Source organism: Nesoenas mayeri (assembly GCF_963082525.1).
Source record: "Nesoenas mayeri genome assembly, chromosome: 3".
Lineage (NCBI taxonomy): Eukaryota > Metazoa > Chordata > Aves > Columbiformes > Columbidae > Nesoenas > Nesoenas mayeri.
In genome coordinates, this window is record NC_137544.1 from 58,591,662 (window position 1) to 58,663,025 (window position 71,364).

Sequence of the window (71,364 nt, forward strand, 5' to 3'; positions counted from 1 at the left end):
TTCTGTTACTATCCCACAGAGAACCTAGCATGACACATCTCCAGGATGTCCCAATACCTCAAACTCTCCGGGAGCCAGCTGCACCTCGCTGTACAAGACTTCTGGAAAGACATAGTTGGTGCCAAACGTGCCGCTGAGGGAGATCATCTCAAACTCAGTCTGCGCGGTCTCCACCGGCTGCCCGCATGTGTTCAGGTCTGTGCTCTTGCACTTGAGCAGCGTGCAGATCTGTAGGGAAGAGAAGACAACAACATATGTAGGAAGACGGAAACATGCCTGTAGGAAAGCCTTGTGTCATCAAAGTTAGTGTATGTCGGAGTAAGTGACAGCCACTAGATCTCTTCCACAATCTTTAAGTAACTCCTTGTTAGTTGTAGCTTATTTTTTCACCCCTTGATCTGACTGGGGCTTTTCCAGACCTGCATTGCCCTAGTAGTTAGAAATCAACTGTTTCTGGCGTAAGTGCTGCCAGAGTACCTTATTTCATCCCCGAAGCCCAGTCCTGTCACTTTCACTAATTCTTCCAATTGCCAGTTCTTTTGTTTGAAGGGTTGCTTTCCCACGGGTCTCTGTAAGATGAGTTTGTGAATGGAAATTTTAGGAAAATGAAGCAAAGTCCTCCTCATGAGTATGTTGTGCAACTGCACACATAGGTCCTCTTACTGGTATTTGTACATGTTGCTAATGAACATTCATTAGATGGGTTGGTAGCCCATGGGAAATCTGAACTTGATTTTCTCCATCCAACTCCTGGTGAATATACGTCAAGGTGATGAAGTTAGCGTCCCCTGTTACAGTGTTGTGTTAGTAGTTGCAGCACATAGAGGAAAAGAGGAATGACAATGTTTTCCTTTTGTCCTTAGAATTAAGTGTCCAGCTGCTAAATGTTTATGGACATAATGAAAAAATACAAAATAGGACTAGCACTCCTCTGCAGATTCAAAGGATGTTGGCTGTTTTTGCTGACAGGTGATGGAGGAGTATTTTTATTTTTATCAGATATTGGAGAAAAATTACATTTGCAAACATCAGAAGTATTATTAATCAGCAAATATGCTATTGTGTTGAAATGCAAATAAGCAGAGATATAAAGAATAAATTTATGTCAGTATGTTCTGAGGCAATGAAAAAAACACTGAGGAAAAAAGGAAGAGTAGAAATTCTTGTCTTCTCTAGAAAATTCGGTACTTGTAGAGACCATCTGGCAGCTGACATAATAACTCAAATTTTCTGAGTCAGTTCACCAATAAGTGAATTTGTTCAGTCTACCTTCTTAAATGTATTAGATGAGCTGTTTGCTGGTTAAGACCTCCCCCCATGTCCTGGAGTCTGTACCACTTGATATGCAAAGACTCTGTTGACAGACAGAAATAAGTAACTAAAAAAAGAATAGTCTGCTGGCACAGTAACTTAATTATGAAGGCAAAGAAGGTTTTCTAATATGGCTTTAAGAAAATTCAACCAAGATGTAACACACTGTCTTCCCAAATATTTGATTAAAAGAGAGGAAGAGTGGACTTTTCCTGTCAAAGTCACATGCCATTTCAGTACACTTCATTGCTATGATTTGAGTAACGACAAAAAAATAACATTTCTGTGACTCTCAATTATCAGAGCGTCTCATAAAGATGGACATGATCAACTGATTTTTTAACAGCACATGTTTGATGAAGATTACAGAGGAGATTCAGAACACTTACTAGAGATGGTCACAAAAGAGGACCTAAATTTAGCGAATGTTGCACACCTTAAAAAAATAGTGGGCACACAAGACCTCTCCACTGCATTTGTTGGATTTACAGGTAAGCAAGCTGGGATGTTTTAGCAAGTAATTTGCATTGCTGACAAATAGGACACCAGGACTCCAGAATATAAGAAAGTCATTGCCTTTTTTCCCCACAGAACTGAAGGTTCCTCTGTGAAAAGAAGCTTCCCAAAATAAGCACCCACCTCCAAAGAATCATTACCTGAAGATAGTATTGTCCTTCAACAACATGAAGCCCATCAAAAGCACCCAGCACATAAACTTCATCTTCTTGTTTCCTTGCCATCTCATAGCTCAAGTGACAGCAGAGGTCTTTCTGGCAAACAGTGAGACTCCCTTCATGCTTAGTGAGCTCAGTGAAAGTGAACCGATCGTGGAAGATGAGTCCTTCGAAATCATGGTCATCTGGTGAGAATCTTTTGACACTTGAAGCATATAAGCTCCAGTTGACAGCAGGTGGGGAGGCAGGAGAAAGGCGAGGGTGTGAATCAAGTTCAGCAATGAGGAGGTGACCATCCTCAGTTTTCATGTTGTAGTAGTATTTTCTGGCTCTGTCTGGTGCATAAATACCGCTCCCTGAAGAAACCACAATGGTCAGTCCAAAATTAATAAATCCAATCCATTCATATCGTCCTTTTAGTGGTCTCTACTGCTAGATTATCCACAATTTTATAAATATTACAGAAATTTTAGTCTCATTAAATGTAACCATTAGCAGCTCAGTACATATAGCTCATGCTTTAGCAAAAAACCAGCATTTATTTTCCCAGGTGAGGTCTGTTCAGTGTAGCCAAAAGCAGAGTATATTATGTTATGGTTGTGTTTATGGCCTCCCCAGTTCTCTTTTCTCCTGTATCAAATGGAGTTCCTTGAGAATTCCTTTATTCTCAGCTAATTGTTGTAACAGGACCATCCACCAATTAAGACCATCCAAACCACAACACAAGCAAGTATCACAGGCCCGTCTTGGTGAACACAGAAGGAGATGGCAACTGTCCAGCCCTGTTTACACTGATTCCTTCCCATATAGGGAATTCACACCTGACCAGTGGCAAGCGACAGAGGGGAATCAAAGATCTGTCATACCCATCACTGCCAATGAGCCATATAAAACAGACATAAAACAGTAGCCTGTCAGGCATTTCAAATGAGAAACCCCAAGCCAATGCTGTGCTTTCATCTAGAAAATTAGTCCTACACTCTTAAAAGAAAATGTAGACTTCTTAGCAATGTTACTGCAACATGCTTTTACCATGTTTCCACAACTGTGTTAAATAAAGCTGCAAACAAGCCTTTCATTTGGCCAGAAAAATTGGAGCCATGTACATGGTTTACAAGTACAGGTACAGTTTGGCATTCGATCACAGGCTTAGAGGTGGAGAGGAAAAGAGCCTAAGTTTCAGATGTTTCCACACAGGTAGAAGCAACAGTAACTTACTACTCATTTTGAGGCATTAAAAGAAAGAAAGGAAAATTCTAAGAAGTTAGGGGAAGAGAAGAAAACACCACAAGTTTTGCTGTGCCTTCTGTGGCACCACTAAGTTTGTCAGGTTTAAAATTTGGTGACTAGACTCTTCACCTTCCAGATAAACACATTATATTCCTCTGCAAAATCACCCTGCAGAACAAGGAGTGAAGATTCATGGTTATACAGACTTTTCAGACAGAGCAGGAATTAATTACCTGTCATAGACATGCTGGTGCGGTGTGTATTGGCAGCTAGGAAGTTGACACCCATGCCCATAGCCCAGGCAGAGTGAAACTCAACCGCAGTCAGAAAGGGCAGGACGTTCATCCAAGCCGTCGGGAAAAGAACGGTGTCCACCTGCAACTCACTCACCAGGACCACGGCAGGCTCGTGGAAAAGGACATCGAAGCAAGTGAAAATGCCAAACCTCCCAAAAGGGGTTTCAAAGGTGATGGCTTCTGGCTCTTTTGGGTAATTAAACTGAGATTCTGACATGAATAGATTATACTGTAGCAGGAGGAAGAAAAGAGAAACCAGTTAAAGGCACGTACCACAATATCCTGGAGTAATTCCCTAAAATTTTTCAGAATGACAAGAGATATTTTTAAGCTGTGTTCAAAGCCTTCACATTTAGGAAGTCACGCTAAAATTATATCTTCACCATAGTGCTCAAAAGGTGGATATGGGGAGACACATATTGCCCTAGGTTCTTAGGGACATGGTTTAGTGCTAGAGTTAGGTTAGGTTATGGTTGGACTCAATGAACCTGAGGGTCTCTTCCAACTGAAATGATTCCATGATTCTAGCAAGTTGGCTGCTTTCCTGCCTACAATCCACAGGTCTGTTGGTGTCATCCACCTGCAACTCCCATAACAATAATTTCCAGTCTCTCCACCCGGTTATAGTTCTGGTGACCCGAAAGACACACAGAAGAGAATAATGAAGAGGAACATGGAGGGTCTGGTGCCAAGAGAAAACACTGGTGACCTTGGTTTGGAGATGCACAGGAGTGTAAGCCCACAGCACCAGCAGGAAGCATGAGACAGTAGAGGGTGACCACAGAGCAGAGAAGAAAACAAAGGCAGTGCTGATGGGAAAAGGCAGATGATCTCAGCCAACAGAAAAATCCGAGTTTGCAACATTCTCAGCTTTACAACATTTTCATTCTCCCTTCAAATTCACCATTACTAAGAGTCCTTTAATCTCCAGGTGGCCTGGACAATAAACACATGTCACTGAGCCAAAAAGTAGGTTCAAGTTTGCTGAACTTGTAACTCGGTGCCTGGGCCATGCCAAGTTGATGCACAGGGGACCAGTCTGCCCGGTATCAGTGTCCACCTCACCCAGTTTGCTCACAAATAAAAGTCTCAGCATAATCTCTGAAGAACTAGGTGAAATACTGGGGACAATGTGCATTAAATAAACAACTGACTTAATTCTAGCCACATCGACATACTATCCAGCACATGACCTGCAAACAACTTTGATGAACCTTGCTGGTAGGTACATAAAATTGAAAGAATATACTTTAATTGGGTACAAATGTTTCAATGCCCTCATTTTATACCCAGTATGGGTTTGTCCAGGTAATTCCCATTATGCAAAAACTGTGCTGAAATATGATCAGAAAAAAAAAGGGGGGGGGGGGGGGGGGGGGGTGGCTTCTTTTCCTTAAACCAGACTATTCATGAAAAACAAGATACAGATGAATATTTTTAAATCCTGGAATATGAAGGTTTAGTCTAGTGAAAAGCTGGAGTTGAAAACTAAAGCTGCTAAAGCAGCAGAGTTTCCAGTAATACGGAGCTATTGAACAATGACATGAGGAAGTCAACCAAAACCATAAGCTGCTAAATTGGACCTGTGGAATCATTTTTTTATTCCAGTCTATTTTGAGAACTAAAACGCAGATTTGGGGTCAACACTTCACAGCAACAGAGATATTCTTTAAAATTTTAAATAGAAGCAAAAATCTGCCGTGGGACTACGACTGGCATTTAATTCTCTTGCCAAATTGAGACATTTTGGAACTAGTGGAAAAAAAAGCTCCTGACTTTCCAAGGTCACTTTACCTTGTGGTAACGAGCCACCAGTTTCCCCTCTGGGTCAAAGACGACATCGGTGTTGTACTGATAGCGACCGTCTCTGGGGCAATGGGGATCACTGGAGTTACATGGCTTCTTGTCCCCGATGTTTGCAACGACATAGATGGAGTTATTCCTGGCCATGCAGCTGAGCCGTTCCTGCACTGGTGCTGGGGCAAATCTAATGTATTTTAAGGAAAAGAAAAAAGAAAAATACTAACAAAGCTGTGCTGTCAGTGGTGTTGATCACTGGAGTGCCATTCTGCAGTCATGGCAGGGCAAGCAGGTACACAAGGTGGCTGCAGGACACAATGTGGCCACTTCCCACACACTGGGACAGGTCCTGAAGCCCTCCCATCAGCCTTTTGAGGGACACACTGCCCCTGGCCTGCCTGCCAGCAACCCTTGCCTCCCAGAACGTGCTCTGCATCCAACAGATAATCCTGGGAAATGGCAGGAGAGAAATTGTACCCATATCAGGCCAAAAAGAGAGCAGATATCCCCTGCGTGAGGTGGTGGTGCATATGGCTTTGCAAGGTGTGCAGGGGCCGCACAGGAGGACCATCATGCAGGATACATATGCAGTGCCAAGAAACAGAGCATGCCAGCTTGTGATGGCAGGCGTTATATTCCCGCTAGCTACTAATGAGAACCCTGATTTAGAGCAATGGAGAGACACACACAGAACACCTTCACAGAAACTGTGTGAAGAACTGGAATAAAGACCTGCTTAGACATGCTGCCATCCCACATACACTGAAAGTCTCTGTATTGTAGCTACTCAGGACTCAGTAAAATGTCACACATTCTGCACTTCTCCGCATTCTGAATCTTCCTCTCAAGACCATTGAGGAATTACATCCTCACTGATACAATAACACGCTTTAAGAACCTCATGATTGAGGAGATGGAGCCATGGTGAAAAAGGCAGACCACAGCTGTAGTTCTGTGGCTGAGCACTTACTGCATGGATCTAAAGTCCAGCACTTTAGGTTATCTTGTCCCTGCTGGAACATGATGCTTGAATGACAGATCATGTTCTACAGCAGAGAGACTACAGCAATTCAGACTTTATCTTAGTTGTGAAAAATTAAGATTAAAAGTTTGGACTTTGACTACTGACCTCATCAATTCTGTTACTAGCTGCTCAGAAACCAGTTCTTGACTGTCCACAAAAATGGTATGTGTGCTTTTGTTTGAACACAGCACTTGTAAAAACAAAACAAAACAAACAAAAACTAGTGTTAAGATTTTGCAATCAGTTCTATTCAAAATAGTGTGAAAAAACTGAAAGCATGAGAAGCAGCATATTCTGGCACCAAAGCTTTTCCAAGTGCAAAAAAAGATGTCTCCTCTACATTCAGTAACACAAATTCTGTATATTGGTTGAATTTCTCCTTAATTAAAAAAAAATAATTAACAGGGTGGACTCCCTTGTCAGTTAGTCATGGACATGCTATATATTTTATTACACAACTTGCCTTGATCTGCAACTTTAATTGAAACTTACCCTCATGTCAAAAGCATTAGTAGTTCTTATACATTTATTAGGAGCAACTCATGACTCCTTAAGACATGAGACTGAAACCATCTAAATAACTGCAGAAGGAATCACCTTGTGGGGTCGGTGCAGGGAATCCAGTTCACTGATGGATCAGGGATATCCTCCAGGTAGGGGTAGATGGATTCTCTTGTGAAACGCCAGCCATAAATGCCATCTTCAGGAGTCACAATGATGTGGGCACCCTGACAAAACAGGCTCCATTAAGAATTCATGCATCAACAGATACCCAGGAGGGTCATCAGGAGCAGAAAACACTCAGTAACAATGCTCACAATACACCTAGTACCTGCTGGGCAGCTTCCTTGATGGCCCCTTCCAAGACATCCATGTTTTTGTTCATGAGGGCCAAAGCATTGTCAGGAGAAACAGGCTTGTAAGTGGCATCTGGTAGGATGACGGCGTGCTCATAGACCGCTGCGATGAAGGTGTCGGAGGCCAGGGCCTGAAGGACAGCAAGTGCCAGCACCACACCGTGCAGGAGAGGCTGGGAGGGGAGCATGGCTGGTGCCTCGCAGCTCCTGCAGTGCTCTGAGTCAGGGACAAATGGTGCAAAAGGATCATGCATAGAAAAGTGGGTCAAAGTTTAACTTTGAGGAAGGAGGAAGTGTTGATCTGTTAAAACATTACCTTAGAATCAGGAGTTGCTGGTGACATAAAGGAAAGTTTAACAGTACACAGTAGGGATGTTGCAACTCAGTGAGACTAAAAAGCTGAGAGATGCCAAGAGTAATTGTGCCAGTGAAAAAATAAACAAATGGCTAGAAAGAATGGCCCAATTTTTTGTTATTTTACTTTTCTATTGACTGATTGCAATAGATTTTTGCTATTAATATTTTGGCTCAGCTCTGATACTTAAAGTGACAGGTGGATGTGTAACCCCTTGAGCTAATCTCTGAAGTATGAGTGGCGAAACTGAGGGTCTTGAAAACCGTTTGCTTTATTCTGGTGTCTTCATATTCATCAGTTCCTATGCTATCTGCCATTATGTGCATCTTCCTTGTCAGAGTTTTTTAAGACCAAAATCATTACATTAGCATCTCACTGCACTTAGATTTAATACACTTAACACACCAGCAACAGAACTGTTCCTTGCATTTATCCCAGGGGTTCTCCCTGTCACTTCTGTTTAGCTGTACATCACATTCCAATAGCCTTCCACCAGAAAATATATATTTGGAGGAAATAACTTCCTCTGAAACCAGGCAGGTAAGCCACCAGCCGAGCCATTAGCTGAGTACCTCATTGCCCAGCTGCCACTTGCCTGAAGCAAAGGGCAGGCAAGGTCACCAAGTGCAGCAACATCCCTGCTCCTCTGCTCACCCTTCCTGTTCCCGGGAACATGCTGTGTTTTGAGAAGCCTTCATTTTTAATATTTTAGTTCAGTTCAAATGCATCTTTCTGCTTTTGACATCCTGATATTTGCAGTATTCTCATTTGGAAAAGATTTTCTGAATAGTGGGAAGCAGAATAGGCTGCCTACCCTCAGCCTACAACAGACTGTCACTGCAGAGCTTTCTCTACAATATCTCAACATAAATGTTGTGGGTGGATACAAGCACCAGAGAGCTCCCTGCAAGAGTAGTGCTGACCAAGCATTTCAACCACTACGAAGATTGATTTACATCTGGTAATATTCACCTCTATACGTACTTCTCTACATACATATATCTCTACTTCTCTAGGTACACCATGCTCATTGAGGCGCCTTAAATACAAGCCTTTAGGAGGCTGCAATAGAGATTTCAGTGATAACTGAGGTAAAGTAGCTTAGAAGCCTTTCCCCCCACCCTGTTTTTCTTATCAAATGAAATATGGCTTGAGTCACCTTAACCGACGTTAGGGGAGGGAGGAAGCAGTAAATGCTTCCATTTAGCAACAACTAGGAAAATAGCCCAGAAATGGGACTACAATGGCAGGGCTGACCAAAAATATTACAAGTGCCGGGGCTGGGCACTGTCCCACAAAGTTCAAGTCATGCTGTCAGGACAGGGGGTCTCCTGTACTATGGTGGGATAGAGGCATCCCTGTCTGCTTCTTTTCCAGTTGGCACAACTGCGTGCAGAGCTGGGCATTCACCCAGGAACAAGAAACTAACTCCAGTTAAACAAACCAGCCTGCTGGATAAAACTTAGTGAAACTACAGCGGTCTGGGATATTCATGGCTATGGGAAATGGAGGAGGAAGCTTATCCTAGAGCTCTCTCTGCTTTTCACAGCTCCATCCTCCCAGTCCACTGTCCCCACTCCCCTCCTGCACTCTCCCTGGCAGAGGACAGGGGTTATCTGAGGACTTACTTTTGTGAAACAGGATGCAATTTGATGCTAAATCAGCTTCGCTGTAGAGGTAAGTCCGTCTTCAGATTGTGGTCCTGCTCCTTTCCTTGTGCTACAAGGGGCCGCATGGAAAACTACTTATTCAAAGGGCTAATCTTGCATGGAGAAGCCCGTGTGAAGAGTCACACCTGCAATCATGCAAAACAGTGAGGACAGGCAGTCAGGGGTGAGGAAATTAGAAGCCAGTCATTTTTAGCAACAGCACATAGTTATGTTGTTTAGCTGTAACACGACACCATGTCCTAGGGCAGAGGTGTAATTGTAGAGATACAGTACTTTTTCTCCACAAACAAGTGAAGTATTTCCCATTTCTTCTATCGTACGAATAGTAGAGCACTACAATTTAATACATTTACAGACTAAAATTTTGTGTTTACGACGTTGATTTTGTTTAAAACCAACATATTTTGCATTCCACAAGTCTATTCTTTTATCGTATCGGTCAGATTAGATGTGAACAGTGCTTTTATTTCTAAACAAACATGCAGAACAAGCAACAGAATTAACGGTACGTAAAAATCTTAGCAGCGCCACCCCAAGTAATGCAGTCCACTTGCTTAGAAAGTACAGTCTGCAGTGCCTGCACCTGCACACATGTAAGTGGATTCAATCTCAAGCTGTTCGCCAGCCTCTCCCAACACTTACCTGTACAGTCCAGACTCTCCTTTGCATCAGCATGAGTAAACATTTCACGGGGAGACAGGTATGCTCCTGAAAAACTGCTCATTTTGAGAATTTTTTTATGGATCCACCTGACTGCTTGAAAAAAGTGGCACAATTTCCTCAACAGTTTTGAGAAAAGGAAATTTTCCGCACCCTGAAACTGTGGACAGAAAGATTCAAATAGTCTCCCTCAACTATAAGTTAGGGGATGGCATGACAACACATCACACTGCATGCTGAGTTGAATAACTGTTCTTGAAGTAACAGTGTTTTGAGGCATGCTTTCTTTTTCAAAACAAAGAACTTAAAATTCAACCATCAGCCTTCAAAGGTTCTGTTAATGTCTGGTTTAGAAAAGGGTGTATTCTAAGATGGGGTGGAAGAGTGTTCTAATACTGTACCAGAAATTTAAAATATTAAAAATTGGCTAGCCGTATCCCACTGCAACATGCCTGAATCCTACAGCACAAAAGTCAGAGGAATTTATTTTCAGTTGTCCCGAGGGAAATCAAGGTCAAGCCTATGAAAACCAAAAGCTATGCTATAAAAACACATAAAGAATTGCCCAGCAGAATAATTTATTTTTGTTGCAAAATCAAGTCAACAAATCGATACAATGACTATATTGTTAGATAAAGCACCTTGAGAAAAAGAATGTCATTATAATTCTGGGTTTAACATTAATTAACGTGAATTAACATTATGACTAATTATGATTAGTGCTGTAGAAACAAGCACATAAGATCTTAAAGGATCTGCAGTGAAATCACGGTGAAGCTTGCTGTGTGTGTGGAGGGTCCTTTTCATATCATCTCCCAAAGAGCGTTACACTTAAAACTGGCTTTGATGCATTACTCCGACTTATCAGACGTCCATCAGTTAGCACCTAGTTATAGAAAAATAAAATAAATAGAAACATCAGCAAAGCAGTACTGTTGTATGAAAAACACAAAGTTATACAATCATTAATGCTGACTTCATTGGTAGATGTAGTAGCTCACTCGGAGCTACCACAAAGTCTGAGAAAAACTACATTTCTGTCTTGAGCAAGATATTGTTCTAGGGGATTTGAAGGAACAGGGAAGAAGGGAATCTGCAAACTGTACCTGCTGCATGAATGCAACCAGGAAAATCAGGTAGAAATAAAGCTTCCCTGAACTCATACCAGCTACTGAAATAGAGGACACTGAGAACTCCCAACTTGCTCCTGTGTCTTGCAGTGGTTTCTTGACACTTGTCTTACGAGTCTGACAACTCACAAGTGTGTCCCATTACCTCAAACTCCCGCAGGGCCAGCTGCACTCCGCTGTACAAGACTTCCAGAAAGACATAGTTGGTGCCAAACATGCCACTGAAGGAAATCATCTCAAACTTGGTCTGCGTGGTCTCCACTGGCTGCCCTTGTGCTTGAGCAGTGTGCAGATCTGTGGAGAGGAAGACACTGAAAGGCAAAATACTGCTAAGCTTTCAACAATCAAGAGCTGGATTTGATGGTAAGAAAAGCTGTCATCATGAAGAAATTATCCAATATATCTACTCATTTATTTGTGCCAAGAGAATTTATAGGTGGCACTCGAAACTTTGTAAAAATAGAGTTCTTTGACAGCATCACAGCAAAGCACTGTATCTGTTTGTACACATTAATGCATAATACACATACATTTGGTCATAGATGTGGAATAGTTTGAGACCTGTGTAAGTTACTTCAGCTCTGGTTGAGTTTCCTAAAAAACTGAAGCCATATTTATTTGCCTACTCTAGTGGGAATACTCTAAACATACAGAGAAAAGATATAAAGATATGGCACACCAAAAAAAAGCCTAACAGTGAAATTTAAAAGAACTAATACACTGTCAAGCCATGCAAATACAAGGGTTGTATCTGTATTTAGTTTCTTCATTTTGTTAGATAAGCACATGTAGGAGAATCACATCAGCACAATGACACAATCCACTGAGTAGGAAACAGTTCTCTGTTGTGACAAGAGCATCTCTATGAAGACAGGGAGAACTCTCTGATCCTCTCTCCCTTTTGTAGACACATATGGAAACCTCCTTGAAGTGTCATAGCACAGAATCAACTAAGGATCTTGACTTTCAGCATTTATAACATAGACAGAGAAGCACAACCAACACTCGTAATGAAGTTAAAATACATAATGAAGAAAACAAATCTTTTCAGAGGGACCTAAAAAAATGCCTCCTTTTAAACCCCTTCAGTCAAAAATGAGACAAATGCAAATGGGCTGTAAAGAGAGTCTTGCAGCCTTCCCACTGTCCAGATAAGAAGAGAAAAACTTTACCTGCAAATAATACTCTCCTTCAACAACATGTAGCCCATCAAAGGCACCCAAAACATAAATGTCGTCCTTCTGCACCTCTGCCATCTTGTAACTCAGATGGCAACAGAGGTCCTGCTGGCAAATGGTACAATTTCCCTCAGGTTCAGCGAGCTCCATGAAGGAGAAGAGATCATGGTAAATGACCCCACTGAAATTGTGGCCATTTGATGGAAGCTGTTGGATCCTGCTGGCATACAATTTCCAGTTAACAGCAGCAGGATAGTCATGGGTGTGAACTCAGTTCTGTCACCAAAAGGTGACCATTTTCTGTTTCTGTATTATAATAATATGCTCTTGGACCACCTGGGGCATAAACACCGCTCCCTGCAAACACATAACACCAGAAAGCTTTTAATCTGAAAGCAAGTGCATCGTATAAGTAAGCAGTCTTAACTAATTAAACACGTGCCAAATTTTATTCTAATGTTTACTGGCTTGTTTTGAACCTAAATTAAAACTTCATGGACTATAATCCTAATCTAATGCTTTTTGCGTTCAATGTAAAGTAGATCAAACTCTGATGTTTCATGTATTCTAAGTGACGAGATTAGCAAGCTAATTATATGCATTTATATATGATATAAGTGCCTGAAGCTATAGATTCCTCATTGAGTTTAGTTGCATCAGAAATCAGTATTTCTGATTAAAATGAATGGTAATACTGTCAAGTAAAAAAAATCTGTAAGGAAAATATATTACCAAAAGTCACATCTTTATACAAGCCCTTTAAATAAATACATAAGCCTTTAAATCCCAGAGTAAAACCTAACCTTAAAGAATATGAATTGTATAACACAGGGTCACCAATGACTAAGAACTAAAGGAACAGCCCATATTTGCTTTTATTTGGAAGGCGAAGTTTAGGACCACATTTTAGCAACACCAGTAAGTTCCTCACTTCTGCAAGCAAATATGCACAAAACCTGTGCTTGACTGCTCAGGAAAACTATACAGTAAAAATATAGCCTGCAAAGAAAAGTTGCCACAAGGTCTCCAAGCCAGAAGCAATGCTTGCAGGACTCACAAGACCATTTCTCGGAGTTAGGTTTCCACCTAGTGGGGAAAAAAAAGTTTGCGCCTTCACATGACCAAAACATTGATGAACACTAGGGTCAGAAGATGAAGAATCACATCCGTAAACTCTCAGGATTGATCATTTAACAAGTAGAGGTGGTATAGTCAACTTAAGCATTTCTGAGTTCTTGTATATCACATTTTGATTTCCTTTTTATCTGTAAAAGTTCTCTTGTCCTAACCCTGTTGACTTCTGTACGCATGCCTAAAGCTGACTGGAATTTCTGCTCAGGTCAACTGCACTACATAGCTATACGTGCTGCCCACATGAAGAAGACCAATTAGAGCAATATCACATTACCTGTCATATCTAAAGTGGAGTTGCATGTATTTGCTGAAAGAAAGTTGATGCCCATTCCCATGGCCCATGCTGAGTGAAACTGGACTGCCGACAACAGTGGAAGAGTATTAACCCAAGCGGTTGGGAACAGAATGATGTCAACCTGGAATGTGCTTGCCAAGATCACAGCTGGGTCATGATAGAGTACATCTGCACAAGTGAAAATGCGAAAGTAGCCAAAGGATGTACTGAAAGTCACAAATTCTGGATCCTTGGGGTAATTAAACCCCAAGAGAAGTCAAGCACAAATATCCACGGTTCTGATTTATACCAGTAAGGGGGTCTGGATTTAGTTAGCAAGAGTTTAGGACATGAATGTTACTTCGTATTGAGAAGCAGTAAAAACAGAGGGTTTATTGAGTTTTAATTAATTTCCTTTAATTACTGGCTATTAAATTCAGAATAGCAGGAATTGAGATATCTTAAGGCAGTGGCTTTCACCTGCCCTCTGACACCTACTGTATAATGACTCTATGGCCAAATACATGTAAGCCTAGGAAGCAGCTTCTGTTTCACATCTTTAATCATCTGAGCATCATGCACTTCCTGAACATTGTAAAATCCTCTTACCTTGTGACAACAAGCCACCAGTTTCCCTTCTGAGTCAAAGACCACATTGGTATTGTACTGATAGTGGCCATCACTTAGGCACCTTGGATCACTGGAATTACAGGGCTTCTTGTCTCCCATATTTGCAACCACATAGATGGAGTTATTCCTTGCCAGACTGCTCAGTCTTTCCAGCAGAGGTGAGGGACCAAACCTAAACAACAGGGAAGGACGGAAGAAAGGAAAGGAAACCTCAAAATGGAAACCAGTCAATCCATAGAAATGCCAGCACTAAGAATACAGATTGCAAAAATCATAGGTTTAAATTAGTCATATCTGATACGAGGCTATCCTTTTCTGTTATTCAATAGAAGGCAGTAGTTTTGTGCTCCAAAGATTAATGTGCTGAAACTCTGGCTACACCTCACACTAACTGAGGAACACAGGGGTTTCCTTGCAGTCAAAGTGAACCTTTGCACCTTCAGGTATTCCTGCTGCTGCCAGCATGTGGCACAGCACTGATGTAACACTGACATATGGGCTAATCTCAGCTTTCTGTTCCAACTCTTGACAGAATAAAAAGAGCTACCAGTCATGATTTAAAAAGTCGTATTGGATATTGTGCAGTATTGCCTTTCAGTAATAGCTGTTATTTTTTCCACAAATATTCCTAATTCTCCTGGATCTTAAACATTTTTTACAACCTGCATGGAATGCTTTACTGAAATGTAGATTTTTTTAAGTTTTTGTTTTACTTTTAAACAAATCTCAACCTTTATAAGTACACTAACTAAAATCAAAGCAGTAACAGTGAGAAAAAAATGACAGAGGAAAATGATGAAGGAAGTTGTCTGAAGCTATTTATGGCAACTACATGATTTCTAACCTGCCTTCACAGCAATTGTTCCAAGACATTTAAAACTATCAACAACCACTCCTAAAGGTTCTCATCTTTCCCATCAGACACTCACCCCCCGCACAGCAGGAATGCTACCTTCCAGGACCTACACATGGAATCCAGTCCACCTGTGAGTCTGGGATATCCTCAAGAAAAGGGTATATTGTTTCCCTTGTGAAGACCCAGCCATAAATGCCATCTCTAGGAGTTACAATGATATGGGCACCCTGGTATCAACATACAAAACCAAAACACATCATCAAGAAAATGAATAACTGGTCAGTGTTTTGCAAAATTAACATCTCTAATTCTGTCATTAATACCTGTCTGGCTGCCTCTTTGACAACCGCTTCCAAAATGGCCATATTTTTTCCATCAACACCAAGGCATCCTCAGGAGAAACTGGCACTTCAGTGTCCTCAGACAAGACCACGTTGTGCTCATAGATGGCTGCAATGTAGCTGTCCAAGGCACAGGCCTCCAGAGCAGACAGCACCTAAAGCACAGAAGAGGCACAAGCTTTCAGAAGCCCCATGTCTGGTGTTTGGATGTCACCCAAGAAGAAGATGGGGGCAAGCAAAGACGGGGGCCTTTAAAAGGGAAAGTCTTGCACAAACCTGGGAGTTCCCCAAAGTATCCAAAAGCTGACACCAGGAGATGTAATCACCCTGCCCAGAAAGTCCCGAAACATCAAACTCAAGAGAGCTGCCAGCATTGAGCAATTCTGCCTAACACCACTGACTGAGAAGTCACCACTGTGCTGCAGCTGCCGAAGAAACACTTCACCTGGCAGATCTGCAAACGATTCAGGCATGGCATTGCTGCAGTAACACAAAGCTGGCTTGTTTTTCTGCTGTGTCCTGGGCACTGCCTGTGCCACCCCAGCTCAGGGCTGCTTCAATCTAACCAAGTGTAGGTTGGCTGTGCCTGGTACAGCCCCTGCGCACCACAGCTTCACTGTACAACTGTGTTGGTAACAGCAGATTGGTATTTAGACCTGGCACCACACGAGACAAGTACAGCACTAGACAGGAGGTTGTTAAGTTTCCCATAGGAGATCTCACTGCTCTGTTTTAATCATGGTTCCAGAAAACATGGATAATCAAGGCTGGAGAACATGCAAATTGATTTGAACAACAAACCTGGAAGCAGTGATTCCTCTTCAGGATTCTTTCACCTCCATTGGGTATGAAAATGAATGAAGAGGGAAGAAGATGTGTTGCCAGAAAGCTAGAGTGGTTAGTTAAGCCTATCTACTTTCTGCTGGAGGTCTGGTGAAGTTCATGCATGGGAGGACAGCTCATTAATTTCAATGACATTTGTGGTGGTAATCCCAGCCCCTTAAGTCCCAACAGCAAAAGTCAAGTAAGTGAACAAGTCATTCCACAAAGAGCTAATTAAGTCTCACATCCACAGATTTGCATCTTGTGCACCTTCTATCTATCTCCAGACCTTTTAGCTCCTTCTCACCTGCCTCAACATTGGCACTGGCATTTTGTAATAGGTTGAGCTGTACATTCCCGGTTTCAGGAAAGTCTAACACCAGATACAAAAGGAAAGAGCTATTGCCAGGACATTCCCGGGGAAGCCTGCCCTTTGGTACCCTGATGCTTCACAGTTCCGCTGGCTACAAGAGCAGCTCTTGCTAGTTCCCCAAAAAGAGCTCTGGCAGAGAAAGAAGTATTTCTCATGTAAATTCCAGTAGCTACTCACAAAAGAAATAGTTTGGAAATTGTTAGGGCTAGACCATATTTCTTAGGGAAAAATGGGTTGCACAGAGAATCCCTTCTAGGACCTTGCTCTGGGCTGAAGGATAAATTGAAAGACTTTCAACAAAACCGAGGTCAAGAAGTGAGCATGAGTTTGCCAGGCATGCCTTTGTCTCAGTTCTCCTTGAGGGATTTTTTTGCTGAGCATCTGGAGAAGGTGAGGAGATTATTTTTTATTTCCCATTGTTGGAAAATAGTAGCCCTAGACTTTTGATAAATCTACTGTTGCAAAGGCAATTAGTACAAACATTCCAGCTGGCATTTATTAGTAAAACAGATCTCACACACACACAAAGCTGAGTCCTAATATACAATACAAACATATATATGTCTGTGCATGTATGTATACACACATACACACACAATGCCAAGTCTCCTCCAGGGCTGACGAAGTCTTCTCTTCATTACCTTGGCCTCTTGTTTTCAGGCACTTTCAAGATAATACAAGTGCTGGTAAACACAAAGATCTTTAGACTCTTGTTGTCTAAGAAAATTCACAGAACTTAGGAAAAAAAAGTTTCTTTACTGAAAACAATTTTGCGCTTAATGCTTTGTCATTTCAAATTCTGTTTTGAACATTTTATGTTATTGAAGTATTACAAGATAAGGTACTTTCTTTTAAAAACATGGAAAATTATGGTAGCGAAATAGTAGCTCTACCCAAGAATAATGCACAGCAGGCTCACATATAGAAACCAGACGTTTGAAAACACACCTCTTCACATACAGTGGTGCACTGTACATGGAACACAATTAAACAGGCTGACATCTGAGAGTTACTCATCACTTCAGCCAATCCACATGATGTCTCCCCAAAAGAAAGGCAGTCGGTGTTTAGTGTTTCAAAACACACAGCTACAATTAAACCACAGCTGGTTATTCACTACAGTTATTCATTCCACCTCCATTAATAATCATAGAACAGAACCATAGAATTGTTCTGGTTGGAAAAGACCTTTAAGATCATCAAGTCCAACTGTTAACCTAATACTGCCAAGTCCACCTCTAAACCATGCTCCTAAGAACCCCATCTACATGTCTTTTAAACACCTCCAGGGGTGGTGACTGAAGTCCACTCATCTCAGCACTAGGTTAAACCACAATAGTAAACAGAGAACTGAAAGTATTCCTGGCTATGTTTCACTGCCCATCAGATGACTTCTTTCTTCATTATTACCAGGAGGATTTCGCAGGCTGGAACTGGAACTGTTTGCACAAAGAAAGGAAGGAAGAAAGCAATTTAATATTCTCTAGATACTTCTATGCAATACCGACATTATAGCACGTAAAGCCACACATTATGTGGAAAGAGCTGTGTGGACCACTGGATTTGGTTCCCCACTGTTGCACAGAACCACGTAGTATTGCTTTCATACCTATCATTTCACAGAAAATTTTGGTTTGGAAGTGACCTTTAAAGGTCATCTAGTCCAATCCCTTGCAGTAAGCATAGACATCTTAGAATCACAGTATCATAGAATCATTTTGGTTGCAAAACCAAAAGATCAGCATGTCCAACTGTTAACCTACCACTGTAACTCAATCATGTCCCTAAGCAGCTTATCTATGAGTCTTTTAAACACCTCCAGGGATGGTCATTCAACCAGACCTTCAACTAGATCAAGTTGCTCAAAGTCCTGTCAAACCTGACCTTCATGTTTCCAGGGATCCTGTTCCAGTGTTTCACCACCCTCATTGTAAAAATTTTCATCCTTATGTCTAGTCTGAATCTCCCTTATTTTAGTTTAAAACCATTATCCCTTGTCCCATCGCAACAGGCCCTGCTAGAAGTCTGTCCTTATCTTTCTTATAAGCCCCCTTTAAGTACTGAAAGGCCACAATAAGATCTCCCTGAAGACTTCTCCAGGCTGAACAACCCCAACTCTCTCAGCCTGCCCTCACAGGAGAGGTTTTCCAGGCTTCTGATCATTTTTGTGGCTTTCCTCTGGAGCCTCTCCAACAGGTCCATGTCTTTCCTCTACTGACAGCTCCAGAGATGGATGCAGGTGGGGTCTCATCAGAGCAGAGCAGAGGGACAGAATCATCTTCCTTGACCCGCTGGCTACACTCCTTTAGATGCAGCCCAAGATAAAATTTGCCTTCTGGGCTGCAAGTGCCCATTGCCAGCTCATGTCCAATCTCTTATCCACAAGTACCCCAAAGTCCTTCTCCACAGGGTTACTCTCAATCCCTTCATGCCCCAGCCTGTATTGATACCGGGGGTTGCCCTGACTCAGGCGCAGGACCTTGCACTTGGCCTTTTTGAACCCCATGAGGTTTGCATGGGCCCACTTCTCAAGCTTGTCCAGGTCCCTCTGGATGGCATCCCGTCCCTCAGGCATGTCAACCACACCACTCAGCTTGGTGTCATCTGCAAACTTGCTGAGGGTGCACTCATCCCACTGTCTATGTCACTGGTGAAGATATCAAACAACACTGGTCCCAATACAGAACCCTGAAGGATACTGCTTGTTACTGATCTCCATCTGGACATCGAGACATTGACCACTACACTCTGGATGCAACCACCCAGCCAATTCCAGCTCACAGACACCCTCCTGGAAGAATCATCAGTAAAGCTTGCTCATTAATGCCACAGTCCTCTTGCTTGTATAAAACAGGCACTGCCCGGTTTAGGTCTCTGTTTAGGCCAGTAGGGATTTAGGAAAGCATACAGACAAAGTATTTAAGCTATAGTTTTACTGCTTATCTTGTCATTCTTATCAGGTTGATAGTGAGGAAAAAACGGAAGCACAGCTTTCAATGGTTTGGCTTTATATGGCTGCAAGTAAAATAAAGAAAAAATATCTCAGCATACCTTCTCCTTGTTGCCTCAGTGATATAGAATACTGCAGTAACAAGACCCTTTGAAGAAACAGTCAGTTACAATTGTTAAAATAAGGTTATGCAATAGCTCATAATTGCAATAGATATAAAAAGCAAAAAAATGTGTAATTACTTACAGTTAACAGTGCCCATCCTCCTTGGATGGCTGAGGCCCATTCAAAACCCAGCTTTTCAGTTAGAAATCCTCCCAGAGTTGGACCTGTAAATGCCCTGCAAAATATCAAAATGAGGTATTGGCATCCCAAACAAAAAAGATAACATATCATATTCTCAGACAACTTTTTTTATTGTGTTTTGTTGCCTCCTTCCTCTGATTCTCTCTCATCTGTCAAAGAGATTGTCTTCTACAGACCTAACTTTCCTATAATCCACAATAAGTACTAATTCTTTGTTTGCCATGGCCCCAGTAAACCTGTCTAGTTACCTCTTCAGCCACAAATAGGATCCATATCAGAAAGCTGAATACACTTTTTTCTGTATCTGGAATGGCTTAGAGGCCCCATTTAGGACCATATTCTAACAGGACATCTACACCAATCAATTCTACCATAAAAGAAACTTAAACTCTCATCCCTCAAAATGTAAACCTTTCAAATGTCAAGGCAAAATACTGATGGATATAGACAGATGGGAAGGCACACTGTGACAGATGTGGTCACTGCAAGGTTGAGCTGTATGTAACTGCCCTGCACCTTCATGCCTGTCTAAGAAGGCCATGAAAGGTTATGTAACTGTTGTCACTTTATGAAACATTTTACATTATAAGCTACCTCACTACAGAAAGGGACAAAACTGCATAAAACTAGAGAGATTTCCTGGAAGCAAGTCACATAATAAAACCATGTTTGATAACAGCATAAAACTGTGGTTTGGTAACTTCATAAAACCTATATCTGTACTGAACTCTACACCAAATAAACAGGACAGCTAGAACATCAATTAGCTTGGAAAAATGGTGCAAATTCATACCACTGAAATCCACCTGCAGGCACAGAGGACTCCAGGGGCAGATAAAAATATCCTGGAAGTGAATGTCAATAGGGGAACTCTGTAACTTCACATTGAGTGACAACTCTGAAGCTTCACTCAGCCAGCAGTACCTTTCACTTATTTCTGTGATGACCACTGGATAATAAACACAAATACACTCACAACCATAAATAATGGCTGTGGCTGAAAGAGAAGATTCTACCTTAAGCTGTCCCAGACAAAAGGAGGAAATGTGGAAAATGAAAAAGGGAAAAGAGAAATAGTCAGGAGCAGATACCATGTGGGTAGACTTAGCTTTATAAATATATTAGGGTCCACCTCTCTCTATATTAAGCTTTTATTTCAGTCTCAACAAAAATAATCACACAGAAGTGCATGCTAACATCCACTTAATCACTGCAGCTTTTGATATGCAGGGCTATATATTTCAAGGAAGACAAGTTCAGAGTCTATTCCTTTGTTGGGTAAAAAGCTTTGCTAAAACATGTCCATGAGGCACCTGTTTAGCAAGAACCTCTTGAATCAAGGTCAACACAAGGGCTGCAATGCAAGACTTCTGGTCGTAATGCAGCAAGATTTCATGTGGCAATAGCGCAAAACAACCAAACACTCCTAGTTTACAAATACGTGATCGTGTACCTACCCAAGGGACCAGGTGGCATTGAAGAGCCCAGACACCAGTCCCAGCAGACTCAGACCTTCTTCAAATCCATTCTCACTGCAAAAAGACAGACCAGGTAGAGTAGTATAATAAAATATTGTGTTTCAGTCTATAGCCTTCCCTATAGAGAGCTTTTTACCCTCCTTTCAATTTACTACCAACATAAACAGTTAACAAGCAAAAGAGTACAGTGGAATCATGTCTGTTTAGTCAGTACTTTGTTCTTCACTGCCTCTCTGAAGGACTGCGGTTCTGCTCCTCACCTATGATGTGACAGGTGGCTTTTAAGAAGACCTTGTTCCAAGGGGAACATACTAATAAGAGTAAATCAAGACCCTTCCAGGTCATTGCTGCCAAGCCACATTACAGACCTTGTACTTTGAGCAAGTACGACTCCTGTAGATGCAGCTGTTAAAGCAAATGCAGCCTGAAAATCCAGTGAAAGATGCTTGCTATGAATTGCCTTCAGAAGCTGAAATAAATCCCATGTATATGAAATCACACACATGTCACCCCATGCTATGGGTCCCACAGTCTGATAGACTTCAACGTGTCCATAGTACTGAGATAAACAACATTTACAAAATTATATTTGGAGTATAATGACTGGGCTGCTCAGTCAGAAAAAAACTAAGACAACAAAAGTCACAGGAACATTTTAGTGTTACTTGTTGCCTTTGTCTCAAAGAGGAGGGCAAAAAGCCACACCAAAACCCCATTTCATATTCACTGCTGAAAATCAGTTGCAGTTTCCTACTGTCAGTAACATGAACTATGTGTTGGACTGAGTCACTTACTATGCACAGTGCAGTATCTCTGGAAACACTGGGATAGCACTCATGCCAATGGAAAACCCAAGCAAAACCAGCATTAGCACAAACATCCACAGCTGACTGAAAAAGAGGCATTTAAAAGAAGTTAGCTGCTGAAGACTCTTTTCAAATAAAGACCCCATTTGAGTGAAGGCTGTTATATGAGCTCTCTGTGACTGACCAGAAAATTAGATTACTTGAAGCCAAAAAGAACTCTGATTGAACTCTAAGACTTTCTTTAAGCATAGAACTGTATTTTCAAAACAAACAAACAAAAAAAAGCAACCCACCCACAACAATCTTTGTGCAAGAATCTGAAAATCCTGTGCTCAAATTAAATATTTCCTCATCAAATATAGCTCATTTTAAGAGGAGCACATAGAGAAGAGGTAGACAGGTGAGCATAACTCAGCAATACCTATGTCCAAGCTCCAGACATGGTTTGTTGCACAAGTGAAGGATTTGTAGCTAAAATTTTGTAGCCTAATAACCAAACAGACTTAGCTAAAGAATGTTGAATATTTTACTGATTTATTTTTCTCACCAACTCAAACGTACTATCTCACCAGTTTCAAATCTTTAAAAATCTTCTTTAAAAATTAGAAGTCAAGAAGAGTTTACTAATTCTGCACATCAGCAAGCCTATAATCATCTCTAACAGAGTATATAACCCAGGACAAAAGGACTGTACAGCTGTTCTGTAAATGTAGCAGAGTGTTTTGCTGTGAATTAACTTGAGAGATAGGCCAACACAGGGTTCACATGCAACATGCATTGTCTTATTTAGCTAGCTGAAAATAAAGCTATAACCTGGCATTCTCCTCAGTAATCTATATATGGAGAGAAGAAAAATCAATACTCCTGTACAGCCATGCAAATGAAGCCCATAACTAAGAAACACTGATGAAACAGAGAACACTGGAAAATAAAACAGAGAGTGCTTTGTTTTGCTGCACTCAAAATGACACAGAATTTGGAGGAAAGAAAAATAAAAAGCAGCATTCTTCCCACCACACACATTAACATGAGCAAACATACTAACAGTAAAAAGTAAATGGATCTATTTTACAAAGTTGTAAAATCTCAATTTTCAGATGCTTCCACTGATTTATATTCAAAGCCTCATGTTAAAAAAAAAAAAAAGAAAACAAACAAACAACAAAAACAAACAAACAAAACCAAACAAACAAAACCCCAAAAAACCAAACCAACAGACCCCTGTTTCATGCTCAGAGGTGCTAATCATAGACATACATAGCTATGGTCATGATACATATCACAAGAACATCACATAAAGGGACAGGTTCAAGAAGAGGCAGTTCTGTACCTTTCAATGTGCAGCACGGGAGCAGGTCCTAACATGAAAAAGGACACTGCTGTCATTAAGCTTCCAATTATCAGCAACCATTTCCTGAGGTGCTGTGAAAGAAAATGAAGAAGTGCATAATTTAAAGATGTGAATTTGCAATGTAACTATTTTGTCTTTCTTAATACCTCTCTTCTAAATCTTCGCCTTCTGAAAAGTATGTGTCCTGTAAAGAACATCACTACACACAAACTGGGAATTCACAATTCCTCTGTCAGTTCTGAACATCATGAAGAAATGCTGAATTCATGTTTCCTTGCCACCAATGCAATCCCTGGCAGCCGCTGCTTAATACAGAAATTCTTCAGGACACTGAGTAAGGGTGCTTTTCTGTTAGCAAAGTATTTTATATCTTACTCTTCTTTGGTATAAGAAATATAATGTAGCATTGCATGTAATTCTCATGTACAAAGGCCACTATTAGTTTGTGTTGGGGAAAAAAAAACAAACGTGTCAGAAAACCGGCATTGTCCTTCATTCCAAGTATTCAAAGTGTAAGTTTCTTTGATCAATTAGCAGTGATTGTAAACCAGCCAGTTTTGGGTATATCACTGTCGAAGTCTTTCTATGGTGCAGTTAAGAGCTAGAGAACGATAGTCAGTCGGTGTGATGACTTAATTTGGATATTACACTTTTTAAGAGACAAACTCAATACAGCTAACCTGAACAATTTCACTCCTCTTCTCAAAAGCTGATAGAATTAGTTGTGAATAAAACCATGAATAATTGGGACATGTTTTCCTACACTCCATTCCATATTGGCTGGAACTAGATTGTGCTGAGTCCACTGGAAAAGCTCAATACATTCCAGCTGCAGGATACTTGTCTGACATCCTTTACTGTTTTGGACATTACCTGGACCTTGCAAAAGAGACCTTCAAGCGGGCAGTATTCAGTGCACATGCAAGGTCATGAACGGCAAATCCCCTTGCAGGACCAGGCCTACCTCCATTGCTTCAATATGAGAAGTCTCCCAGTTTTAACTAAATGCACAGAGTGCTTGACAACCCTGCAGAAACAGCAGAGTAGTACTCACTGGCAGTTTGTCACTTAGGAATCCAAGGAGGGGAGAAGCCAGGGAGTACGAGAGCGCCAAACCAAGGAATACCAAGCCCACATAACCAGCTGGGAGTTTGAACTATTGGAAGATAAAGCACAAAACCAAACCATATATGCCACATTAATTACAGGACAATGCAAGAATTACATTTTAGGTCAAAATACTGAAATGCATGATTTTAAGTATCTTACTGATACCATACAGAGGCTTTTCAAGTATTTGATGTCAACAGCGGAGCTTCGGTTTCCTTCACTTATATTTCTAGGCATGGAATTAAAACACCTGACATAAATGTACTCAGAAAAGACTGAATTATCTCAGGAGGAAAGATTATTCTATGCCCCTATGCCAGCACACTGGATTCTAACATGAATACTGGCACATTTGAAACAGACACTACAGACACTGGAATTTAGATGCATTTAATCTTTACTTATCCCATCCAATTATATTTCCACTTAGAAAAGCATAAATACAGTAGTCAGCCACTGCTAATCAGTGCATCTTAATCTAAGCAGTGCTATAAAACACAGCTCTGGCTTTTCAACCAAAGGAGGATTTTTATGAGTAAGAGGCCTTTTGAAAAACTCTGAGGTCTATATTCTCCTAATGCAATCACATTTCTGTATTGAAACAAAATGTGTAATGAACCAAAAGCATACTACTTTCCAAATGAGTGCTTTAACTATCAGTTAGAAGGAATTCCAAGATATTTCATGTGCCATGGGCTATGTAAATATTCACTATTTCCTTGCCATATTGCAGGCACATGATAGTAACTCTAATTTAGTGACTAGAACACCTAGCCAATTAGGCTAAAACCCTTTCATGGCAAGTAGCTCTTAGCACAGAGCAAAGGGAAAGCAGAAGAGCCACACCAGTGTAGAATATTCTACAGTGGGATAATCACAAAACGCTCCTGGATGGTGGAACACATACATTCACATCTCCTTTGATGGCAGAGGTTAGCACTAAGTTACCTCCACCCTGAATGAGTGCTCTACATGCTGGACTAGACAGAGGGAAAGTAGGAGCACTACAACATTTGAAATGCTATTCCCTGGAAAAACAATTAATAAATAAACCACTCAAAAAGCATTGCTTAATTTCACACAGGAACAGCATCATAAACTGTTTACTTCAAATTCATTACCATAAACACCATGGGGAAAATAAATAAAAGCAATTAAGTAGGAAACAAATTAATAAATACTAAATTAAATTAAAAATAAATAAATAAAACAGCATTTGTTTTTTTAATGAGTGAGTGAAGGAGTCACCTGGCAGGCTACATAGTTGAAATCAGTTTATGCACTAAATATCCACATCAAGAGATACAAGCTGTAAATGACTGGTGCAATTTTTGCTTTCAGAAAGGAGGAAAAAGTCCCTAGTCTACAAAACCAGCAATTATGCCCTGTTCAGAGAAGGCACTTTGCAGGTGAAAGCCAATTAAGTGGAAAAAACGTGTGTTTTAAAGGCCCTATATTTCCTCATTCTCAAAGTTACAGAGACCCAGCCACAGCAGATGGTGTAAACAGAAGCTGTGATTTGTCAATACCGTGGAAAACAAGTTATTAACAGCTAATTAGAGCAGTGTATTTTGATAAGGCTTCATTTTGTTTGGGATATTTAAACCACATCTATAACCAGTTAATTACTACTTAGCAAGTCAGGTTTCCCCTGCATGTTAACAGGACTTACCTGCTTTAGAATAAATAGAGACATTGTGGGATCCAAAAAGCCCAAGCATGCACTTAGAGAAAATATAGTAAGACAGAGAAGTAAGACTTTCGGCAGAAGAACTAGCTTCCAAAAGGAGTCTTTGCTAGGGATTGAATCTGTTTCAAGAAAAAAGGGAGGCAAATTGCATTACTTTCAGCAGCATAAGCTCATGGTTGATCTTCTTGCTTCAGAAAATAAATCAGTATTTCCCTTTTTCTAGTCCTTTTACTCTTGTTATCTAACAAATGAAAGTCAATAGTAGACCATTATGTACTACACTATTTTTTATATCAAAACCTCAAATTTGAGAGGTGAATAAAAGAAGAGTAGACAGTTTAGATTCCAATACTGCAAATCCTCAACTTAAAAAAGAACAAAAGTATGTACTACTCCCAATTACATGAAAGTACAGCTACTTCTCCACTAGCGCTTACGCAATGAAAATCTCAACTTAAAACAAACACAAGCAACAATTCATATTGAAAGAAACATGCTTTGAGAGTAAAATAAAAAGATTGCTATTTATCAGTTCAGATTTGTCCAAATTTTTAAGCAGCCAGTCATGCGGATCTCCTATGTGTTTAATTTGTTTGTTTGTTCAGTTCTTTCAGATGTCATGGTTACGTGTCATTTCTAAGTCATGCTTTCCTCCAATGCTGATGGTACTCTACTAGTCAAATATGGTCTCAAAGTATACATGGAACTAACTTTCATTCATTAGCATCCACCAGCTCAGAGCTAACATTTATTTATTGTAGCTTCAAATTGGCTAGTAATGTCATGAGTCCATACAATTTCCAAGCTTATGGAGGTGGTGGGGAGGCCAGTAGTAGCAGCACGTGGTTAACGACTAAGTTTCTTCTACAAGCCAGCATACATGAGGTTATTCTCCAAGGTTTTTGAATTTAATAGGAAAAGAGAAAACAAACACCCACTGTGTTTAAAAGTCGCTTTTTAAATAGAAAAGACTATCAGAACTGCAACCTTGCAATTATGATCTTGTGTGAAGATTTATCTTCAAGTTAACTTTATGTCCAAACAGGTCTATCTAAAATGTAATAAAATTTATGACCTCCAGCACTTTAGTTAAACATCCCATTTATTAATTTTAACATTACTTCACATTAATCAGATCTTGAACCATTCAGTACAAATAAACCTGTTTTGTTCACCCTATAATTCTGCTTTCCCCCCCCACTATTAACCTCACAAACCTGTTAAGTTACTTTGTTCAAGGTGAAAAAAAAAAATAGATCTCTATCTCCAGCTTTTCTTCAACTAGCTGCAATAACAAACTGACACTAAGAAGATACAACGGATACTTCACAAGCCCTGAAACTAAAGAGGCAAAAGAAAACAAAAATTTATCTTGGTTCAGTTTCACACAGAGTTCTTAGTGTTTGCAGAGATGGGCATGAGATGTTGGATTCATTCCAGGCCATCTGCACGCATTAATTTCACATTAAAACAAGAGCCTGATCAAGATCACAAGTTGATTCAGCTGAAGCTTTCCCTTCTGAGTTGGATAAGACTCCAGAAACTGATATTTTCCTAAAACACAGTTATATATATGAGAAATAAAGGTGAGTGAAGGAAGCAGGAAGAAGGGTGCTTACCGTATTTTGGTAATATGCACATATTCACAGGCACCAAGGTCAACACTATGCATCCCAGTGTAATGAAAGGGATCTCATAACCAAATGATTGATACAAAAAGCCACCTAAAGGTGGGCCCAGCACCAGTCCAAGTCCTGTAAAAATTTCAAGGCTGCCCTAAAGGAGGAAAAATAAAGCAAGAAAAACAAATAATAAAAAAAAAAAAAAAAAAATCAACCAACTCGGATGGGTCATTATGCCATGGGATGAGATACATGTTAAAGCTTTCTGTCCATAACTGACCACTTGAATTTACTGACTAGGGGTAGGAGACAACAGTGAAACCACAGTGGGGATAACTCAGATTATATTAGCTATAATTTCATAATCTGCCACCTTTTATAAGATAATAATTTTCAAAAGTACAATAATACAGTTACACTTAAATATTGTGTTTAATCATAGTTACCACTGTCAACATCGGCCTCAATACTTGACTAATCAGTGTTTAGACCACCCTCTTTTAACAAGTAGTAGCTGGTGGTAATCACTGCTTACAGTTACAGTTTTGCTAACTTTTGGGACCCAGGAAGATGGTACAGGGATTCATCCTCATCTGTAACTTTACTGATACAAGTCAGAGTGGCCCAAGAGTGGGCACAGTCAGCAACATGCAAGTTCTTTACCGTAGGTCAGTCTAGGGTCCCAGCCTTTTCCTTTCCTAGGAAAAGGAATAATTAGCAACAGCATATGACTAGCAAGTCCTTAAAAACCGTTCTAGATAGATTTGAGACATTTTGGTGAACTTCAACACATAGAAGGCTCATGAGTTAACATAACTGCATCCAAATAATGCTTTTACTTGTGTTTCTTACCAACTATAACAAATATTTATGAATGGTGGGACTTCAAGTTAGGCTGTACATCATTTAGCCCTTCTAAGTTAATGAATTATTAATTATTGGGGAGGGAGAGAAGCTGAGGCTTTGCATTACTGCAGATCAGGGGAGAATAGGGTAAGTCTGATATTGTAAAAAAACTGATATTGCTTTTGTTCTGAAGCTCATACCTCCTCCAACAGAGCGATCATGTTGACAGATGCTGAACTTTTCACTTCAGCAAGGCTGACATGTCTACATTTAATAACTTCCCCAATCATGCTCTAGGGTACCCAAGGGGTAAAAGGTGGGCTGAAAACTGGTACCAAAAGGGTAAGGAAAGAAAAAGTATTTCTCAGTATCTAGCACTATCAAGAAGGGCAATGGAAAACAATGTTAAAAATCCCTCATCCATTCCTTCAGGCTTTATGATTTTAACACAGGAGGCACCTTGCTTTAACTAATCGACTCTTCCTTCTGCCTCCTGCCTCTGTCATGAGCAGAGCTCACAGTAACAAGAACTCTCCATCCTGTCTGTTTAAGGACAGTAACTCTACATGAATGAATCTGAAAAGCATTTAGTCTCATGCAGAACAAGATATCAGAGTATATAATACAGCAGACCAATTTTTAAAAGTGATCTGTCTTCTGACAGCACCCTTTCTAGATTTTAAACAAAGGTAGCTACCACACCACAGCTGTGTAGTGGTTTTGATCCTGGTCTTGAGGTGACCTTCATCCCCACATAACATTTTCAGCTCTGCTCAGGTTTATTGTGCTGCCACCACAAAATTTAATTTATTTTAAAGTCGTCTTATACAACAGATAACTAAGTCCCTTTAAGTCAAGGTTACTTTACTTACCTATTAAGTTACATTTTAAATCATGCAAACAGCAAACTTTAGCCTTACTGACTGAATATATCCAAAACAACTACAATGTATAACCTGTCTTCCAAAAAAACTGCCAGCTGCTCACTGTACATGCAATTTAGTCACTTTTTGCTACTTCGGAGGTCATCTTTTTAGAGACATTTATTTATAGAGGTAATTATGCAGCTTAGCAACAATATTAATAAAAGCACTGTTTCCATTTTATTAAATGTTCTGAAGGATTTTCTTAACATTTGTTCACTCATTAAAGTTTAACCCAGTTATTTCTGTCAGGCTATATTTGACTTAAAAACAGAATTTCTTGGGGCGGAAAAAAAAAAAAAAAAGCAGTATGTTATTATATACAAAACTTCTTTTTTTTCCTAACACCATAAAACACAAACAAATAAGGGTAATATCTCTAATTGAAATGAGTTGTTGATGGCCAGATTTCAAGACGTTCTAGCTCTCCTCATGCATCACTTGCATCAATAGATTAGAAAAATAAAAGTTTCCAGTTTTGCATCTTTCATTCATTTAAATCAATAGTATTTGAATGAATTAATCAAATTTACTGAATCAACCCACAAGGATTCTTAGTATCCATGTAGCAGTAGTCACTAAAAGTTGTACTAGTATTTTAATAGTCTGATTTCACCTGAAGAGAAAACTATTGCCATCAATCCTCAGCTGTTTTCACAACATAAGCAACTGATACATACTGCTTAATTTATATCTAATCGGAGTTGTGCTAGGGTCTAAACTTGTTCCAGGACTGTGATTCCAGATTACAAACATTGTGTTTATTTCAAATACGCCCTGCATATGACACAGCAGATTTTTTCCACCTAGTTTTAGGCTGCCTACTGGCAATTTATCATGTTGCAGGTACCTAGCTGTAACGTTGTTTTTTGCACTTACCAGGACAGTAGCTATATTACTGGGAAATGCCTTTGCAAGGATTGAAGATGATGCTGTCATTGCTGCTGCAAAACCTACTGCATCCATTGCTCTTACTAAAAAGCACAAACCGATGAACATTGGCCCACTTGGCACCTTGTCCAACATTCTGAAAACAAAACAAACAAACCACCACATAAATGAAGAACTCTGAGGATGCATCAAGTCATCTACAAAAGGCCCTGAAGCATAATTTCTTACTTATTAAAAGACATAGCTATGAGACACTCAATGCTTTCAATTGCCACATCTTTTTGGAAAGCATCAGTGAAGTCACACAAACTCTACCAAACTATTTCTGGCAGCTTTCCCCTTTTTCCCTTTCATTGGTGGTAGAAAGAGCACAAAAAAATCTAACCTGTGAAAAATTCCAAAGCCATCTTCTGTTGTATTTCACAGCTTTTCCAAGCAACTGTGCAAGGACTTCAATGCAATGAGTTACAACTACCTAGTAAGAGCTTCCTTCATTTTTAATAAAACTTTTATCTTGCTAAAATGAGTGGCTTAGCTTCTCTGCCTGCCAGGTAAAGCTTCTCGTTTGCACTCCATATTTTTAAGAAAAGACTAATTAAAACATTACGCATAAATAATTCTGTTATTGCTGCACTTTGACAGACTTATTGCTGTTCATCAACTATGGTAGTTATTTCAATACGTAGAATCTTCCTCCTTTGCTTTCAAAGTACTAAATAGGCTTTGAAACCTACTGATAGGGACAAGCGTTCATTCTGCTTTACATGGGACAGTTGAAAAATAAAGACGCAAAAAGTTAGGTGACCTAACCAACACCCAAAACATGCCCAAGAGTTTCTACTTTTGTTTTGTGTCCATCTTTTCATACGGATGACAATGTTTACATGACAAATACAACAAAACAAACAAACAAAAAAATTACTCACCCAAACAGAATGGTCACACATCCTGAAACAAACATCCCTGCCACAAACATGAATTTTGCTCCAATATGTGTAAGCTGTAAATTAAATACCATTTTACATATTATTAGTTCAAGCCTAAATCAAAAATCTTTCAAAGTAATTTATTGTTAAGAAATCAAAACATTATGGGCATATGTGACTAAAAGATCTGGAGATACTGCTCCTGTTGGTTTTCCTTCATGCAGTACTGAACCTAAAAATATTCTAAACGGTTAAGTGACTTAACCCAGTTTTCAGAACGGTAAGACAATGCTGCAGTTAACCATTTCACAGTGCCATGCTGCAGCTTCTGCAGAGCAGCAGTTTACAGCAGCGTTCCTTGCTATAAACAAACAGAAAGTAATGCATACCCCCTCCAGCAGTGCCACTGATGCCAAGTCAGCAATATCTGGCTCAGGAGCGTCCGTAGAACCTGATTTTTAAGCAAACTTATCACAACCCTTAATAGCACAAAGCTTTGGCATAGGAAGCATGGTAGCTTCAGGCTTCTCCATTCATTATGAGGCAAAGGACCCCCACCTTCCTTCATTTAAGGCTCCATCACCAGGGTGAAGGACAACAAGAACCACTCCATAAAGCTAACTCAATCCTGTAACAAATTAACTCTGAGCTTCTAATTCTGTTCTGTAACTTCCCCTAAGAGAAGCAGGTATTTCAGACTCCTTTCTTATTCAGGTCTGGACAAAGTTCCTGTGTTTCAACCATCATTACCGAAGTCCATATTTTGCAGAGTTTCACTGAAACCATCAGGATTTTTGATTGCTGGACTGTTCACTGCTATTGGTGCTCACTTCACCCAGCTGCAGTGAGGATGGTGTGCTCATCCTCTCTCCCCCGGCACAATACTTTGGTGAGGGTCATACCATAATCACAGGCATCGTGACTGGACTTACCAAAGGCACTTGTGTGACACCTTGATGAGCCACCTCACCACCAGAGAAAATCATCCACCATGGGGTCAGTAAAGACACTGCAGCAACCCCAACTTAGGGTATGATCTTCAGTAGCCCTAGCCAAAAATGCATGTACAGCAGTGCTCCAGCATATAAACAAATTGCTATATAATTTATTAGTAATTTCTCCAGCATGAGAAAAGTCCTGAATCAGTGGGAAAACTGAAGCTGCAAGAACTAGAGACACTTATCTAATATTGCTATGTAATGAAGTGGAAACCAAATTAAGCAGCCAAGAGTCATTACAGGAGGAAATGTTAAGCAAAAGACAACATACCAGAAAAGAAGGGGTGCAACTAACTAAAGAAAAAAAAAAAAAAAAACAACCCACAAACAAACAAAAAACAAAAACAGAAAAAAAAACCCAAAACACAACAAACCCATACACCTTAAGAAGGCAAACAAAATATATAAATAAGTGCAGTAACTAAAATGGGGGGTAGGGAGAAAGGAGATAAAAGAAAGGAGAATTGTTCAGCAGATTACTCTGAAGACAACAGAACAGTTAATGAGATAAAACAAAACAGCTGGAGGTCCACCACCCTCAAGTGCTGTAGAAGAGTAACTTTTAAGTTGTACTGACAAGACATAGAGCAGATTCCAACCGAATGGCCAGGTTCCAGTTACTGCAGACACAAGCCTGCAGCAGTGCCACTGAAGAGAGACATTGCTTTTCTCAGCCTCAGAGAACTGTCTTCATATACCAACCCATAACATCACAGAAATAAGTTACAGCTTCAATCATACTTACATAATTTCCCAAGACTAAAGATGACAAGAAATTGACCAAAGCAAAACATCCAAAAATCAGGCCAACAACACTGCTACTGGCATCCTTTTTTTCTGCCTGCAAAGAAGATCACAACTGTGTAAAGATGGAGGCAAATTCTTGAGGTAACATGCATGCCTTGTACATTTCAATTTTTTTAAATGCTCCATCAGTGCAGTTACAAAACATTTTCCTTTCTCAAAGGCAGTAAGGGCTCATAAGGTAACAACATAGCAATTTTAAGACATGTTGCACTTCTGTTTAAGCTATACAATATCAAAGGAAAAGCAATAGTCATTCCTCAAGGAACAGAAACACGGTGCTGTTTGCTGAACTATTGAACAGGTCACCAGACTTTATACAGGTGGCTTCAGCTGGCATGCAAAAGAGCTAGCTACAGAGCTTTGATCCCTTGCATGCTGAGAGGGCAGTGAGCCGAGATACCTCTTATCTTCAATGTATCATGCTTTCCCATAAAAAGCACCAAGCAAATTTTTGACTTATCCAACTGGCAAAACACACTTAGGTACAAGTAGTACATAGGAATATTTAGAGCAAAAATAATTTTAACATTTCTTTGTTAATACTTTGGAACTACATAGTCATTAGAGAAACGGATTTCTGCTGCAAAAGCACCATGACCTTTTTTTTTTTTTTTCTCCCCATTCTGTATTAAAACACTGTATTTACCCAACATAAGCAGAGATATTTCGTTCTCCCCCTAGCTGATGGGTCAGGGAGTTCAATGCAGTGAATGATGGCCCAGCATGAGTTAACAGAGAGATAGCTATAAATAAAAAGTCATTTAGTGGCTAAGGCACTGAAATACAAGCCAGGACACAGGCAGCTTTAATCTCGGCTCTACTACCAAACTGCTATGCAACACTATTCTCCAAAACTATTTCACTTCTCCAAGCATTTGTTTCAACTTCTATCTCATACCACTGGCTTGCTGTCTTCTCTGCAGCCACAGGGAAGATTAATTAGTACATGGACAGGATCCAGGTCACCGTTACATACACTCTAGCCTATTTTAGCCAACATCAGGCTATCACTATGAATTCCCACAACTGAGAAGACTCCCGCAGAGCTTACAGATAGCCACACATGTGCCACAGTGTTCAAGATCCTTTTAAAAGTTTCATCATGCAAAAAACAATCTAAAGGGCAGCTGGCTAAATTGTTGGTTTACCTCTGAAGGGAAAAAGGGTCCCAGGATTGAATAGCATATCATTGAACTGAAGTTTATAGAAGCTGTTGCAGCCATTGTAAATAGCTGTTCTCTTGTAAGCCTTCTTGATTCTGTACCAGGTGCTTCTGGCATACTATCATCTTAAAATGCAAAAGAAAAAAACTAAAAGTTACAAACTGATAGAATTAGAATTTTCAAATCAGGTTTGAAAATTAACACCCCGTAAAACTTCTACCCTCCCAGCTCTGAGGAACTCAATCAAGCCACACAACTTTTCCTCTTCGTACAGGAGTGCAGACTTTGCCATAAAGGCGGCACCTTACCTGCCCGCGGCCATCCCGATAGCGCACGGGCTTTTTCAGGAGCGGCCCCGCCGCGCTTCCAGCCGGCACCAGGCGCGTCCCCCGGGGCGCACAGCGGCCGTGCGACCGCACGCCTGCCGGGGACAGCCCCGGTACGGCACCGCAGGAGCCAGCCTCGGGGAGAAACACGCCCGCACGCCCGCTCCTTTGCCCAGCGCAGGCTCCGGCGCTGCGGAGCCGCCCTTCAGCGCCGGCCCAGACGCAGCAGGCAGAGCCCGCGACGCGGCAGCTGCCCCCCGACCACCGCCAGAGAAACACAGAGCGTTCCCCGCCTCCCACCTGAGGGCTGCCGGCTACTCGCGCCCTCCGCCGCCCGGCTGCCCATGGGGGAAGGAACGTCGCGCCCGCAACGGACGGCGCGGTTCCACACGTTCCGCCGTCCGGGCTGGCAGCGCACCGGGACCGCACCACCCCCGGCCGCCGCCACTGAGCATGCTCGGCTTGCGGGGGCGGTCGCAGCTCTCGGCGCCCCGCCGGCCGCGTCCGCCCCGGTCCCTGCCGGGAGGCAGCGGGTGAGCGGCTGGGGGTGCTGTGCCCAGCGGGGATTGCCAGCCCGGGGCGGGGAGAGCACCCAGGGTGACAGCAGGCGCTGGGCTTTGGGCAGTCTGATGATAACGTGGTGGCTCTCAGGGTACGCTGCACACCTGGCACATCTTGGTACAGCGGCTGCAACGAGTTACAGGTGAAGAAAACCAAGCAGGTAAGAGGACAAAGCTGTCACAAGAACAAGTGGTATTTGCTGAATACAACTGTACCTCACCTCTACATAAGAAAGACGTTTCCGACAAATGGAACTGTACATGTTCTAGAAAAGCCTCATGATAGAAGTGTAAATCCCAAGTGTATTAAAACATTAGCTCAGTTTATGAATAATATGTTACTGTGACTGCTAGGGACTGTTGAGAGCTGGCATCAGGGACCCAAGGGGTACATCCCACAAAGTTTATGTGGTAAAGGAGTCATCAGCTCCAGGGACTCTGTGTTGCTACAGCTGACTAACCCAATTACATTTCCTGAAACCTTAACCACTTTGGACCAACTTGACTAAGATTCTTCAGGCATTACTGGGAGTTACTGTAGGACTGCTGATTTGCCTTGTAAGCATAAGCATCCATTTATTTTTAAAAAGAACTTTAACACATCTTTCTTCCATACCAAACGGAGATTCAGGATAGCTTCTTAGGACTGGTAGAACAAACAAGATCACTGATGATCCTCACAGCCTCCAGCAAGTTACAGGAACCATAAAACAGTAACAGAAGAGCTGAATGACAAAGTTGTCACAAGAATTAATAGCTACAAACTGCCCAGGAGTAAATACAAGCTGGCTATGAGGAAGAGGTGATATCACTTGTGCCTTTGGCACAAGTTCCTGTCATGAAGGGAAGAAAGTGATGAAGGAGCTGGGGACTTCACCAAAATGTGATAAAAGACAGAATACAAAGAGAAAAATTCGTAATTACTTCTTGGGAGCACTATTTTAACTAGGCCATCAGTATTCCATCAATTCACTAGCTATAGTATTAAGACACATAATAAGGACATTTCAGAGCAAGTGTTGCCATGTACCTAATTTTAGAATCCCACACTCCATGTGACAGAAAAAAGCAGAGTTACTTTCTTATCATAAAATTAGGAAAACTTTAAAGTATTTAGCAGCCACGAAGAGCAACAGCCACACATTCCTTTGCCGAAACCTATTTTGACAATATCTTGTGTGTGGCACCTACTGTGGCTGTGAAGTTAAAAAATCTCTAAAAACTACCTTGATCTTTTCCTGCCTGCCTCCAGAAAAAAAAGAGAGAAATGTACATCCTTTTTGTTGATACTGCACCTTGAACAGCCTTACCGCCCCCCCCCCCCCCCCAAAAAAAAAAAAAGGGGGGGGGGAGAGCACTTGCAAATCATCCTGAGTTTGGCAAAAGAAAAAGGTGGTATAAGCAAAGCATGACATGTGAATGGAGCAAACAAGATAAACTTGTAGAGAGAGATTAAAAATGGTGGAGAGAAAAAAAAGCTTTCATTTTTGTGTCTAGAGATAGACAATTATGTTCAGGAGCTGAAATGGTTTTCACTCTACTTGCTCTTTTCAATCTAGACTCTCCCTCAACAGTTTCCAACTACTTTCAAACACCAGTCTTCCTCTCATGAATAACTACATGCCAGCAATGACTAATCCAACAAAGCCTATCAAGTCAGATTTCCACAAAGCCAATGTGTGCAGTGGAAGGCACAGAGTGTGAAGTAGCAGAGTGGGAGGTAGCAGCAACGCACTGTGGTTAGCATGAGCTGTGGCTGCAATAATAAACAGGGCTATGAACTCCCTATGTGTGCAGTTTACTTATGCACTGCTCACTGTAAGAAGAAACTGGTTGATGGAATACGTTTGTTAATTCTTCGTATCTTTTCAAGAAGGAAGCTGTAAAAATAGCTATAAATATTTGCTAACATTTGTACTGGCACTTGTTACCAGACTGTCATGATAGTTTTTCAATCTAACAAAAATATTTTTTTAAAAGCATACAAGCCTTTCTTACTTATGTCATGTCTGCAGCAACTTTTTAAAAAATACCTTTCTTTTCAGATCCCAAATAATATGTAGAATTCAAGCCTTGGAACACTAGGCATTTATAAATACTGCAAACAGAATCTACATCCATTGCTTATGTCCACAAGAAAAAAATATATTAAGAACAATTTCTTTATGAACGGCTTCCTTCAGGACATACTGAAATGCTCAGCATATGTGGGAATATGTAGTCCTTATTATTGTTCTGTATATTTGTAGAGATCTTAGAAGTGCTTTTGCATTACAATCCAGAAATTACTTAGCCAGTGCTTATTTGCATCATATTACTATTTCTTTTGCCAGAAGTCACAGTGGCTGCACACAGGTATATGAAAAGAGTTTAAAATGACTCTAATGTAACCACATGATAACCACATCCTTTGAGAGTCTAGTGCAGAATCTGTAGAAGGCAATGAAGCCAGCAAACTTTTGTTCAGTTATCATGACATCAAGGTCTTTCTTCTTTCCAAATTTGTACCAAAATGCTATAGCTTGGCCTTTCTCTGAGACCCCAGAATGGTCTCACCATACTTCCTCCAGGCACTTGAAACTCAATGCAGACACCCCTTGCATTCCTGAGTAGCAGCACATGATTGGCTGTTCTGAACCGTTACCATGCTTGGAAATACACATCTCGCCCCTCTGGGCTGATGAGCAGGACTTCTGTGGATATAGGGTGAGAAAATGGATAAAAATAGCATGCCCTCCACAAAAAAATATTTATGATACAGAACATATTGTCCAGACTGTGTGACCAGGAAATTAATAAGATAATTGTTTAGGGAGAGTAGGGTGAAATGTGTGTTGGTGTTATTTGCAAGAAGGCTTCCAACTCCATGTTCCACAGGGCTGAGAAATCATGTCTGTTTGGGAATGAAAATGAGATAATTCTATCTTGTGACATTAGCAATCTAATCATAGCACATGCCTGAGCTTTGTATTTCTAGAAACAGATGGCAGAGGGAAATAAGTTTTGCAAGGATTGTTCAGAACTGAAATTCAGAACAGATTGTTTGGAGTTTGTTAGTGTCATGGACCTTTCTTGGCAGTTTGTAATACTGACACTGACACTTTCACCTGCCTACCTGGCTGCCTCACCATACTGTGTCACTCTCTGAACTACTCGTTATTCAGTTCCTGAGTCTCCAAAGTTTACAACACGGTGCTTAAGCTGTCATTGAGTCTGGCATTTTGAAGAAAAGATAGATCATGGTTGCCAGGGTGAGTACAGGGTGAAGGTAAAGTTTACCACAGCAAGAGATGAGGACAGAAATAGAGAAAGCAAAAAGGAGCAGGAAGAGGATGGCTGTGACAGAGTGAACCATCGTATCTTCACTGCAGTACTACTGCTCTTCTGAAAAAGCCCCCAAGTTCAGTTGCCACTTCGATCATAGAGGAGAAAAAAGAGGAAGGCTGCCGTGCTAGAAATGGGAGTCAAGGAACTGAATGGAGAGCACAGAGGGTGGTAGCTATAACCAAAGGATTTTTAAATATATGCAGTGAGGTTTTCAGGCACTGAACAACTGGGCACTGAACAGGCCGCCCAGGGAAGTTGTTGAGTCACCATCCCTGAAGGTGTTTAAAAGATGTGTAGGTGAGGTTCTTAGGGACACGGTTTAGAGGTGGACTTGCCAGTGTTAGATGAACAGTTGGACTTGATGATCTTAAAGGCCTTTTCCAAGCAAAACAATTCTATGATTCTATGTTTCTAAGATGGTGAGTCTGAATGGATTGCCCAGAACAGCTGGCTGGTGAGAATCCAAATTCTTGATCATCATGTGACAGCAGCTTATGGTTACTCTTTCTCTCCTCAAATCCAAGTTTATAGACAGCATGTGATGTTGTTTATAATATCAGCAAATCTTGAGAGGACAGAGTTCCTTTGGTGGGGCTGGCTGCTCAGTGAAACACCAGGCCGCCATTTACACTGACACCATGTCAGCCCTCTGGAGCCCAGGCAGGCTCTGGCACTGCATCTGCCAGCTTGTTTTCTAGCACTCTGCTTGTTACCCCGATCACCCACTCTCAAGTGGACCAGAAGTGCTGTCTTAGCACAGGGCTGCAGTCCTTGGCTTAAACATATCATACCCCATGACTGTATACCAGCATTTAAATTGCAGGATGCTAAATGGTCATCATAACTCCAACAGAAAATACAGAGATTAAGAAACTCACTACCCTTTGTAGAAACCTAGACAGAAAGGTGTCATAGGTGGAGTAGTACCAACAGTGTGCAGAGCACCCACATGGACGCTGAGCTCACATTAACACATTGTGCAGTGGAGTAAATTTTCAAACAGGATCACACACTTCCATTAATTATTACACACAAATACATATGCCTACTCTACTATATCAACATTTCAACACAGAGTTCAGTGCTAATGCAAACCTGTCCTCTACATATAAATAACTTTTATCTTAGCACAGGGTTGTTTTCTTGCAACTGTGCTAGGAAAACTATTCTTGCATATTCTACTTCTATAATGTTAGATTATAATTTGACTGTGATTATCACTTTTGCTGTAATACAAATCTTTCAGATGTGCATATTTCCACCTCCTGGACACAATATATATTGCACTTATTCAGTGATATTGGCATGTATTATGTCTGGCTAAGTACTTCTTGTTATCCTTTGATGGCCCTGATAGAGATAATGGTTTATTGTTCCATCCAGTACAAGAACTCCTCTATAGACTGGGCATCTTTGGGGCTTTTTAAGGGGTATGAAAAGTTTAAGTGATAAATGGATATAAGCATATGGGAATATAGCAGAAGAATGGGGAGGAGGATCACTGTAAATACACTCAAGTGACCACACCTGAGGTGTAGAAAAAACACATACATCACACAAATTGTTTTACTGACCTTGTGTGCTTGGCAAGTAGAACCTCTATGCTAGATAACATAGGCCTATGAGAAACTCTAAGGCACCTTATCATTATGTTTGAGATTCCTGCTTCTTTGTGAGGAAGAGTGCAAGGCTGCACCTGTTTGAAGTCTTGAAATACAGGCGAATACAGCAGGCCCAGTGATCTTCTACCAGAGCTGAATTCTGCAGCACCTGCATCCCTGCTTGTGTCACCTCTGCCTGGGAGCTTAGGTGCTTCTTTGGAGACTCGCTTGCTAGTGAGGTAACTAAAATAAATTTGCTCTTTGCAATTGCATTTGTGGCCTCTGGCTATTTTTGTGACATGTCTGTGTTGGCTTGCACAATAAGGAAGAACATTCTCCCTGGGGGGAGGGAAAGAAAGTGGGCATTATAATTTATTTGTGTTTGCAAGCTTTATGGAATCTGAGCAACATGAAGGAAATTATATTTTCACACTTTTGAATCCAATTCTGGCAGAAGGATGGGAGAAGTCAGGAGCAAATGTCCCACAGGTGCTGCTAATCGAGAGTCTCTGTCTCAGGGCTGCAGTGGACAAGTTCATGGTTTCAGGCAATAGCTGGAGGTGACCGTATTCACCTTGGAGCTGTCGGCATGAGTAACAGGCAGTGCTGTCCCTACTGGCTTTGCCGTTGGTAGATCAGAGTGCAGGCAGAGGAGTGCCCCCACACAACACTTCCGTCTCTGTGACTTTTTCAGAGGGCTGTGGTTAGCTTCTGCTCCCTCTAGATATCTGTAATGTAAAGACTATATACCTGACTGCCTCAGAATTGCATCAGCAAGGAGAGGGACAGCTGGAGCCTGGGAGTGCTGCAGCCGCAGCCCCCCAGCCATTTCCCCGACCAGGCTCAGCCTTTCCCTGGCTCAGAAAGATTGTGCTGGCTGTGGGGCAGTTCTGAGCTAAAGGAGTGGTTTCCACTTTCCCTCTCTGCCTTCTCCTGCCCTCCTCAGCCATGGTGGGTCACTGTGTGGTCAGTGCCTCCTCACCACCTGAATTAAGCCTGCAGCCTGCCCCTTGACCATACCAGGTAGATCAAAGGAGGACACATTGTAGAAAAGGTGTCTGACAACGTTGGTGACAAATGTGTTCCGTTGCATTAGCCACAAACCATGGCTATCAATATCTGCTACTTATTTTTGTTATGTTTTGTCACTATGTGCTTTTTTGCAAAGATATCAATATGTGGACCACCCAACAGTCAAACTGTCAAGTCTGAAACAGATGGGATGGACAAAAGCCCATGTCAGACTGCCAGCACGTGAGCAGGTAACACATTTGAAATGTGGCTGTGCTGCAGCCCTCATTAATGTTTGTAAATATGTAAAGGGTGAGTGTCATGATGATGGAGCCAGGCTCTTCTCAGCGACAACCAATGATAAAACAAGGGGCGATGGGTGGAAACTGGAACACAGGAGGTTCCACTTAAATATGAGAAGAAACTTCTTCATGGTAAGGGCGGCAGACACTGGAACAGGCTGCCCAGGGGGGTTGTGGAGTCTCCTGCTCTGCAGACATTCAAAACCCACCTGGATACCTTCCTGTGTAACCTCATCTGGGTGTCCCTGCTCCGGCAGGGGGATTGGACTGGATGATCTCTTGGCGTCCTTTCCAATCCCTGACATTCAGTGTGGCGGCCGTGCCGCACGTGCTCACAACAGCTGAGCCACCTGTCAGTGCCCACACACACGTAGCCTACGGGAGCACCTGACGGGGATGGGAATGCGAGGTTGCACTTTTTAGATTTCTCAGTTACAGTCAAGTGCTGTAACGCCCCCTGACTGACGGCAAGGGATTTCAGCAATGTTTGCCCCCTCTAGGTTGCCAGACATTGAGCAACGGTGCCATCTAAAGCCGCTTTAGCAGCAACAGGTGCACTTGTTGCCCTGGGGAAGACGATGAGACCCACCCCAGGTGGCCCCTGGGCCCCCTGGCCGGCTAGTGAAGTCGGATTTCCTCCCACGGAGGCCGCGCTCGCTGCGGCCGGGCCGGGCAGGCTCCGGCACCCGGGGTTCAGGAGACCCCGCGGCCCCGCCGCCGTCTCCATAGCTACGCGGGGCCTGGCGCTCGGCGGTCGAGGAGAAGGATCAGGCAGCGCGGCGGACAGCCCCGCGCTCACGCGGGCTGGGGTCCTCGTATCCTATAAAAGCGTGAGGCGGAAGGCCCGCCCTCTCTTTCGCGTGCGGCCGGCGGTGTAGCCGGGGTGAGTATCGGTGTAGCGCTGGGGCCTATCGTACTGAATCCCCGCCGTCGGCGGGGCATCGCGGCGGGAGGGGGCCGGGACGGGGTCCCGGGGCGGCCGGCGCCACTCACCGGGGCGGCCTGTGTCTGTATTTGCAGCAGGAACCCGGGCGGGGACATCACCCACCGAGAGCGCCATGGCCGAGGAAGGGTGAGCGGGGCCGGGGCCGTTGGGGGTGGCGGGCGGAGGGGCCGCGTCTCGGCGGGCCGCGCTGCTCCGTGTCGGGCCTTGCAGCTACTGCCGCGCGGGCCCCGCCATGGGGGTGCCGCCTGCTTCCTGCTGGGGAGAGGCTCCGTGCTCGGCGTGGGGCATGGCTGTGGGGTGGCTGTGTGCAGGGCTTCCCCTCTCGGCGGGGCAGCGCGGAGAGAGCACAGCTGGCCGGCTTGCCTGGAGGACCTAATCTCTTAATTTCTTTCAAGTTCGTCTTTTTACGCTTTTTCCTTTCACTTTGTTCTTTAGCTTCCTTTTCTAATGGGTTTTTTAATGACTGCATGCTTGTAGGTGAATGGGAAGCTCTTGCTAATAGTTGTAAGAGCAATTTCTGTCTTCTCTTTAGCATTACTGCTGGAGGTGTAATGGATGTTAACACTGCCCTGCAAGAAGTGCTGAAGACTGCACTTATCCATGATGGCTTAGCTCGTGGTATTCGTGAAGCAGCCAAAGCCCTGGACAAGTAAGTGTTGTTTTACCTTTTTGTCTATGGTGAATTGCAAAACTGGGTGAGCTATGTTGAGCACACACAGTGCTAACTTTGTCCAGAGGTTTATTAGAAAGATTTTGCAAGAACATTTTTTTCTGCTAGTGAGTTTTGTATTTTGCTGTCTGTTTTGGAGTCTTTAACTATGATCTTAAAATACAGATGCTAAATTCAGCGACTCAAGAATAACATCATCTACTGTATTAGGTTCTGTCTTTTAGTGGCCCCAGTGCTATTGAATTTTCATGTAGGGTGGTTTTGCGAAGAAAATTGAATGGTGCTTTTGGTATGTGGAAGTATAGGGCTCAAAATCCTTGTGCTTTAGGAAGTGATAAACTCAAAACTGAGTTTTTAATTGGGGGGGGTTAGTTTGTGTGTCAGACTTAACCTGGAAGAGTTGGTTTGAGTTTTGTGAAGAAAAACTGAAATTCATAGCTTGCTTTCAGTTTTTTGCTAGCTTCTGGGGTTTGTGTTGCAGCTGTAAATAGTTGCTTTGGTACAATATCTAAACCATTTTAAGCGTGTCATATATGTGCCAACCATAGTAATTAGTTATGGGCTTCTTTCAAGGCTGAAGTACTATATATATCTGTACATATACACATGAATACACACCTGTGTATGTCTGTTTTTATGCACATGCTTCTAAGACTGTGCTCAAGTGTAATACTGCAGTGTTTGAGTGATGACTCAGCAATTTGTCGGATACCCCTTCACTCTTCTTATGAGTGAAAATAGCAGTCTGACAAACCTGCACACAAAAAAACTCGTAAGACAAGGTACCAAATAATGGAAAAGGAATACAACTGAGGTGACTGTCAAGTAGTTTGTAAGAGTTATTTTGAATTGAGCTACACCTTCATATGCTATGTGTTAAGAGGATGATATATGTGCAAGGTTTATATACCTTTGTGTGTGATGGCTTTTGCTTGGAAATGTTTCTGAAACATTCTGGTGAAACTCATGATGAAGAAGGCCACAGATAAAACTGACTTTGTTTGCAGTGGTTAAATTACATTAGGCTAAGCATAGAAGACCTATACAGCTCTCTTTGTTGTCAGGTATCCCTTTGGTATTCTTAACATTGTACCACAGTATACAAAGAGCCTAATTAGAATTGGGGCCCTGTCATAACAGCTTCTTTGAACGTAAGTAGAAAAGATTGTTCTGAAGAGCTTACAACAACTTGACTTGGAAATTGAAACTTTTAATAATTACAATTCTAATGTTAAATTACTGTATGCTGAGGTAAGCAAGAAAAAGCAACTTGTAACTTGTTAGCTTTCTAATAATGACACTAGTTCTTTATGGGACCTGTTGTTGATCTAGTCATTACACCTTTTTCCAAAGACTGGGAATTTTTTAGTGGGATTTTTAAAAGCTTTGAAAACTGGAATGGAATCTGTTAATAAAGCTAGCAATGTATGAGTAGTCTGTTACATACAGGAAAACATAAAAGTAGTAGATAACCTAAAAAGTATATTTAGTATTTCAAAACCATGTGTTGTCTCAAACCCAAAAGTTAAACTTGGGAAGTGGCTGTCTAGAAATGCATGTACTTAGTTTTGTTCTTTGTGGTTTTGGTTATTAAAGTTTGAACAGCATCTGAAGTTACATTTGTCAGTTGTCATTTTTTTTAGACGCCAAGCCCATCTTTGTGTTCTGGCTTCAAATTGTGATGAACCCACATATGTAAAGTTAGTTGAAGCACTTTGTGCAGAACATCAGATCAACTTAATAAAGGTGAGTGTCAGAACTTCAGACACAGGTTTGAAACAGTTGTCCCACTTACAATATAAGCTGCTTCTTTCAGCATATATAGAGCTGAAGCTTTGAAAATCTGTGCTGTCATTCTGCATATGGCTCTTCTAAGCAAAATTTTGCTTAGCAGCAGAAATTGTTTTAGCTCTATGTGGTTGTCATAAAAGCAGTACAAAAACTGTGGATGTAAATGGATGTGTATCAGGTCTTTAAGAGAGTTCAAATGAATTTTTGTGTCGTGTATAACAAGAAATAGAATTAATGCTGCAAGTGGTTGTGTAGCATAGAAGGGGTCTTAATGTTGCTTTTCCTTCAAGATAAAGTACTTACAAGCTGTACAATGATGATACTTTGGCTCCCTCTACTGATACCTGTGAGGAAAGCAGCCATCCGTTACCCAATGCTTCTGAGAGTACAGCAGCTTTTTTGCTGAACCCAGTTATGTCAGAAATGGCTAGTTCTAATGTGATGCAATGTTTTACACAGGTTGATGACAACAAGAAACTGGGCGAATGGGTAGGTCTCTGCAAGATCGACAGAGAAGGAAAGCCTCGCAAAGTGGTGGGCTGCAGCTGTGTGGTTGTCAAAGTAAGATGATGCTAATCATATTGTAGCTTTTTTCTTGACATTTGAAAATAAGCAATAAAGATAAGGTTGCTTTAGATGAAGGACTACTAAATAGAGCTCTTAGCTTTTTTTTTTTAAACAGTTGCTTTCCATTGTTGCTAGTGAAAAATTAACTGCTTCTCTGTTATGTATTTCCTTCCATGTTTATTTAAAATACTGACATTAATTTTGTAAGTTAATGGTTGTGTCCTTAAAGGATCTATGCCCACTTGCCAGTAATCATTAAAAGAAAGGTATTTTGACAAGAAGAGATTAAGTTTTGCTTCAGAAAAAAAATGCCAGTTCAATGTATCTGCTCAATTTGAAAATGTTTTGCAGAGCACATTTTGAAATGACACTGGTAAAGTAAAGCCACCGTACGAGCCTTGAAGACTTTGTTGTCTTTGAGGTCCCAAGAGATGGCTACATCTTCACAGTAAAGCCTAATGCCTTTTGCCTGTGTGTTCATACTTCTGCTGCTGTTTCATATACTTGCTTGAATCCAAGCAGAAATGAAGAATTGGTTTGGATCCATACCAATAGGTGTTACACTTGAATGAAATAGTCTTTTATTAGAAAATGAAGGGAAAGCAACTAGCAGATTGCTTGAGGCTACCTGTATGCAATTTTTGGAGTATTTAGGAATGGCTTGAGAAAAGGTGTCAGGATTTCAGTTGTCCTTTTAAAAATAGGTTGTAAAATTGTGGAAGGGTCTGTATGTTCCTAATGGGGTTATCTTATGTTACAGGACTATGGCAAGGAATCTCAGGCCAAAGATGTCATCGAGGAGTACTTCAAGTGCAAGAAATGAATGAAAAATAAATTTTGAACTTGACTAGTGTGTGTGTGATTAATGAGTGGGTATCTGCAGAATAGTTATTTGAACTGCAATGGATAATGTCAGAAGACAAAAGAACTATGCAGATTTTGGTGTAGTTTGCTGGTATATTGTCTCTGTCAGCTGGCTAAAAAGGTAACAGCAATCCTTGCCATTTGTATTGTAGGGTGCTTCTATTGCATGTTCCTGCCCCAGAGGTTACCAACTTGTGGAATTTAGCACAGCTTCTCAGTTGCAAGTGCTGGTGGTTGGTTTGACAGTGCTTAGGCCTGTACTTCTGCAGAGATTCTGAGTAACTTGTGAGGGAAAGTCTGAAGTACTGCTGCATCTGTGATGAAAATTTGGCTCCCTCTACTGAAGCAAATGAGGAGAGTGGCCTTAACCGTTACCCAATTCTTCTGAGATGTTGCAGGAATTTCTAAAATGCTATCTTAATTTATTCAGAGAACTTACTTTGACACAAGGTGTTTTGTTGGGGTTTTTCCCTCCCCTTACTCAGTTCTGAAGCAAACTGGGGGTAGAATTTAGCTTATTTTAAGTGTCATTTTGTACTTCTAATTCTGTAGGAGTTCTAAGTAGTCAAGGTAGCCAAGTAGAGTTCTCACCACTCAGACAAGGCAATGTTGAACTGTGACTTGCCCAGTGTCTTGGTTTGCCTAGCAGTTGAATGAGGTATGATACTTGTGTTTTTGACAGGTTTTTTTTTCGCTTTTTTCAATAAGGTGGGATTAGGACTGGAATTCAAGTTTACCTTCTGCAAGTTGTTTTATATGTCTTACATTTTCTGTGGAGCAGCTCTAGAGTCATAAGGAATTGCTCCATTATGCTTATAAGTACAATGTAAATGTGAGTATATAGGGTTGGGCACCTGTAGAATGAGGAGATGGGAATGTGTTATCAGTTTAGTTCTTCGGCTCTTGAGCTTGAATTTTCATTATGGTTTGTTACCCCTTTTTTTTATATCTGCAGTCATTCATGTAGTGTAGAGGCAGGTACCTTCTCCAGATGCTGGGCTCAGATGCACTTGCCTTACAACTCTCATGAAACTTCTTGAAGTGTCTCTTGGTTTTGGCCCTGTTAGCTTTCTAGTAGCTGGATCTGGGTGACCTGGATTTTTTCAGAGGCTCCTGAAGTAATCTTTTCAGGTGTACTTAATGAAGGAGTCACCTGTTCAAACTCTGGTTAAAACCAAGAAATGTATCCTTGTAAGAATATTCTTTTTTAAATGGAGTTGAAAGGCATTGACTGTTGAAAAATTGTCAGTTGAGTTTAGCTAGTAATGTTGAGTAGTTTACTCTCTTGCATATGGAAGCACACCAAAGGACACTTCATCTTTTGTCCGAAGAAGCTTCATCTTCCAAGAATTTTGGATAAAATACACTCTGGTATTTGTGGTTTGTATTTTTATATTGTTTTCAGCTACATTTTAGAGAAAGGATTGCCTGAAATGGTGGTAGTGCTTGCAGTCTAATAGGATTTATGATTTGTTTTTCCTTGGCTGGCCGTTTTATCAGTTATGTTCACAAAGGGAATTGGGATCCAAAACTGGAGCTCAGTACCTGGGTTCCATGATCTGTGTGTTGCTGAGGATGAAAATTATTTCTTCACTGAACATGCTTCTGTACCATAGCATTTTTTTTACCTCCTAGTAGTAAAGCCATCTTAATTCCTTACATGTGTGAATGCAGGGTAAGAAACACGCGATCAAGTAAGCTCTTCTAGGGTAGTGGGTGAAGGTTTCTTTTTAAAAAGATGAAATCCATAGACTTGCATTGTCAAATTTGAGGAAGTCTTTTCTAAGCCTCTGCAAGCAAACAGCTTTTCCAGATGATTGGGTTTTGGGTTAAAATACAGATTTGACTTTTTTTTTTTTAACACAATGACCCGGGAGAATGGAGTAGAGCATGGTATCCCACAATGCTGTCTGTTTTGTGATATGAAGTGCTAACACCAACATACCGAAGTTTCAGAGGGGACTATTTCCTGGTTTGCTATTTTGGGGGGGAGGGGGGGGGGGAGGAGGAATAGGAATGGAATCAGTGAAAGAGGAAATGTTTATGTCCAGGTGAAGTGTAATTCTGAGATTATGATCCTGAAGTTAAAGGAAAAGGACTATTGCTGAAAAGGAAGAGTAAAAATAAAGGTGATAAGCTGTTGCTTTAGTAAAATTCTGTAGATATTGTCTGGCTTTTACTTTAGCTCCATACTCTAAGGATGTGGAAGTCTGTTCACCTTGTGCGTTGAATATCTGAATTCGTTCCCTTTTGCACTTCCCTCAATATTTCTTTACGGAGAAAGCTAATTCAAAGTAATAAGCTGCATTCCAATATCACTGGGTTTCCTGTCCAGCTATAACAATGGTAGAGTATCTCTTGCCTCAGTGGGATTGTGTTTTAGGAACAATGTCATAGTTGTGAAGTTGTATGGCCTACAAGTGGAAGAGCATCTGTCCATAAGGCTAAGACAATCTACAGCAATGTGAGGAGGTAATTTTCTAGTTCAGCTCATATTTACAGTGCTTCAGAGGAAGATGTGTGAGAAATAGGATATGTTGGGTAAAGAAAAATGTTCTGTGAGCATTCACAACTTACGAGATGTTTGCAGTAAGTTAACATTTGTTTAGTTAGGCTAGAATAGTACAAGAGCACCAGTTTCAGATTCACACTAAATGTAGGCAAGTTATCTTTTCATGGATTGGAAGTTAGTATGCTTTTAATTTTTGACAGAAGCAGGGAAATTCCTTATAGCAAGGTTTGTGTTTTGTGGGCTTTTTTATAAGCTATTAATACATATATGGGGAGATGAACACTGAATCTGTAGTTGTGTGAGACTTAAAAATTGTGACCACATTATGAATTGATATGTTTAGCCAAGTTATTGTCTTTGAATTTGAATTTTACATATTTGAAACCTGCAGATAATCTGGGAAATAAGAGTCCAGCACACTTAACTGTTCAACTTCACAGAGTATTCTATTATATTTAATGCATTTTTAACTTATTTGCAGAGGGTGGTGTAAGGGATGGGGAATGTATCTTTGTTATGCATTTCTTCTTAATTGCTATCAGTTTCCTTAGGAAAAGGGGGTTCAAACAAGGAGAACTGGAGTCCAGGAACAAGTTTGTTAGGCAGTATTTATTTTGCAACAATGGAAAGATACCTCAATATAAGTTCAGGGATATTATTTCTTTAAATAAGTCACCTGATCATTTTACATGGCAATGAACACTAATAGTAGGGACTGGCAACTCTTCAAGCCAAGTGTTTTTTCCCTGGGACAGAACCAACTCTGCCTAAATATTTTCACCAGAAGGAAGTGGGTTGAGATCTTAATTTTCTGATCAAAATGTTTAGGTATCAAGTTAGGGTTTTTCATGTAATGTTTAATTTCTTAGAAGTGACCTTAGAACCTCTACAGGGGTCAGCATTGGGGAACTGACTGACTCAGTTTACTGTATACTTACCCTACCTTATGCTTTTTAAAGATTATTGATAGTGTTTATTTTCAAAAATTTCCTGAGAACTAAATTCCATCCAAAGTTTCTGGTTCACCATAATTTCTGAAGGTTATTCTGTTTTTTATTCAGGTTGGCTGAGAAGTGATTGCTAGTCCTTCATACTGGAAGACTTGGCATATGCTTCTCTGACATCTGCTTTGTAGACTAAAAAGACCTGGTTTATTCACACTTTCTTGATAGATGGTATTTTTGTTTTGCTGTAAAAGATTTATTGATGAGTTATGCAGGATTTCAGATGATTTCAGAGTAGACTTTGGGTTACTGTTTACATAGCCATCACCCTAATAATACCTGTTACCTGTCCTCTTAACAGAGGTGGTTAGACAGTGTTAAACATGGGACTGGGAGTTAAAGGCTTGGGAGTTAGGAGTTCCAGGGCTGATCATATTTAATGTCACTTGCAGGTTTTCCTTGTTGTGAAACAGGGGTAATGCAGGATGGTTTGCTTGATGGTGCATGTTTTGTGGCTTTTGCTTGGCAGAAGAAGCAGAATGGATTTCTTTTTTCTGGACTAAAACACCAATTTAGTGGTTTTGCATGGACTGGTAGCCCTTTCCAAGCCTAAATGTCTATGCTTCTATGTGAAGTAGAAAGCTAACCAAGCGCTTTGAAGAAATGCTAGTAAGTCATTGTGAAGGTGCTAAGTACAGACTTCTGGACAGTATTGGAAGAACATCCTGTGTGAGATTCAAAATAAAATATCTTGAACAGTTAAGCTCGTTTTGTTTTGGAACCACCTGCGTCACGCTGTCCGGAACTGCTTTTCTGTCTCTGGTACATTTTACCTTAGATAATAAACCTGAGCATCTGGATGCTGCCAGCAGTAGCAGCACATACTTGCACAGCTCCTGTTTTGATGGAATTGTGGCCCCAACTGTGGCTCCTGTAGGGGAGTTGGTTATACCTGCCCTCCATACACCTTTTGCAGTATCACAAATGTCAGGGGATCAGGGCTTGTCAGTAACAAATCCCCATGCTGCACAAGCGCTTCTGCAGGCTCCAACCATTGCTTTGGAGAACATTGTTTAGTCTGCCTACTTTGCCAGGAGAAAAGTATATATTCCAGTCTTATTTAATACAAAAAGTATTTTATGGAGGGCGAGCACTAATCCCACATGAAGAAAAATATATTTAGTATTAAAACACATGGTATTCATTACACTTTCTCTTACAAATAAACGTAATCCCCAGTATTTTCTGACTAATGTTCCTGATTTAGAATTTACTCTACCTCTTTGATTCTGTTCATTGTGCTACAGAAGCTGGAGAACCCAGCTGCAAGCCAGTGCCCCTCCTGTATCCATGTGGCTGAAACTGGTGCAAATATGGTCCCTAAGATATGCTACCTTTTCTGGAAGCTTCATGAAGGTCTCATCCAGCGAAGTAAAGGAACTCTGAAAATACATGCATTTATCAGTCATCTTTAGAGGTGATGTGTTTGCGATGTGAAGCCTCAGTAGGAGTTTTAATTTGTTATGCCATTGAACCAGACACTGGGTGTTGGATGAGCAGAGTTGTGGCTTGATTTATGTAGCCTGAAGGAAAATAGAGGAAATGGCATTTTTCTCAATAGGTATAGATAGTTAATATTAGACAGGTAAGTGAATATATAGGATATTTTTTTCAGGCATTGGTCAGCAAGTTTGAGAGTCTTCTTAACAAATTGAGCAGATGAAGTGTGCTGTTGTATATAATGATCCTACACACATTCTTAATTTTATCATGCGTTGGCATTAAAGGCTCACTCACAAAAATCCTAAATCCACATTAACTGCTTCATGTAGGTGACCAGTTGTAAATTATGATACCATCTTTTATGGCAGTAAAACACTATACAAATAGCTGAACTTTCAGCCACTGGTAGCTCTGCTTCCTCTGATTCCAAAAAAGTCTGGATCATGTAATATTATATGAGAGGGTGAAAACAAATTTGGAAATCACTGACTTGCAGAAGTTGTTCTCTTCTTCTAATTCAGTAACAATTGGGGAGAATTTCATAGTACTTAAACAAAAGTATTTAAAATATTTTCACTGAGACCTGTGCGAGTAATATGGTGTTGCATAAAATGGGAATGCTTTCTATGAGTAAAGTAATAACTACACTTTTCAAAAATGTACAGACCAATAAGTGTTGGGGTTTTTTTTGTTTTTTAAACTCAATGTTTAATGGTCACCTAATATTCTATATTGCTGAAGGATTATTAGGCACAAAGCAGTTACATAAAAATACAAATCCACAAGGGGAAAAATATTCATCTACAAATCAACCTAGCTGTTTTGCTTATCTGATCGGAAGTTTATTATCTCTAAGTAGTCCCCCAGCTCAGTAAATGTCAGGAATCTGTTCATCTTTGCTGCAGCCTGACTCAGGTTAGTGTCTGTAAGATAAGTTTTACTGCTTAAAGCACAACCGTAGAGTTTGTATGTCAATACTCTTCAAAACCACTGATGTGTACGCGGTCAGATATTCTTTTCTAAAAGCAATGAAATAATAGGCATTTAGGTCAGTGCCTGGCATGCCAAGTTCCTGCCCTGTAAAATTTTACAATCAAGTTATGAAACTGGAAAAATGTATTTTATGCTGACATGCAGAAAAATGTTTATTAAAGCAAATTTCCTGTTTTCATACTAAAAAAAATTGTAATTCCAGTATGCTTCATTTTTTCCTTTTTTTTTTTTTTTTTAATGATTCTAAGACATTTTCCACAGTGAGAGAGTTCAAATCCCTGTTAAAATAAGCTTTGCATTTTGAGGACAGAAAAAAGCCATGGCCCCTAAATAAACTTTTATATTGATTGTATTGTTAGCAGCCAGTGTGTTGGATAACATAATACAGATGCTTAGGACAGGTTTAGGAAGGCAAATAGGATGAAAAAATAATGAAATATTTCTAGTTTTAAGAGTATGCGTTTAAGGGAATGGAGGTCATGTTTTCTAGAACCCCTCCACAAAAAAATGAAACACCCTCAAATATCCATATATATAGAAGTGTTTGTATGTCAATACAAGCTATGGTATATATTCTCTTTTTCATCTATTTATTTGAATGGACAATATTCAAGTAACACCCTTCAGCTTTGCTTTTTTCAGGGCAGCAAAATACAATGTTTGTCAGCACATGTACAATAAATGTCTTTATGTGCATGGAATTTAGCAAGCTACTGTACTTTTAAAAACATATAAATTATATATGAATTTCTGCAGAGGCTGCCTTTTACCCTTCCTTCCATGAATATGTTTTATATCCAAATCAAAATCTCAGCTGGTTCTGACTCTTCCCTCATGGCTGCCTGTGTTAAACTTGGCAAGATGGCTTTTAGAATTGCCTTTTAAGACCAGCATGTCTTGATCCTTTTCTGGGTATTGTGAATAGCAATATAAATTATGTCTGACCCTCAGGCCTATTTACGTGTCCTCTTCAAAGGAAAGCAAGTTGGGCTATATGTGCCTCTTCTACTTGAAATTATGCGAAAATGTACTTAAGAACGCTGTTTGGGCATGAGCGATGAGTTATTGTTACATATATTCAGAAGAGAAGAAAAACTTCTGGCCGTACTGGCTTACAGCCAAGAAACAAGGACAGAATTGCAGTGTCTCTGTTACCTTATGATAAAACCCATCATGTTGTTACTGACTGAGCTAGTATGGTTGTTAATATAGATAATATTAGCTAGTCCTTCCCATGGGATCTTAGTTACGTTGTTTTATTGCTTACTTTCCATGGCCTGAAATTATTCCTAGTGGATGATCCGTCTCAGATATTTTGATTTTTTTTTTTCAACTTAAAGCAATGTAACTGTTTCTGAGACTTGTTTAGTATAAGTTGTTTGGCAGAGGGTTGTTGTTTGTTTGTTTTGTTTTTTATTCCCAACTAATTTATTAAAATATTTCCATTTGGAAGTTCAAGTGTTTCCATTCATGGACTTCAGATATAATAGGAAAGGGTGGGGGGAGGAGGAGCACTTCCAGATGGTCAAGGGGGAGGACTGGATGTGTAGGAAAGAAAAAGCGATCAGTAGTTACGCAGACTGGTCAACATAATTAATAGTAGATGGAGACAGAGCAGGAATAGCAAGAGGCCAAGTCAATGAGACACAGAATCTGGTACTGTCTTACCACGGGTTTCTTGCCAATAATTATCCATGAAAGGAGTGGTGAAGTACGTTTGACTCAGCCACTTTCCTGGGCAGGCTGTACCACCGTTTAATAAGCCTTTCTGTGCATAAATTTTTCCTGATACCCAGTCTAAACCCCATATGATATTGTTTCTGCAGTTGTCTTACATAATTTGAAGACAAAGCAGACCAGCAGACCATAAAGATTGTCCAGGGCTTTACTGTGAAGAAGGCTGTTGTGTATGGAAAAAAAAAAAACTGGGTTTGTGCTTAAAAATTATAGAATCACAGAATGTCCTGAGTTGGAAAGGAACCACAAGGATCATTGAGTCCAGCTCCTGTCCCTGCACATGACAACCCCACAATTCACGCCATGTGTCTGAGGGCATTGTCCATTCTCTTTTTGAACACTGTCAGGCTTGGGGCCATCACACCTCCCTGGGGAGCCTGTTCCAGTGCTCCACCACCTTCTGGGTGAAGAATCTTTTCCTAATGTCCAACCTGAACCTCCCCTGGTATATCCTTCTGCCACTCCCTTGGCTTCTGTCATGGATCACTAAAGAGTTTGGCACCTGCTCTTTCTCCTTCCCTTATGAGGAAGCTGTAGACCATGATGACGTCTCCTCTTAGTCTCCTCCAGGCTGAACAAACCAAGTGAGTTCCTATGTGGAGGTTGCCAAGTCTCTTAGAAACTTCCACAAAGGGTGATTGATGGTGGTTTTTTTTTCATTTCCTGGGTGCAAGAACTTGCCTATGCCTTTTTCTGTAGAAATGCTGAACATACACAGCTATTGCAATTTTGCTTTAAGCACAGAAAGCTGCGAAGAATGTTGTGGGTTTGTTTGTTTATTTTTAAATAAAGTTTAAAAGAGTCTCAGATTGGCTAGCTAGCTTGTAAATTATGGTTTCTCAATGCATAGAATGGGGAAATAATCCTCTTTGGGACGATGAAGGCAAATCCATGTTGGGGTTAGGCTGGTGTGCCAGCCGCGGGCTGTATGCAGCACATTACGCCGGGGCTGTACAGACAGCCGCGGCCAGGCCTGCGAGGGTGGCTCTCGGGCCCCGGCTCTCGCCCCTCGGCGGGCAGGTCCGGAGCCTCTCCGCCGCCTCCTGACCCCGCTCCCGGCAGCGCTTCCCCGGCGCGGCAGGAGGTGGCACCCGTGCTACGGGTACGGGGCCACGGGCAAGAGACGGGAGCAGGTCCGGGAGGCGCCGGGCTCCCCCGGCCGGAGTTACAGGGGCAGGTGCTGCGGTGATCCCAGCAAGCTGGCGACATAGGAAACAAATGTGAAATGAAACTCTTTAATGCCTTTGAATGCTGTCGATTTCTATGCGTGTTTTCCAGTATTGTAGCCTTGTAAAACCCAAGTCGGTCAGATGTTTACGCTTTTACAGCATGTAGAAATGTGTTTGCATAAACCAAAGGACTTTGTTGTACAGCTGCGACTCCTTTAATCTGTTTTTCTCGGAGTTGTACCGCACAGAGCACACACTCTTGTCTGGTTGCTTTCACTGAGATATTCCATGAACAAGGTACAGACTTACAGAGGTTTGGGGATATGTTTAAGTCGTCAGTTGTTCAGAAGTTCACTTTATACATTGTAAGTAGCACTGTCTATGAGACTAGAGAATACCAGTGTCAAATTAAACACTCAAAGGACAATATAGGTTTAAGAGCCAAGATAGGTGAAGTATTTTTTTTCTTTTTCTCTTTTTTTTTTCCTCTCCCCACTGCCTCCAGTGTCTGATGTATTACGCTGTTCAAAGCATTTCACTATGCTTATATTGTATTCACACATATGCAATGTATTTGAAACATTCCTACCAAGGAGATTGTGGTAAAAACTGTAATGTGCAGCTTGCTGGGTTTCATTGTAAAGTAATATAATCTCCACATGTGCGAAGGCCAATGCAATATTTTATTTTTTGCCTACCCCAGGGAATGTGATATTAAATTTATCAGCTGAAGTATTTGAATGAGAACTCATAAATATTTTTTGAGGTGCATCAGTGGTGTACATGGGGAGGGAGAAGATGTGCAGGACTGGGTAAAAAGGAAGTAGTCCATACTTTTCATCCTCCTCTGTGACATAACAGCTATGCATTGGCCTTCAGATGGGGTACTGGTAAATTTCCTCGGTCACTGAAAACAAGTTTTAAGTTGGGAGGAATTTGTTAGTCACTGATTTTTCTTGGTAATTGTAGTTATTAACTCTATAGTACATGGACTTCATGTGGGATGTAGAGCTCCAGATGCCTTTGTGGGAGAGCAGAGGGATCTCCAAAAGAGAGGTATTGTTCTGAAGACATCTCAAATGCACAGAAGGACCTTTTTAACTGCCCATTTTGTCCACTGCTCTGTGATTGTAGGCACCCTTGCTGGGCAAGGTACTGCCAAATTTTGGAAGGAGTCTGTGCACTGCATTAATGTAGTTGTCAGTCTTCCAAGGCTTAAACAAGTATCTCTGTATGGCATTATCCTGTGTTGTTGTGTGATCTAGTCTCTTGTCTGGAGTTAATTGGGGCATCTCCAAAACAACTCTGTGGTGCTATAGAGTAATCGAAGCCATGATGAGTTAGCACTTCTTTGTCATCATTGGCTCAGTGTTGAGCTGCAGCCAAGATTGCCCATATCAGGAAGGGTACAGAGAACATGACCAAAGGTGACATTTTGCCACTGCAGAAAATATTCTTGCCTCCATATCCTGAATAGTGCCTACAAGTGGTCTCTGCATCTCAAGAAGACTGTAGATTTTTCTTAAGAAAAATAAAGAAAAAAAAAGAAAAAAGAAAAATGGTTTGGGGAAGGACTTCTAAAACTATTAAGGGGAAGTGATAGCAGGCTTATTGTCTCAGTTCAGTTTGGAGAGAAAGCTGAGCTGGGATGAAGCTGATTTACAAAATCAAGAAGGCAATGCAGAAGAGGAGTGCTAAACTTGTTTACCATATTCTACAACAGCAGATCAGGGAACATGCATTGAAACTGATAGGATGTAATTTAAAACAGGTTTTTGAAAGTGCCTTTCTTCAAAGCATGTGGTAAATTTCTACAGCTTGCTGTTGCAAGGAAGTGTGGAGTCAGAACACATCAAGAGGTTCAAAATGGATTAGGCAAATTAATAGATAAAAGGTGCAAACCAGATACTATTGTGGATAGGCAGCAATGTTCCCTCTGACATCTGAAATCTAATAGCAGGATGCAGGAGGAACATGAGGATTGGACCTCAGATAGTGGCTTGTTTCACATGCTCTCCCTAAGCAACTTCTGCAACAGCCACCATGGGAGACAGAAAACTGGGTGATGGACAGTGGTCTCACTCTATGGGACATTCCTGGTGGGAAAAGATATGATTGACATGCTCCCAAGAGTGCTAAAAAAGACAAAATGGATGCCTATGACCTCAGATTTCATGGTCACAGTCGTAAAAAGGTACAAAAGGAATCATTAGCACTTGCAGATAAAGCAAGAAAGAAGGAGGTGGCTACTTCAGTCCTTGGAAATCAAGGAGCTAGACTTTTTCAGGAATCTGCCTGATTAGCATCTGGCTCAAAACTGAAGGCTAGCAGAGGCTGAAGGTGGGTCTGGGTGACAGATTAGGTGAAAGAAGAAATAAGACTTGTTGCTGTCATTTAAGTTGAGAATATTAGAACTGTGAACATACCTAATCAAGCTAACATTCTACATACTTGTGGGTAATCTTATTAAAAAGTTTTTGTTTGTTTGTTTGTTTTTTCCATCTGAGCTTGCTTTGGTCTTGCAGTGGAGCATCTCCCTTATGAGGGAGCTGGGTCTCTTTGGTTTGGAGAAGAGGAGAATGAGGGGTGACCGTACTAATTTTTACAAATATATAAAGGGTGATTGTCACGAAGATGGAGCCAGGCTCTTCTCGGTGACAACCAACGGTAGGACAAGGGGTAATGGGCTCAAACTGGAACACAAGAGGTTCCACTTAAATTTGAGAAGAAACTTCTGCACAGTGAGGGTAACAGAACACTGGAACAGGCTGCCCAGGGGGATTGTGGAGTCTCCTACTCTGGAGACATTCAAAACCCGCCTGGACGCCTTCCTGTGTAACCTCATCTAGGTGTTCCTGCTCTGGCAGGGGCATTGAACTAGATGATCTTTTGAGGTCCCTTCCAATCCCTAACATTCTGTGATTCTGTGTCTTTGTTATCTTGGGAATTACATTGCTGTGATGCACTTCACTCAGAACTACTTATTGAGCCAGCTCAAACTGAAGTCAGTCCAGGGCTGAATTTGACACACAACAGTTATTGCCTTGCAAGTATTTTGTACAACAGGATGGGCTATTTCCAAAAGGGGTTGAAAGGGGTTTTGTGTGTGTGTTTTGATTTTGTTTGTTTAATTGTTGTTGTTTTGGGTTTTGTTTGTTTGTTTTCCTGCTCCTTAGAGACAGGTTAGACATCAGCTTTTCTCTCTCCATGATATTTCATCCAGAAGAAAAGGTGAGCTGGTGCTTTTTTGGTATGATAGCGAGACAGCACTTGGTACTTCAGAAGGCATTTCTCCCTTTCATCTAAAATAGCCCATGTGCACTGGTTTCTCTGGCACACTGCAAAGTTCACCGGTTCTCTTAAGTGTTTTCTGAGAGGAACAGAATTATGAAGGTGGCGAAAGGGTGAATAGGGGTAAGGATTTATTTGTTTTTTCTTTCTTAGCTGTTATTGGCTTGAGATGTGAGGAGTGAAGCTAAATTTGTAATTTGTAAGGACTGTATTTTAAAATATTTGCCAGTTGCTCCAGATAATAAAATAGGGATTTTTATCCAGAGGAGAAGAAATGAAAATAAACAAACATGGATCTTTTTCACCTAATTTACGATGTGCGAATATGGTTCCTCCTCAACCTGCATGATTAACTCTCTTCAGTCAAGAGTGACCATCTTGATTACATCTTCTATCAATAAAAAGCCATGAAACCTTTTTTTCATAGGAGAAAAGAAGTCCAACAATATCAGATGACTGCAGTGTAGATTGTTTTGCCATTTGTACCATGATTTTAACCATATTACACCCACTATATAAATTACAGCACCCCACCTTTAACATCATGGTCAGATTTAGTATAGACAGTTTAATGGAAATTACCTTACTCTTACCAACTTTAAACCAAGTAGAGCTGGAAAGCTTTTTTTCTATGGGCATAATGCTACTTGTTCCAACAGGTGCTGGTTATGATACAGCTTTGGTTTCTGACCGTGTGGATGTATCAAGAGGGATTAGAAAGATTTGTTTAAAATGTGGCATTTGATTAACATTTTTGAAAACCAATTTTCTTCTTTTAGAAACACTTAGTGGCTTAAGTGCTTATTGAAGATAGTTGATTCCCAAAGGAAAAGGTGCAGCAGTTTTGTGTTAAGGTCTCTGTTCAAACCTATTATCCCAGCCTCAGAAATGTGTTTTCACTAACCTAAGAGTGTGATAAGCTGGAGGAGAGGGTGCACAATTAGACATCTGGCAGTGGTTCCACTGGAGCTGCTGTGCTGGGGTTGTGGTCAGGGTTCATGAAGTGAGGTGTTCTTTCGAGTCTATCATGTCTCAGCTACTTTACGATCTCTGGAGGGTCCAAGGCAGAGTTTCTACGAGCTGTGCCTTGGTGTTCACCAGATAGTACATATGCTACAGATGTTTTAGGCTGATCACCTGAAGCTTATGATAACTACAACACGTGGTATGTTTTGGATGATCTCAATCGTAGGTCTAGTATCTTATTTCTGGGGCATTTTTGCTGCATGAAGCAATAAATTCAATTCTGTCATCATTAGGCAGGTGTTTATATGTACTGCAAGACTTTAATCTCTCTCAAGGGAACAAAATACTTTAGGGCCCCATTCTACAGTTTGGTATTTGTTTTGCATCTCTGGCATGTTGCTGTTCCTTTCTATGCCAGGAGGGCAAGCATGATTTTATGGTTAGGACATGGGTCTTGGACGGTTTCCCAGCTTTGCCAGTGATGACTGTGAAACCTGGAGCTAATCTGTCCCTCAGCTCACCAGCTACAAAGAGTGTAGCATGTTTTTTTATTTCTGCTGTGTGTTTCATCTACTTAGTTTGGAAACTCTTTAGGATGTAGACTCTGTTGTGTTAGATGCATGCATCATGGATCACAGTCCTGGACAGCCCTGTACACAAAATCCCAGGTAATAATGGAACGGAAGTTTAATCTACAGAATCTTTGGTAGAGTCCCCCAAAATACAAATGACTTGCCATCATCTTGTACTTTGATAGTCATACGATGTGCTGACTAGAGATACATGGTCGTGGTGTGACTACTGTAATGTTTTGGCTTGGGAGAGCATCAGTGTGTACCAACTCTATTTTCCTAAAATAGGTTTATGTACATGGTGAGCTGATTTGTAATTGGCTTATGAATTAATTTTGTTCAGACCTACCCAAGTCTCACCCATGTGATGCCTCTCTAGTTCCAGCAGGGAGTCGCGATGGTCCCTCATGTTCTCCATCGGACTGACTGTTTCTGGCTGCAGTGATTCCCAGCAGTTTGCAGCATCTGAATGGCCTGAAAAATGTGGAGTCTGCTCATTGATAGTTGTTAAGCAGTCATTAGGGAAACTTTGTGCTGAACCTTGGTGAAAATTACGTGGGTAGCCATGAGAAATTTCACAAACCAGAGAACGGGGTGGAAGGAAATGCCTTGAAGATGCTTTGAATAGAGAGATTAGAAGCCTAGTAGCTCTTATCATCAGGAAAAAGCCTCAGGGAAGAAGAGAATAGCATTTTAAGAGTTTTGGATCCTAGGAGAAAAGTCATAAAGAAATTCAGCAGGTTTTCACAAGATAACTTTTCTATGCTACATAGACTTCAAACAGCCTAGCCATAAAGGCAATGTTAAAACAATTATCTCAAGGAATTGTGGTCAACTGAAAAAACCAAATGTTTCCAAGTAAACTTGCCTTACTTAGACAGTATGGTAGGATAACATTAAAGCAAACAGAAAGACTATGAGAACTCCAAACAAATCCGTACAGCTTTAAACATGAGCTAACTGATTGTATGCATTAAGTCAAGACAGCAGCTACCATTTGCATTAAGCATTTAATGTTTTCTTTTAGCTATACTTTTAAAAAAAAAGTTCCATTAGATTAAGATAATATTATTTGCTTTACTCTTGAAAACATTTACAAATTCATTATATTATTAAATGTATTATAGTCTAATACTTCAGAAATCTGTGCTGATGCAAAGGAGAAATTTCTGCACTTTTCTATGCAACTTTTAGTTTGTTTATTTAAGGAAAAACTCCCCATAATCTGAATTTGTTTTTCCTGGGGATTCTAGAAAAATAAAATTGTTTCCTTTCCTGACTCCCCCACTTAATGTGTTGTAGGTGCAAAAGTCCACATACGTGGGTTTCCCTCACTGAAGGAGGTAATGTACTTGCAGATGCTCGTGTTATCTGTACCCATTTATTTTTTAACTTAATAATAATGTCAGAGTTTCACATTGATTTGTTCTTAAAAACCTGAATTCCTTAAAGATTTTTAAATGTGCAGTACTTTAACTGGGCGTGTTTTTATTCTAGCAAACAAATGTCCATTTTATTAACTGGTTTTTGTGTTAGGAAATTTCTTTAGTACTGATTTCTACTGATTTCTCTTCTGAACTAGTCCAGCCCTCTCAATCTCTTTGTCAGTAGTGTCCCCCCATCCCAGCTGAAGGTAGATCTGTGCACCCAGGAATACTAAAGTCTTGGCGCAAGGAGAGGAGGCAGGAGAGATCCTGATCTGTTGCTTAGTGTATACAGGCCTGAACTAGGAAATAGGGAGAGAGAAGTTTCGTCCCTGAAGTCCAAGTAATTTCTTGGGACTTTGTTTTGGGGCTTTTTTTCTTCAATGACTCTCTTAAAAAAAAAAATGCAGAAGCAGTCCATAGGACAAAATGCCAGGAATGCTATTGACTTCTCTGTGGGAAGCGTCCTGATCTCTCCCTTGTTGTCTCTGTTTATGACTTCAAGACTGGTTTATCAAACCTATGTATCTACAAGCTACAGTTATCACTCTGACTCTCCTTATTGCCAATGGAAACAAACAAAAACAAATGTAGGTCACTTAATTTCCTGTTAAAGTAGGTATTTAAAATGGTCAGGGAAATGAACCATTGCAGATGGAACCTCTGATGACTGACCTAGATGTCTGCATACATCTGGTGCAGGGACCCTTATGGTGCTACCTCAGGCCAGGTTAGGGTCAGAGTCCCCCGCTTAAGTAGCCCTGACTTAATATGTTACAGAAAAAGCCTGAGTTGAATGACCTTTAGTTTTATTTTTCCAGGCTTTTTCTGCTCCACTCTTAATAGTAGCCACTAATATCTGTAAATTCTTCAAATTTGATAAAAATGGGGAGATTCTCTCTCCTTAAAACATTAAAAATACAGGAATTCCCACAGAGAAAGAAGTGTGTTGTGCTCTGTTAGTGAGTTGTATGTGGGCGAAGACATTGGAAGAGGATCAAAGGTGGGGTCAGTGCTTAAAAATAGTCTGTACACAGCACCAAATGGCTGCTTTTCCCTGACCACAACCACCTAAGAACTGTTCAAAGTTGCAGTTTTGCTCTCAGCATGCAAGCTGAATATAACCCAAAGCTCAAATTGTAGTCCATGAGACTGCAAACCCACATGGCCAGTCAGGTATGCTGAAAGTCAGCTAAACAAATCCCAGTAAATGTGAGCATGCTGTAACTACACCTACTTTTAAAGGAAGAACTGACAAGTAGCTTTTCACAGTCGGGCCCTTCATCTGCACTGGTTTTGGTGGAAGGTGATATGGAAACTCTTAAATCCAATTTGGAGATTATTTAGTCCTAGAAATAAAATTATTTTGAATGAAAACACCTGATAGAACAGAAGAACCTTGCCACCTCTTCCACAGCATATTAATTCAGTATGGTATGTTTTAAAAAGTCATGGTTAGGGCGTTTCCTCCCCTCTGGAAGACTCTAAAGACATAGAAGGTGCTCGGTTTCTCCTTCCTTTGTAATAAGGAATCAGAACTGTGTGCCCACCTTTTGTACAAACCAGCCTGGAGTTGTATCTGGCTGTAGTAATATACAATATGGGCAAAACTACACATGTCTAACCCTAGGAAAGATGCACAATTTTGCTTTCACTGAACATAGGAAACAAAGCAACCCTATGAAGTGCTTAACAGGTAGGATCTAAACACTTTTCACTCTAGATAGGTGCTGAGATCACCACGGTATAGGGAAGATGCAGCTCTGATCCAGCGGTGATCCCTATGAAGGGAAGAAGGAACAAAGAGCTAAAGGGGACTTGCTGCATGGCTGTACCTCTTCCAGGTGACACCACCTTCTAGTTGTGCTCAGCAACGCCAACTGCAAATTGCCCAACAATTCTGGTAGATATATCCGTGCCACAGATCTGCTCTAGGGTCTGAGTTACCCAGTCTTAATTTTATACTGCCTGATTAATTTCTTCTGAATTATTTAATTTGTTAATCCTGGGGTAAACAAATTATTATTAGCTCTATCACAGTAGTGATGCTGTCAACAAAGCTTGTAGCATTCCCGAATCAGCTGTGGCTCATATCTCTGGGTTTTGGCAGAGGGTGTGTTCTGTACCCCCTTTTATGTCATCACCAACAAGGTAACTACTAAGAGCACTTGTATGCATAGGAACAGTCCCTGAGTGCAACCTGGTGAAATTAACTGCAGGGCTGTGTCTCCCTTTGGAGCAGGAAATAATTCAGCTGACAGTATTATAAAACATCACATAGTTATTGAATGTTTTTCCAGTAACTTTTTGGTACTCGGCACAAAACATCATAACCGATATACACAAATTTTCTTTTCTGTGTGTATATAGTGTAACTTCCATTAAAGTTTCATTACATTTACAAAAGTGATTCTATAAAAAATTATTCCAAATTTATTCTTTTAATGACTTCAGATCAAATTTTCCTACTGTAAGAAATATTTTTAAAAATTGACAGTGTTGCAGATCCCACCTGGAATCAAGTTGCATTCTTTCTGTGTTGCATTTCTAATAAGAATGATTTAATTATTTAGCTGACAATGCTATTAATGATGTTCGAGAAATAATAGAGTCTGGCTCCCCAATCCTTTCTCCTTTCCCATCTCGCCCTCCCATGAGTCATTGTAATTGCAGGATGTTAACAGAGGAAAAATCTGTGTTGGTTAGCTGAGTGAGGGGGTATAACTGGATGACAAAGACATTCTGGTGGGAAGGTGCCATATTGAAGGTTTTCTGATCATTGTAATGTTTTAAGGCTAATGAGAATTTAGTATACACGGTGAGTGAGAGGATTTAGGCATCTTAAATCACAGAGAAATTGGTTTCATTGGTGGTTTTCTTCTGTTTCCTTCCATCTTGGCTCCAGAGAACTGTAAGAACAACATGCAGCCCTAAATCCCACCTCAGATTTTTGTGTGTTACTGTTGGACATTGCCCAGGATCCATCAGAAGGCTGCTTCATCGCACATCATGGCTGTATTGCTTCAGCCCCCTCCACTCCCCCATCAATGCTGGCATCATTTGCTGGCTGTTGTGCAGCTTCCCCAGAAGTAAAAGGTCTGTCTGCATTCAAACATTTTGCGTATACAGCTTTGTCAGCTATGAGTATGGGAAGAGAAGAAAAGAAACATGCCACTAATTAAATCGTCAGTTCTGGTAAATGTTCTTATACCGGCAAAAGGCTCTGTTGAGAGGTATGACTTATGTCATTTGGGTAGCTGGAATAAACACTGCTAGCAAAAATTTCTTGCCAGTATATATGATATCTCCACTCGGAGAGTTTGTTGTGAAAGCTGTGTCTGCAAAGATCTTGTACTACAGAGAAGACCCTAACCACAGAGTGGAAGAACAATTACATTGAAAGTTAAGGTTCAGTTTTTCTGGTCTAGAGTGGAGTATGAAACTGTGTGCAATTAGGATAACTGGGCAAATGTACCCCAGTGTCCCCTAACACTCTAAATGGTAGCTTGGTGGTTATATCAGGTGATTTGCAAATGTTGTCTTTGTCTGCAGATCCTCCAGATGGTGATCTGGAGCATGTAGACTCCAGCAGAAGAGCTTCCACTAACTCTTTGTGCAGTCTTGCCCTCTAGTTTTTCCCCCTAATTTTGCCGACTGGAGATGGTGTGAGTACCTCTGCTCTCTCCTAGTATATGATAATGCCTGTGGCTGAACAGAGCAAACATCTGGGAGCAGTGGTGAGTCATCTGAGGCCGATGTGCTGATACTGGGTAAGCAGCAGCTCCATAAAGCCACTGGTGGGAAGGGGAAGAAGCGTAGCTGCTCTCTGTGCCCTGTGTCCATGGGCTGCCATGACCTGTCCAGGTGATTTTCCAGCCAGTGCTGCTAAATGTTTACTTGGTGGAAAAGGTGAAATCTGGAAATCCAGTACATGGGATGTTAGATAATAAAGTTTCCACAGAGCACATGGCAGAGACAAACAGTGGGACATCAGACTTAGTGCCCTCAGTCTTGTGTCAGGCAGTAGTGGCTGTTTCCAGCAGTTTGTATAAGTAGAAAAATTCAGATCAGAAATACTTCCCTTCTCTCCGGCCCAGAACATCTGGACTTTGCTGAAGTCATTAGTGCAGTTATCTCACTGTGAACTAAATGGCAATTAGCAGAGTGAGGCTACTCTAGAAACAGGATGCACTACTGAAAGTTTTAAAACCCAGGGTGATCCAAACAGCCTGGGACTAAAGTGCAGAAGAACGAAAGGTCCTGTTCACATGGGTTTCATAGCTTTAGTTGCAGAAAAGAAGAAAATGTGTCTTAACATAAGCTTCCTTTTGAGGAAAATGCACACGTGGATTGGCCAAGCTATTAATTATAATCAAATTAAAGGAAAATGTTGTTATATATTTTAAACAATACATAGCAGTGCCACTGCTATCACTGTTAGTGTCTGGAAATGAAAGAAAAAAAGGTGCACCCCCAGTTTTCACTGTTTATCTGCTTTTAAGTGTATCTGTTTAACTTGGTTTAGACTGTGAAATTACTAGACTTGTCTGGTTCACTTTCCTTTATGGGCAGTGCAATGTTCTGGTTTTCATATCCTATAAAAGTAGCGATGCCACAAAATTACAAGGGAAATGCTTCAGTCCCTTGGAATAGATATAATTAAAGCCAACTAGAGTATTTTCAGTGCTTGAGATAAAGAATCTTAAATACAATAAACAAGCTACTCAGGTAATAACATAAAGATGATTTTTAACACCTTATTATCAGACCATTGATGAGAATTTTCAATTACATGTTTAAATTCAAAGCATTTCTTTAATAAAACATGCTGACATTATCTTATGGTATAATGCCTATAACCAGCTATACCTCACAGGATTGTAATCCTGTTGAGCTGCTGTTATGGCATGAACCACCAAAGCAAAACCCAAGTGGTTTATCAATGTCAACAAACTCCCAGATGGAATTACAGTCTTACACGCTCTGTTCAGTTGTATGCTGTTCATTATAACACATGAAAAAAATTATGCTTCTATTAAAAACGGACAGATGAGAATATGTGTTGTTGAAGGGGACTTTTTTAAAGTGCAGAAGGCATTTATCAGTGCAAAGCAGAGTAACTTTCAGAGTGATACCTTTTCAGATATGTTTGTAGGATGATAGGGACATGAATTCAAGCTCTGCAAGAAATGCAGTGCTTCATGCTCAGTGGAATATTTCTGGTTTTGTCTCTTCAGCTGCAATTTTCTTATGCTGACTGCCTGTGGGGAAATCTGGCCACCTCTGAAGCGTGGGCTGGAGCACGGCACTTAGAATCCTTTTGAAATAAATCACATGGTGCTGGGCAGAGAAGTCCTTTGGGCACCATCGGGACTTTTTAAGAGGGGGGGCACTTCTAGGATGTTTTAGGGATCACTATTTTCTAACATTTCAAAACAAATCAAACAGAACAGATCCCAAAGTCTGATGTGCTGTCTGTGCAGTCATGTTTGTCATCTTTTTAGAAAAGATAGTGTAAAGAAAATATTTTTCCCAGATTAAAATGAAATTGCATCTAGAAAACAGTGCAATGAGAGAAACATGGAGCTAACTTGTAGCAAGTAAAAGTGTTTTCTGTGTTGGAACTGGTTTTGGAACCCCCAAAGTATTTCCAGGGTTCTTCAGTGCTTCAAACACTGCAGGATTCATCCATCTGTAATTGGAAATATATGGACTTTCCAATATTTACAGGTGTAATGACTGCAGAGGCAGAGATGAGAGGTAGAGGCAGGAGAGGCTGAACCTGGGAAGTGATTCGCCATCCCTCAGGATCCCTAGGAGACATGTGGGCTCTGTGGATGACCAACCGCCAAGAGAGACATCAGCTCTTGGAATGACCAGAAGAGTTCAGCAGTTGGTGCCAGGGAAACAGGAAGACAGGCTCTACAGAACAGTGTGCTCTTCTGGCTTTAATTCCCCGATGTGATGTCAGAAGGAAGGTGATAGTATGATAGTATAATGTCAGTAGGATGGTGCTTTCTGTAGCTGTCATAGCTACTCAATTCCCCCATCCTAGAGAACTGAAAGGCTTATGCCTGTGTGGAGCTGGTGTCTCCATGTGCACATTATATAGGAACAACAGCAGTGGAAAGAAATGGGATATGAGTGCAGGCTAAAGAAGGAAAACATTTCTTTAAATTCCATGCTCCAATGAGGAGGTGCTCAGTTCAGATTTCTGTGGTATCTGCTGCAAGTGTTAATGTGGCAGTTGTGTGCCTGGGGACATAAATCCTGTCCTTGCAGCTTGTGTGGTACAGGGGCATCTCCAGCTTGCCACTAACGTGTGGCCACAAACACGAGCATCAGAAAGAGCAGTTCCTTTGAATTGCTAACACAGCACAAATCTTGTCATCTGCTTTTCTTCTGAGTTGGACATGCATGGAGCTGCGTTTCAAACATTCCAAACCTGACATAGCAGAGGGAAAGCAGGGCATGCTTTGGATTGAATGATGGGTCACGATAGCTGGACAGTATTGACTGTATGTGGAGGACAAGCTCCAATTGCTTCTAAACGGGCAGCGTGGAAATTATGTTCGTTTGCAAGTCAGCAAGAAATTTTATGGGCAAAGACAAAGAAAATGTGTGAGCTGGGCAGAAGTATTTCCATCAAGTTAATCTTGGATTTTCTTTGTTTTAATAAAGCAGATTTTGTCCCACTTTCTCCTCAGAACTAGTCACTTAGATTCTTACCTAAGTTTTCCACATGTACAAATACAAATCTAAAGATTTATTTTCAGAAAAAAAAATAAATCAAAATTAGACTTAAGGTATGAAAGATTTCCTATAAGGTTTATATTTTGTATTTTTCATTGTAATTGGTATTTTATAATCCCATGCCATGCCAGTAGAAACATGTTTCAGGATAGTAGAAATACTGCCATAATATGTAATAGTTGCAATATTTCACATTCCATTTTTAAAATTGAAAGAGCCTGGTTAGTGCTGGCTGAAGTATCAAATCCTCTTTTCCACAGCAAAATGTCTCCTCTGCATCTTCTAATGAAAACACTTGATACCATTCCATAACAGGCACACTTATGGCTAACAGGAACAAGCATAAGAATATAAAACCATAAACGGAATTTGTAATGAAATCTCAGTTTGCAGACCAGCATTACCTGTTCTCCAAGACAAATGCCAGAAAAGCAGAACATTTTTAGAGAATTGTTGTGATTATAATTCAGAATTCGAGGGGGAGAAAAAGAGAACTTTAAAAGCTTTCTGCATGTATGACTTTGCTATCCTCAACAATTTTCACAAGGGGACTAAAGGCAAGAACGAAATCAGGCATGACACAAACCCCTGCCCCGCTCCCTGATCCCTTCCCAAATCCCTTGGTGCTCCTCTTGTCTGCCTGCAGTTGGGTGGGTAATTCTTGAGAGACCTAGAAGTAGCAGGTGAGAAGGTTAAATAAGCTTCTTAAGCAATTTCCATCCTGCCACTGCCCTTGTTTTAAGATCCCTGAATTACTCACCAGCAGAACTGTTTATTTCATTATTAAAATGAGGCTGCAGGGCTCTCCCTTCTCCCACCCACGCATGATGTTCATGGAAGGAGAACTACTCCCACATGATTACAAGGTCTGCTATTAAGTGTGAACTTCATATTTAATTGTAATTGCTAGCAAAATATAATTTAACAGCAAAGTATGCTGAATTTGTAACAAAGTACCCCTTTTATTTGAGCAGGAATATGGATGCTGCCCAAATGTATCCGCATGGTTCCAATTAAGTGGAGGAATGTTTAATGTAAAACTCAACTTGATGAAAATAACTGAAGTTTCTGACAAACCAATAAATTGGAGTCTAGAAAGCTCTGCATATACAGTACAGTCAGGGAGGGGCAACACTCGCTGGGTCATCAATTTTGGAGCAGTCTTCCTGTTCGTTTATGCTAAAATAATACTATGTAGGTAATTCAATTTCTCCCCAGCTGTAAACATAGAGAGGAATGCTGGATGCAGATCTGGCAGAGGATGGAGGGGGGGGGGCCTGGGCTGACTCCATAGCCTGTGTGCAATTTCCAAGCTGATGTTTTGAGAAACTTTAAGCCCAGGGTTTTTTCCCTTCTCCCTCTTCTCCATCTTCTCCCTCTTCCACCTCTTCCGCTTCTTCCTCTTGGTCTTGTTTGTCTTCTTCTTCTCTTTGGGGGCTAGCACATCAACAGTTGTCTAAAGGTCCCACAAAGTATCCACTTAGAAGAGTGTTTGTTGATGAAGATCTGAACATGCCTGTAGGAGCTACCAAGGATGCCAGACATGCTGCAGCGGGACTTCCAGCCAGCAAGGTCTGCTCCTCAGCCCTCATTGTTGCTGGCAGGTCCCACCTCAGGGCTTTGTTAAAGCTCAAGGTAATCCTGGAGTCAAATTCTGATCCCGGACAGAGCTATATAAAACTGGATGTGTTCCACCAACTGAGTTCAGAGTGTGGCCTTCTACTAAATATTATTGTTTTGTTTTGTATTTTTTTAAAGTAGAATTGCTGAAATATAAACCTAAATCTGTGGTATTTAATGAACTGTATACATTAAGGAGGAAATCTATGGTGGACTGATTATTTTAGCAACCTCAGCATTGTGTATAAAACATGCAGTACTTCTCAGGAGAGTTGAGGTTCATGGCTATAAAAGCAGCACAAATCCCCAGAGAGCTGGAACTGAGGGATACTGGTTGTATACTTGCAGCAAGAGATGCTGTGTGTGGTAAACAAAATAGTCATCAACTCCTCAGCAATCACAAATAAATCTTCCTCAAGAAGCAGGGAAGATAGATTAGATGGGGTGAGTTCAAGATGAAAGAAATAGATGACAAAATTTTTACCTTTTCACTGCTGCTGTTACCAGGCTGTACCTCACCCTTCTCCACAGCCACATCTGTGGGCTTCACAGACTCAGGCTTTCAGAGGTGTATATGTGCCCAAAGAGTTGCACCAGTAACTACACCAGGGTCTGGAAAAGGGATTAACTCTTGGGTATTCCAGCTGAACCTATTGCACCCAAACAGCGTGAGAGGAGACTGAGCTGGGAGGTCACCTGTGCTAGTGTGGGTCTCCTTATCTTCCTCTGAACCATCCATCTGTGATCTACCTAATTTTTTTTTTTTTCATTGCAAAATTCATCTGCTACACACATTTTCCATCACTCTTGCTCTATCTTGCCTACTGAAATGGTGAATTCCTCAGCAGTGTTTTCTGTACCTACCAGGAAAGTGCCTGATCTAAGCCAGGCCATAACTTGCTCCTCTGATATGCATAAAAAATTATCTCAGTTAACATAAATTGCGCTGTAATTCTGCTTCAGGTTTGTGTCCAGGCTATTTCTCTGAATTTGGCTGGCATCTTTTTTTACTCAGGTGTATTGCTAAAGGCCCTTGGGCAAAGGCTGTTGGTTTTTTTTTTCTCCAGCCCCCTTCTTCTCTCCTCCCCACTTCAACAAACAGCTTTGTAAGACAAAAGAAATGCTGGCTAATTAATTTACCGTTTCCTCTCTACCTACAGAGAGATCTGTTTACACCTTAAAATGGGCAGGCCAGATTACTCTTGCCCTCCCAAGGCCAACACAAGAGCAGACTTCAAAACAAGACTTTGTAAATACTTATGTTTGCTAGAAATATTTAGCTTCTTAGTCCTGTGACCAAAGCAAGTTGTTCACTTGAGCAGAACATGATGGGCTTTTATTTCCCATTATGGGAAATACAATCTGTGCAGTCCTGAGAGCATCATTTGGTAGCTGATGTTTGAGGGTCAGTTCAAAGTTATTGTTAGCTGTCT

General features: G+C 40.9%; 3 protein-coding genes and 1 pseudogene across 5 annotated transcripts in view; 1 reads left to right on the forward strand and 3 right to left on the reverse strand.

Moving 5' to 3' along the window:
• LOC308038363 (pantetheinase-like) overlaps positions 1-7,380 on the reverse strand; it is a gene marked incomplete at its 5' end in the record, with an annotated part of 7,712 nt that extends 332 nt beyond the window's left edge. The window contains 6 exons of the mRNA XM_080340848.1: positions 58-228; positions 1,968-2,341; positions 3,449-3,740; positions 5,306-5,498; positions 6,933-7,063; positions 7,168-7,380. Of these exons, the coding sequence (XP_080196974.1) occupies positions 58-228; positions 1,968-2,341; positions 3,449-3,740; positions 5,306-5,498; positions 6,933-7,063; positions 7,168-7,380 (1,374 nt within the window). The remainder of the gene's footprint in view (positions 1-57; positions 229-1,967; positions 2,342-3,448; positions 3,741-5,305; positions 5,499-6,932; positions 7,064-7,167) is intronic.
• A 3,263-nt stretch (positions 7,381-10,643) lies between these two features.
• On the reverse strand, positions 10,644-14,322 carry LOC308039551 (pantetheinase-like; annotated as a pseudogene). The gene is made up of 5 exons: positions 14,176-14,322; positions 13,594-13,858; positions 12,180-12,542; positions 11,153-11,301; positions 10,644-10,763 (listed from the first exon to the last, which is right to left on the reverse strand). The product of its transcript is annotated as a pantetheinase-like (transcript).
• Positions 14,323-17,505: 3,183 nt separating this feature from the next.
• Positions 17,506-35,227, reverse strand: SLC18B1 (solute carrier family 18 member B1). The gene is made up of 14 exons (XM_080342825.1): positions 35,109-35,227; positions 34,468-34,607; positions 33,258-33,353; positions 31,515-31,588; positions 30,577-30,724; positions 27,926-28,082; positions 26,289-26,425; positions 24,561-24,662; positions 23,486-23,577; positions 22,144-22,239; positions 21,329-21,403; positions 19,812-19,905; positions 19,667-19,713; positions 17,506-18,054 (listed from the first exon to the last, which is right to left on the reverse strand). Exons 1-14 carry the CDS (start codon positions 35,152-35,154, stop codon positions 17,982-17,984), a joined length of 1,377 nt encoding a protein of 458 aa, XP_080198951.1. The 5' UTR covers positions 35,155-35,227; the 3' UTR covers positions 17,506-17,981.
• A 7,233-nt stretch (positions 35,228-42,460) lies between these two features.
• On the forward strand, positions 42,461-46,430 carry RPS12 (ribosomal protein S12). 2 transcript variants are annotated; one of them, XM_080341730.1, is made up of 6 exons: positions 42,461-42,492; positions 42,633-42,681; positions 43,088-43,204; positions 44,869-44,971; positions 45,476-45,577; positions 46,344-46,430. In XM_080341730.1, exons 2-6 carry the CDS (start codon positions 42,668-42,670, stop codon positions 46,404-46,406), a joined length of 399 nt encoding a protein of 132 aa, XP_080197856.1. In that variant the 5' UTR covers positions 42,461-42,492; positions 42,633-42,667; the 3' UTR covers positions 46,407-46,430. The 2 variants fall into 2 exon arrangements, with proteins under 2 accessions (XP_080197856.1, XP_080197855.1); XM_080341729.1 differs by having other exon boundaries at positions 42,469-42,492; positions 42,630-42,681.
• Positions 46,431-71,364: the final 24,934 nt, after the last annotated feature.

What these genes read in the sequence shown, in the direction of transcription:
- SLC18B1 (XM_080342825.1), bottom strand. Translation starts at nt 35,154, where the DNA reads ATGGGCAGCCGGGCGGCGGAGGGCGCGAGTAGCCGGCAGCCCTCAG. An exon ending in CTCTATTTATTCTAAAGCAG is followed by an intron (nt 24,663 to 26,288) that starts GTAAGTCCTGTT and finishes ATCTTCCAATAG; the next exon opens with TTCAAACTCCCAGCTGGTTA. An exon ending in GAGGATGGGCACTGTTAACT is followed by an intron (nt 19,714 to 19,811) that starts GTAAGTAATTAC and finishes GTTTCTTCAAAG; the next exon opens with GGTCTTGTTACTGCAGTATT.
- RPS12 (XM_080341730.1), top strand. An exon ending in GCAGCCAAAGCCCTGGACAA is followed by an intron (nt 43,205 to 44,868) that starts GTAAGTGTTGTT and finishes CATTTTTTTTAG; the next exon opens with ACGCCAAGCCCATCTTTGTG. An exon ending in GCAGCTGTGTGGTTGTCAAA is followed by an intron (nt 45,578 to 46,343) that starts GTAAGATGATGC and finishes CTTATGTTACAG; the next exon opens with GACTATGGCAAGGAATCTCA.